Source organism: Salvelinus namaycush, chromosome 14 (assembly GCF_016432855.1).
Source record: "Salvelinus namaycush isolate Seneca chromosome 14, SaNama_1.0, whole genome shotgun sequence".
Lineage (NCBI taxonomy): Eukaryota > Metazoa > Chordata > Actinopteri > Salmoniformes > Salmonidae > Salvelinus > Salvelinus namaycush.
This window is the reverse complement of record NC_052320.1, coordinates 38,702,537-38,774,625: the sequence shown is the minus strand read 5'-3', so window position 1 is coordinate 38,774,625 and position 72,089 is coordinate 38,702,537. Positions and strand designations below refer to the sequence as shown.

General features: G+C 43.3%; 1 protein-coding gene across 1 annotated transcript; it reads left to right on the top strand.

Annotated features, from left to right (window-relative positions):
* Positions 1-32,471: 32,471 nt before the first annotated feature.
* Positions 32,472-62,513, top strand: LOC120058747 (cadherin-like protein 26). Its single transcript, XM_039007488.1, has 17 exons — positions 32,472-32,537; positions 32,634-32,726; positions 32,949-33,107; positions 33,211-33,358; positions 33,559-33,731; positions 33,885-34,013; positions 34,171-34,356; positions 34,669-34,949; positions 36,524-36,669; positions 38,386-38,613; positions 38,846-39,067; positions 41,027-41,151; positions 42,071-42,163; positions 45,457-45,525; positions 47,454-47,561; positions 61,707-61,778; positions 62,328-62,513. Exons 1-17 carry the CDS (start codon positions 32,472-32,474, stop codon positions 62,511-62,513), a joined length of 2,484 nt encoding a protein of 827 aa, XP_038863416.1.
* The last annotated feature ends 9,576 nt before the right edge of the window (positions 62,514-72,089 follow it).

Sequence of the window (72,089 nt, the reverse complement as noted above, 5' to 3'; positions counted from 1 at the left end):
AAGATCTGTATCTTTCATCTGGTGTCTTGGACTTGTGATTTAATGATATTTAGATGCTACTATCTACTTGTGAAGCTATGCTAGCTATGCTAATCAGTGTGTGGGGGGTGGGGGGTGATCCCGGATACGGGGTTGAGGTTCGGTAAAGGTTAAACGGCCTCGTACTCTATTCTAGATCATACAATATGCATATTATTATTACTATTGGATAGAAAACACTCTCAAGTTTCTAAAACTGTTTGAATTATATCTGTGAGTAAAACAGAACTCATTTGGCAGCAAACTTCCAGACAGGAAGTGAAAAATCTGAAAACGAGGCTCTGTTTCAGGGCCTGCCTATTGAATTGCCTTATATTTATGGATATGCATGCACTGCATACGCCTTCCACTAGATGTCAACAGGCAGTGGAAGGTGGAATGGGGTGTCTAGCTTGATCTGAGGTCGAACAAGAGCTTTTGGAATGACGTGTCCAGAATTTCCTTTCTCTACCTAGGCGCGGGAAGCACCTCCATATTGTGTTATGATAAGCGTTCGGTATACACGGCTAATATCTCCGGCTATGATTTTATTTGATACATGTGATAATAACATCGTAAAGCAGGTTTTTTCAACCGAGTTCTATCAGTTTATTCAACGTTTATTTGGACTTATGGAATTTTCCGTTCTATGCGTCAAGAGAAGATGGGCATGTTCGCGCCACATGGCTAGCTAAGGTTGCTAATTCGACAGAAGAAAATGACATTCTAAAACCAAACAACGATTTATTCTTGACCAAGAACCTCTTGTACAAGATTCTGATGGAAGCTCAGCAAAAGTAAGAACAATTTATGATGTTATTTCGTATTTCTGTGGAAAATGTTGAGTCCTATTATCCGCCGTTTTGGCGGGCGCTGTCTCGATATAACGTAAGCTGTTTGTTATGGTAAAGTTATTTTTAAAAATCTAACACGGCGGTTGCATTAAGAACTAGTGTATCTTTCATTTGCTGTCCAACATGTATTTTTTAGTAAAGTTTATGATGAGTTCTTTGGTCAGATTAGGTGAGTGTCCAAACTAGCTCCGGACATTCTGGTGAATCGATGCTACATATTCACAATGTATAACGACGGTTTGCAGCTCTAAATATGCACATTTTCGAACAAAACATAAGTGTATTGTATAACCTGATGTTATAAGACTGTCATCTGATGAAGTTGGTCAAGGTTAGTGATTAATTTTATATCTTTTGCTGGTTTTTGCGATCGCTACCTTTTGCTGCTAATAAATGCATTTGTGTGTTTGGCTATTGTGGTAAGCTAATATAATGCTATATTGTGTTTTCGCTGTAAAACACTTAAAAAAATCGGAAATATTGGCTGGATTCACAAGATGTTTATCTTTCATTTGCTGTACACCATGTATTTTTCATAAATGTTTTATGATGAGTATTTAGGTATTTCACGTTGCTCTCTGTAATTATTCTGGCTGCTTTGGTGATATTTTTGATGGTAGCTGCAATGTAAAACTATGATTTATACCTCAAATATTTTCGAACAAAACATACATTTATTGTATAACATGTTATAAGACTGTCATCTGATGAAGTTGTTTCTTGGTTAGTGACTAATTATATCTCTATTTGGTCGGTTTTGTGATAGCTACCTATGCGGTAGAAAAATTGTGAAAATATGCGGTTGAGTCTTTTGCTATTGTGGTTAGCTAATAGAAATACATATTGTGTTTTTGCTGTAAAACATTTAAAAAATCGGAAATGATGGCTGGATTCACAAGATGTTTATCTTTCATTTGCTGTATTGAACTTGTGATTTCATGAAAATTATATTATATGATATCCCTGTCGCGTTAGGCTAAGCTATGTTAGTCAGCTTTTTTGATGAGGATGCTCCCGGATCCGGGATGGGTATCACTGAAAGGTTAAATGTATTCACTCCCTGAACTTTCTTCCGGACTCTCAGCGTTCATCGTTACAGAATGACGACTCAACTAAGGGAAGCATCAGGGACAGTTTAGTTTTTAATTTTTTTATTGTGGGGGGTGATGTCGGGTCCGGGTGTTGTAGGCCAGAGCTACCTGGGAGGCCTCAGCCGGTTTGTAGGCTCCCATGCCTCAGCTTGTTCGATAGGCTCCCATGCCTAGCTGGGTGAACAGGTTCCCGTGCCTCAACCGATGCAAGGATCTCAGCCAGCTCATCAGGATGTCACTCCTCAGCCGGTTCAGCAGGTTTCTGCGCCTCAGCGGAGGCAACTGGTCCGGATCCCCGGGATCGTCCCTGTGGTTGGCGTCCTGTGACTGGAGCCGGACGCGCCGGGGACAGGGTACTGTCACGTATGCTCTCTCTCCGGCGCTCTAGGTCGTCATGCTCCACCGCCTCAGCCGGATCGACAGGTTCCCGCTCCTTAGCAGGGGTGACCGGTCCGCTCCTGATCCCCGGGATCTTCATCTTGGTCGGCGTCCTGTGGCTGGAACCGCGCGTTGGGGAGGGGGTACTGTCACGTGTGCTCCCTCTCCGGCCTCTAGGTCACCAGGCTGCTCGTTAGGGCGCACATACGTGCATAATGACACTCACCTGGTCTCCATCACATCATGAATGTCACCTTGATTATAAAAATGTGTCTCTAAAAATAAAATTCTCTCAACCTGTGCACCTACGTTGTAGCAACCTCATGATAGGTACAGGGAAAATTTAAATATCATGTAGTAGACTAAACTTAACGATGTTACATTGAGCTGGGTGAATGGAATATGAATGACAGTCATCCAATATATTGTAACAGAAAGAAGGCCATGCTTGTAAAACAGAGATATCGTCCTCCTCCATCTTAAACCGCACCGACCGCCACTGCAGTATATTAACAGTTACTCTACAGTCAAACAAACTGGATGCAGAAAAGTTATCTGCCTCCAACAAATGAGCGAATGGCTTCCAGAAGGAATGAGTAGGAACTGAGTAACCAGTATCAGGCTGAGTGTTGATTAGCCCCCTAGAGTCGACTGACACACCGGTGCATCAATCTAACTGACGTAATAAAAAGTCCTCATCAAAATCAGTCAGTTTAAGCTAGAGATATCTGTTTTTTTCATTGGATGTATCTTCATCCACCGCATCCGCCGATGTCGCATTGCCGCATCTGCGGTGAAAGGTGGCAGAGCTGGACCGGTGTTTGTCAGACCATGAGACATCCCGAAAATTGTTCCTCTCACTAAAACGTCTGTAGTGTCCGAACGGTTTGACCTACAAACTATAATGAGAATGTTTATTGAGAGATCTCTTAATAACTAAATAGATTCAAAGTTGCTATCGAAGTCATTCCAAATGGGATTTTTAACAAAGCAAATGAAATGTAAGGATACTTCACATATCGTCAGTGATACTATTTAGGCCTATATAGCACTTGCGAAGTCATCAACAGCTGTTGTTTCAATTTGACCCAGGCTTTCAACTAAAAATAAACAAAGGCCGAAACTTTATTTAAAGTGCATTTAATGTTTGATATGATTTAGTCCTATTCTTTAGTGGACAAACACAATTAGTGGCACAAACACATTTAAAAAACAACCAAACACAATTCAATATGTCTTTTTCAATGCAGTAAATAGTAAATAGCCTATTAACCTATTAAGTTAATAAATTATATGCTGGATTCACATCTCCAACTAAACTTAAAATAAACGTTAAAGAATAGGATGAAGCCAGTGGCTCAAATGAAACTATCCAAGGATTAGATACAGCTACATTTAAATGTTGATATTTGGTTGCAATGTCAACCAAACACAATTCAATAAGACTTTTGTAATACAGTAAATAGCCTAAAGTTATCTTACAAATTAAGGTAACAGTTTTTATTCAACCTTAAAATGAATAACACATCCATGGCCACATTTAAGGTTACTGTAAATATAAATGTCTTCGTATGTAGCCTAATCATAGATAGTGTGCATTACATATTTTTTTACCTTTATTTATCTAGGCAAGTCAGTTAAGAACAAATTCTTATTTACAATGGCGGCCTACACCAGCCAGGCCTGGACGACACTGGGCCAATTGTGCACCACCCTAATCACGGCCGGTTGTGATACAGCCTGGATTCAAACCAGGGTGTTTGTAGTGACGCCTCAAGCATTGAGACGCAGTGCCTTAGACCGCTGCACCACTCGGGAGAGAAGGTCAAGGTCTGCGGAGATCTTTACAATTGCTATAATAATCTGTGCAGAGTCTCAAACAGCATTAATTACTTGCACTATGTACTTGTAATGTAATCTCAACTGCAATCCAGGTCATTTGGTTGTGCTATTAGATGAAGCACAGTGATAAACACATTAAGTCATTATATAAATACAAAATATCTGACATTGTAATCCCATTTGAACTTTGTTGTGCTTTTAAATGGTTGAAAGTGCAGTAATAACACATTGGGAACTTAACAAACTTCTGTCTGTATTCTTGAGTGGGTGAATAAAAGTAGAAATCTCATTAATCAGGGTCTCAACCAAATAGTACCTAAATGTCCACGTTGAAATGACGTTGTGTACCCTGTCGATATGAACTCTGAAGCAGGTAGCGTTTACATTGTTGGCTGAACTGACAGCCAAATCCAAAGGTACAGCAAGAGAGAGAGATCTGTGTGTTAACTGAATGTTTATGCACACAGGCTGTCTCCCTCTCCCCGTAATTCATCTCACACAATGATGATGACATGAGTCACAGTGTCAGGTCATTTGCATACATGTGTACACACAAACACACACACACAGACACAGGGTTGACATGAGTCAGCGTCAGCTCATTGAGCCCAGTGGAAGTTTGACTGGAGGGTGCTAAGGACAACCACAACACAGCTGGTTAGACCAGGACAGGATAGGACAAGCCTAACTGGACGTGTGCCTGGGGACATTCTTCCCATTCTCCTCGGTATAGACTATTACTTGTTAGCTCAATTTCAGAATTGCCCCAGAGAAATAGCTTACTGTATGTCCCTAAAATGCTAATTCTATTTTTCCTTCACGTCAGAAGTGCATTGTTTTTGGTCTCCTCATTGTCATGAAAGTACAAGAAGCAGAGTAAATCCAATGTGATTTACATATGTTGTTGCTAATGGATATCTATATAATCAATACATCCAAGACCAAATGCGTCCGATGGCATGGCTGAAAATGTTATTGTTTTATATCCCACTGTTGACCTGATAATGTAAATGTCAACCTATACTACACATACAGTACAAGTCAAAAGTTTGGACACACCTACTCAATCAAGTGGTTTTCTTTATTCTTACTATTTTTTACATTGTAGAATAATAGTGAAGACATCAAAACGATCAAATAACACATATGGAATCATGATGACAGCTTTGCATGCTCTTGGCATTCTCTCAACCAGCTCCATGAGGAACGCTTTTCTAACAGTCTTGAAGGAGTTCCCACATATGCTGAGTGCGTGTTGGCTGCTTTTCCTTCACTCTGCGGTCCAACTCATCCCAAGCCATCTCAATTGGGTCATATCAGGTTTCAGGTATGACCCAGATGCAGACAGTGTCAAAGAAACAAATGTTTTTTTCTAGTACAGGGACAGGCAAACAAAAGGCAGGCAGATGTCAGTAGTCCAGAGAGGGTGCAAAAGGTCCAGAACAGCAGGTAAGCTCAGGGTCATGGCAGGCAGGGGTCAATAATCCAGTAGAGGTGGGGCAAGGTACGGTCAAAACCGGGAAGGACTAGAAAACAGGAGAAAGAACAGACAGGAGGTTTCATCAAACAAAACAAACTGGCAACAGACAAACAGAGAACACAGGTACAAATACACAGGGAATAATGGGGAAGATGGGCACAAAGACATGTGAAACAGATCAGGGTGTGACAGTACCCCCCCCCCCCCCCCCTCCCCTTGGGGCGCCACCCGGTCCTACCTGGCCACCCGGTCCTTCTTGGCCGCATACCTGGTTGACCGGGGTGCCAGCGTTGGAAATCCGCAATACCTCCTTCAGGTACGACAACAGTGAAGGACAAACATCTGCGCCGAAGGTATGCCGAACTCTTCTTCTTGCTCAGGGAAGAGCGGGGGCTAATACCCCAGGGAACACTCAAAGAGTGATAGGCCCGTGGCAGAGCAGGGAAGGGTGTTGCCAGCGTATTCAACCCACACAACCTGCTGGCTCCAGGTGGTGGGGTTGGCTCACTCCGACTGGCCGCTGGACTGGGGGTGGAAATCGGAGGAACCAATGAGGGTGCAGAACGTCTTCCAGAACCGGGATGAGAACTGAGGACCCCGGTCGGAGACCATGTCTACTGGCAGTTCATGGATCCGGAAGACGTGCTGCACCATGAGCTGGGCCATCTCTTTGGCAGAGGGCAGCTTGGGGAGAGGAATGAAGTGGGCGGCTTTGGAAAACCGATCGACATTGGTCAGAATGGCGGTGTTGCCATCAGACGGGGGGAGTTCCGTGACAAAGTCCAGGGAGATGTGAGACCAGGGATGGTGAAGGACAGGCAGAGGTTGGAGGAGACCAGCCGGAACTTGTCTAAGTGTCTTGTACTGTGCACAGACCATGCAAGTGGCGACGAATGAGGAGACATCCGGAACCATGGTAGGCCACCAAAAGCGTTGTGGCACATAAGCCAGGGTCCGACGGGAGCCCGGGTGGCAGGCAGGCCTGGATGAGTGGGCCCACTACAAAATGAAAATTGCCTTGTTACAACAGGGTCGGGAATTGAAGAACACCCCATTCTCTATTAATGTACAATTTCCTCATGAAATAGTGGAGAGTCGATGTGCCCTGTACCCCACTTTCAAAAGGCTCCGAGCAGAGAAGCAGAATGTTCGTCTAGTGGTGGATAAATGATACGTAAACAACCAACTGTTCAAGGACTAGAAGATTACAACGTGGCTGTGAATTATAGTTACCTCCTGTTGAAGTCGGCCCCGATACATATTTGCATCGCATTACACAGTACAAATATGGATTCATTTGTATTTTTTTGTTGCATGAACGATTAAAAAAAACATTATAATAACAATAGTTCTATATTCATGCAATATGGAACCGTCGACTATGTGGACTTAGAATAAGGTTGGATTTATATTATTGCAGAATGGGTATGATGAAGTTAACCTTTCTCTATTCAGGAAATATGGAACTTTGAACTATGTGGATGTAAGATCAGATTTTGATTTAGGGGAAGGCGAAGATAGGTAAAGATTACCTTTTTTTCTTCATGATTTTTTATTTATTCATGTTGCAGATTGAACATTAGAAATGCCAAGGTTGTTTTTTTCATTCAATATGATATGGCCTAATTGTAGAGGTCGGGGCATATTATGACTTAAAAGCTGTTATATAGTGCGGCCCTTGTTCGACGATGTGAATCTGAACGACTAGCTTTTAAGATAAAACTTAATGAATATTAATAGATTTATTATAGGGCTAGGATAAATGATTATATAATACCTCATTGGATTCAATTGTTCCAATTATTTATGAAAGAATGAAGAGAAAACGACCTAAATATATCACAAGACCTGTCCTTTTTTATGTCCATTACATGCAAGACATATTTCATGTAGTCCTCATTATATCCTGTTGTATTCCGACAAAAAAAAATATATATATATAAAGAAGAAGGAAAAAGGAACAAAGATTGTAACGGCCGCTAACGATTGCAAATAAAAATGTGATTTGTCTTAGGGTTCACATTATATCCTGTTGTATCGTGCCGTGGCTGTGCCAGAGCCGACTGCAAGCCAAACCCGGGCAGCCCTCTATGGGAAGACATACCCAAGTTCAACTCACATTCGACTCCGACACAGCCACGGCACAACAGCCAAGAACACATGCAGTACTGTCAATCCAGAGCGAGTAAACCTGTAAAACCAATCCTCTCTCCACCCATACTAATTATGTTTTTTATTCCAGGGTCGTTGCTCTATCACCTCGGCTGTTTTACACCTAGGCCTATATCATTAGGATCAAGGATATAAAAGGGTAGCACAAATAGCTTATGTAGAAATATATAATATACCTGTTTCTCGCTTAGAGAAGTGCTTAGCCAGTTATTTTTTTAGTTCTACCGTTAACTTGAATCACTTTATCTCATTGTTAATCAGCCCCCCACACACTAGAGACAACAACCTTGTTGACAAAACCTAATCCATCCATTTGCCAGTGTGTATCAGAAAAATAATCATCCTTTACATATTTGATTTTGAGATTCACTTTTTAAAAGGGTAATAACACCAATTATTTTAGGATCGTATAGACCTTTTCCAACAGAGAACCGTGGCAGGTTTTTAATTATAGGCTGGGCTGACATTCTTATAGTCTTGCTAGGACTTTCTAATATGAGTATGCATTTATACCATTGTGTTATTATTTCTATTAATATTATCTATTATTGCTACTATTTTTATTCTTTATTTTACATTTGTATTGTTTTCCATGTTATTTGGTTAGTTCTCTTAAGTATCCTCATAGATATGTATGTTATCATGGGACTGCCCATTTTCCCCTCTGGCCAACACCAATTGTCGGCCAAGGGTTTCCCTTAGGACGCAAAGGTGCATCATGAGTCAGGGAGATGGTCTGATGGTGTCTTAGTGACAACAGACCTAGATAGGTTTTAGTGGATGGAATATTAGGACAATTGGAGGTTTACAAAGTTACAGCTACAGTGCACTTAACAGTGCAAATGATTATGGTACAACTATGTGGACACTTAATCGTCATGGTGCTTTTTAATGGTAAGTTTACAAACATTGGTTGTGGTAAGTATAATTGAAACTTGGGTATCATTATGGTAAGTGGGGAAATAAGTATAGCAAGTTATAATTGTAATGGCTTAGCAGATCATTTACATGGCTTAAAGAATAGAATATCTATTGTTTACAGGAAACTCATTCTACAAATATAGATGAGGTTGGGTGGAAAAAGAACTGGGAGGGAGAAATATATATTTTTGTCATGGGCAAAGAAACTCAAAGGGGTGATTATACTAATTAATACAAATGTTGATCCGATTGTGCAAACAGATATGCAAGGAAGATGGATTATTTGAAATATGCTATTGGACCAAAAACAGATTTGGCTAATTAATCTATATGATCCACAATTTTTCTAAAATATATAAAATAATCTATTGAGCTCACAAGCAATGAAATAATCTATTATTATGGTGGAATATTATAATACGGTACCTCAATGGATCGTAAAGGAAATTACTAATACAAACTATCACCCTCAAGCACAAAGATCACAAAGATCATGGATACATTAGAACTCGTGGATATATGGAGGTTGAAAAACCCTGACCTAGTGAGATATAAATGGAGGAGGCTTCATCAAGCTAGCCGTCTTGACTACTTCCTCGTCTCGTTCTGGCTGACATCAAAAGTTAAAAAAAATATTAATTGGAGACCGAATGCAATCGGACCACCATCTATTGGCCTCCATATAACTCTTACAGAATTCCCTTTTGGACGAGGATATTGGAAATGTATCAAAGCCTATTGGATGACAATTTGTTCTTAAATAACAAAATAATTAATAACTGACTTTTTTTGTACAACATAGGTACAGCAGATCCCCTTATTGTACGGGACATTTTCAAATGTACTTTTAGAGGCCATTCAATACAATGCTCATCATTAAACAAAAGCAGTTTAGGTCAAAAGAGATTAGACTTATAAAGGAAATAGAGGAAGCAACAGTGCAGGCAGATGGTAATGGAAACTGTACTACAGGGGCACAAAATAGGTTAGAGGAAAAACAAAAGGAATCGGAGGTACTTATTCAAGAACGATCAAGTGTAATGTATTACAAAAATGAATCAAAATGGATGGAAAATGCATTTTTCTTGAATTTTCAACAAAGAAATTTACAGAATTTACAGAACCTCGTTACAAATGATGCAGTTACCCATGATTCACCAAATTATATTTTGAAAGAGGAAGCAAAATATTTTAAGCATGTTTTCTTTCCAGTCTCCTCCATTTCCACCGAATGATGTTAACTGTAAGGATTTCTTTCCTAATAATAATGTAAAATTAACAAATTTACAGAAATACCTGTGTGAAGGCCAACTTACAGGAGAGGAACTTTTTGAGGCAATGCCACGACTTCCACCGAAGGTGGCTCCTCTCCCTGTTCGGGTGGCGCTCGGCGGTCGTCGTCACCAGTCTACTAGCTGCCACCGATTCCTTTTTATTTTCTGTTGGTTTTGTCTTGATTGTTTTCACCTGTATCTTATTTGTTGTTAATTAGGGGCTATTTAAACTCCCAGGTCCCGCCTGCTTTTGTGCGGGCTTATCCTTTATGTCAGTGGTGTATTATTGTTTTGCTCTTACGTGTTTGCTGTCTGTTGTTTTCCCTGGTTGGGGGACTTATCGGTTCATTGGTCAGTTTTGCCTGGTTGTTGGCTGGACCCAGCTGAAATAAAACGTATTCATTTGTAGCGAGCGTTACGGGCGGAACCCGCTCCTCCTCAGTGTCCGGCGGGGCGGAAGTACGTGCCGCTTGGTGTCCGGGACAAATTGATTCGGTGGGCTCACGTTCTAGCCTCCTCGGGTCACCCTGGGGTGAGGAGGACAGTGGGGAGACTTCGGGGGAGGTATTGGTGGCCTACTTTGGCTAGGGACGCTGGGTTTTATGTCTCCTCCTGTTCGGTATGCGCTCAGAGTAAGGCTCCTAGGCACCTTCCTAGAGGGAAGTTACAACCCCTCCCCGTTCCACAACGGCCTTGGTCACATCTATCCGTAGATTTCCTGACCGACCTTCCCCCGTCTCAAGGGAATACTACGGTTCTGGTGATTGTGGATCGGTTCTCTAAGTCCTGCCGTCTCCTCCCGTTGCCCGGTATCCCTACAGCCCTGCAGACTGCGGAGGCATTATTCACCCACGTCTTCCGGCACTACGGGGTGCCGGAGGACATCGTTTCTGATCGGGGCCCCCAGTTCACGTCCAGAGTATGGAGGGCGTTTATGGAGCGTTTGGGGGTCTCGGTCAGCCTTACCTCCGGTTATCACCCTGAGAGTAATGGGCAGGTGGAGAGAGTGAACCAGGAGGTGGGTAGGTTTCTGCGGTCGTATTGCCAGGACCGGCCAGGGGAGTGGGCGAGATACATCCCCTGGGCAGAAATGGCCCAGAACTCACTACGCCACTCCTCTACTAACATGTCCCCCTTTCAGTGTGTATTGGGGTACCAGCCGGTCCTGGCACCATGGCATCCGAGCCAGACCGAGGCTCCTGCGGTGGAGGAATGGGTGCAGCGCTCCAAGGAGACATGGAGGGCCGTCCAGGAATCACTTCAACAAGCTAGTGGACGGCAGAAGAGGAGTGCTGACCGCCACCGCAGTGAGGCCCCCGTGTTTGTACCGGGGGACAGGGTCTGGCTCTCGACCCGAAACCTGCCCCTCCGCTTGCCCTGCCGGAAGCTGGGTCCGCAGTGTGTAGGGCCCTTCAAAGTCCTGAGGAGAATAAACGAGGTGTGTTATCGATTACAACTCCCTTCCTATTATCGTATTAACCCCTCGTTTCATGTGTCTCTCCTCAGGCCGGTGGTAGCTGGTCCCCTGCAGGACGGTGAGGTACCGGAGGTCCCTCCTCCCCCTCTAGACATCGAGGGTTCCCTGCAGTACCTCGTGGACTGGGAGGGGTACGGTCCGGAGGAGAGGTGCTGGGTACCGGTGGGGGACATTTTGGATCCATCGATGTTGAGGGATTACCATCGCCACCATCCGGATCGCCCTGCGCCTCGCCCTCCGGGTCGTCCTCGAGGCCGGTGTCGGCGCGCTGCGGGAGCCGCGTGTCAGGGGGGGGTACTGTAACGACTCCCACCGAAGGTGGCTCCCCTTCCTGTTCGGGTGGCGCTCGGCGGTCGTCGTCACCGGCCTACTAGCTGCTACTGACTTTTCCTCCCCCTCCCTTTTTGTTTAGTGGTTACACCTGTTTGTGGTTACGGTGATTAGTGGGGCTTTATTACCCAGCAGCCCGGCCTGCTGGGTGTGCGGGATTGTTGTGTGTACAGGTAGTACATTCATGTGTGTCACGGTTCGTGTACATTGTATCTTGTGATTTCGTGTTCTCACTTTATGTGGTGGAGCATTACTTTTAGAGTAGCGTCGTGTTTCACCCGTGTTGGGAATTAAATTGGAACGCTACTCTGAACTCTCTGTCTCCTGCGTCTGACTCCTTCATCCACTACACCCCGGGCATTACATAATTGAAAGCACTGCTCTCTGCGTCTGACTCCACACCCACCACTCCTAGCGATCCGTGACAGGCAATAAAATATTTTCAGTCTGGAAATACACCAGGGATTGACATGTACTCAAATATCCATCATTAGCATGTTTTAATTACTCTTATACAAATGGTAGAGTTTCAAAACTGGAGGCTTCTAACACTTCAATGTTGCGATGGAAAAATCCTGGCGAAATGCATAGCACATAGAATAAAAAAGATTTTTACCAGATATTGTTCATCCTGATCAGGCAGGTTTTTAACATGGACGACGTATTGGAGATATGAGAGCGAGATAGTAACTGGTTGTGCCAGACAGGTACATGGGTAATTTAGCAGGCAGGAATTTGTTAAGTACCTCTCGCCAAATGTCTCTTTGCCTAAGAGACGTCAAAGTAAACTTGATAAGTAGCATTTGGATTAATCCATTGATTCCCACACTATCAAGACACTAAGAAGGTGGTCAGGTTAATTCAGTCCCTATATGTTCACTGTAGGCCTACACTGTTATCTGTACATGCAGGAAGTTGTAAATTAAACATTTATGTTAAATATTACATTGTAAATGCGTACCTTATCCGACAAGTGCTCCTGGAAAAAAGGTATATGCCCCATCTATCATCAAGGGACTTAGCTCATCAGTCCATTCCACCTTTCCACCAGTTTATTTATTTAATTACAGAATTAACACTTTTAATCTCAAATGTCATGGCAGTGCAACTGAGGACATCCTGTTGTTTACACAATACTGAGAAAATGATGAGGCACTGAGAAAGGATGGTAAACTGTCAATTATATTTCAAATGACCCCAACTAGGGTTTGATACAAATTTCTATCAGTGGTAAATGTAGTCTTATTCTTTTAACAATTTTTATACCTTGAACGTCACTGTCATGATGTTTGGTTCCTTTTCCTATTCCTTCCCACTCATCTCTCCTGTCTGCTCCTCTCGCCCACATCAGATGTAGACAATGAAGAGGAAGACGAGGAAGATGAGAGCAAAGAGGTTGTCTACCGGGAGCGTGTGCCAATTTTGTCGGCATATTGACGGTCGCTGGGGGTCAGAATCTCGTATGTTCTCCACCTCCTCTGGTTCGAGTGACGCCAGCGGGGGCGGAACCGACAATGTGGTCCAATCAGATGAAGAGGAGGTGCACGCCGACACCCTCCTGCTGACCTCCGTGCCCCGAATGAAAGATGAAGAGACAGGAGAGGAAGCGGAGCTTATCCACTCCATCTTAGAGACACAAGTCAATCAGCTGTTCTGACAAGGAAAGGGTAAACAGACTAACTCAGAGATTGATACATACACAGTACCATCACTGTATCTTTCCATGTTACCCTGGCCGGGGTATCCTGGAATGACATTGACCTCATCCCGTCAGTAGATGACGACTGGCTATTCTTTAAAAGTGCCTTCCTCACCATCTTAAATAAGCATGCCCCATTCAAAAAATTTAGAACTAGGAATAGATGTATTCCTTGGTTCACTCCAGACCTGTCTGCCCTTGACCAGCACAAAAACATCCTGTGGCGTTCTGCATTAGCATCGAATAGCCCCCGTGATATGCAACTTTTCAGGGAAGTTAGGAACAAATATACGTAGGCAGTTAGGAAAGCTAAGGCTAGCTTTTTCAAACAGAAATTTGCATCCTGTAGTACTAACTCAAAAATGTTCTGGGACACTGTAAAGTCCATGGAGAATAAGAGCACCTCCTCCCAGCTGCCCACTGCTCTGAGGCTAGGAAACACTGTCACCACCGATAAATCCACTATATTTGAGAATTTCAATAAGCATTTCTCTACGGCTGGCCATGCTTTCCACCTGGCTACCCCTACCCCGGTCAACTGCCCGGCACCCTCCACAGCAACCCGCCAAAGCCCCCACCATTTCTCCTTCACCCAAATCCAGATAGCTGATTTTCTGAAAGAGCTGCAAAATCTGGACCCCTACAAATCAGTCGGGCTAGACAATCTGGACCCTCTCTTTCTAAAATTATCTGCCGAAATTGTTGCAACCCCTATTACTAGCCTGTTCAACCTCTCGTTCGTATCGTCTGAGATTCCCAAAGATTGGGAAGCTGCCGCGGTCATCCCCCTCTTCAAAGGGGGTGACACTCTAGACCCAAACTGCTACAGACCTATATCTATCCTACCCTGTCTTTCTAAGGTCTTCGAAAGCCAAGTTAACAAACAGATTACCGACCATTTCGAATCCCACCGTACCTTCTCCGCTATGCAATCTGGTTTCAGAGCTGGTCATGGGTGCACCTCAGCCCCGCTCAAGGTCCTAAACGACATCATAACCGCCATCGATAAGAGACATTACTGCAGCTGTATTCATCGACCTGGCCAAGGCTTTCGACTCTGTCAATCACCACATTCATATTGGCAGACTCGACAGCCTTGGTTTCTCAAATGATTGCCTCGCCTGGTTTACCAACTACTTCTCTGATAAAGTTCAGTGTGTCAAATCGGAGGGCCTGTTGTCCGGACCTCTAGTCTCTATGGAGGTGCCACAGGGTTCAATCCTTGGGCCGACTCTCTTCTCTATATACTGTACATCAATGATGTTGCTCTTGTTATTGGTGAGTCTCTGATCCACCTCTACGCAGACGACACCATTCTGCATACCTCTGGCCCCTCTTTGGACACTGTGTTAACTAACCTCCAGACGAGCTTCAATGCCATACAACTCTCCTTCCGTGGCCTCCAACTGCTCTTAAATACAAGTAAAACTAAATGCATGCTATTCAACCGATCACTGCCCGTACCTGCTCGCCCGTCCAGCATCACTACTCTGGACGGCTCTGACTTAGAATACGTGGACAACTACAAGTACCTAGGTGTCTGGCTAGACTGTAAACTCTCCTTCCAGACTCACATTAAGCATCTCCAATCCAAAATTAAATCTAGATTCGGCTTCCTATATCGCAACAAAGCATCCTTCACTCATGCTGCCAAACATACCCTCGTAAAACTGACCATCCTACCGATCCTCGACTTCGGTGATGTCATCTATAAAATAGCCTCCAACACTCTACTCAACAAACTGGATGCAGTCTATCACAGTGCCATCCGTTTTGTCACCAAAGCTCCATACACTACCCACCATTGCGACCTGTACGCTCTCGTTGGTTGGCCCTCGCTTCATACTCGTCGCCAAACCCACTGGCTACAGGTTATCTACAAGTCTCTGCTAGGTAAAGCCCCGCCTTATCTCAGCTCACTGGTCACCATAGCAGCACCCACTCGTAGCACGCGCTCCAGCAGGTATATCTCACTGGTCACCCCCAAAGCCAATTCCTCCTTTGGTCGTCTTTCCTTCCAGTTCTCTGCTGCCAATGACTGGAATGAACTGCAAAAATCTCTGAAGCTGGAGACTCATATCTCCCTCACTAGCTTTAAGCACCAGCTGTCAGAGCAGCTCACCGATCACTGCACCTGTACATAGCCCATCTGTAAACAGCCCATCTATCTACCTACCTCATCCCCATACTGTATTTATTTGTTTATCTTGCTTCTTTGCACCCCAGTATCTCTACTTGCAAATTCATCTTCTGCACATCTACCATTCCAGTGTTTAATTGCTATATTGTAATTACTTCGCTACCATGGCCTATAGTATTGCCTTAACTCCCTTATCTTACCTCATTTGCACTCACTGTATGTAGACTTTTTGTTTTCTTTTGTTCTACTGTATTGTTGACTGTATGTTTTGTTTATTCCATGTGTAACTCTGTGTTGTTGTATGTGTAGAATTGCTTTGCTTTGCTTGGCTAAGTGGCAGTTGCAAATGAGAACTTGTTCTGAACTTGCCTACCTGGTTAAATAAAATAAAATAAATGCCACTGGAAACACCTAGCATGGACACCTCTTGTAGTGTGTTGTTGCGTAACTATGAAAACGACTTATTGATGACGTCTCATCATTTCAACTTAGCTCTATTGTACTGAACACTCAGTTTTCACTGGGTGTTTTTTCTGTTGCTTCAGAGTATTATACTCATATTTTGTTTAACCATTATCAAGTTGCCAATAATGTGTTTGTCATATTTGTCATACACAGAATATAATTGTCAGAGGGAGAAATTAAGACTGATCCAGATGTCTGTCACACATAAGAATCTGTGAACATTGAGAGACTACATCCTAGATCCAGTCGTATCCATTCCTTGATGCTGCTATTAAACACTGAATTCTGATAGATGAGTCTCTTTGCAGCATGATTGGGTTCAGTTAGTGTTAATAACCTGTTTGGGATAGGGGGCAGCATTTTCACGTTCGGATGAAAAGCGTCCCCAGAGTAAACTGCCTGCTACTCAGGCCCAGAAGCAAATATATGCATATTATTAGTAGATTTGGATAGAAAACACTCTGAAGTTTCTTAAACTGTTTGAATGATGTCTGTGAGTATAACAGAACTCATATTGCTGGCGAAAACCTGAGAAAAATCCACCAGGAAGTGGGAAATCTGAGGTTTGTAGTTTTTCAACTCATTGCTTTTCTAATATATACAGTGTCTATGAATGATTGTGCACTGCCTAGGGGTTCCACTAGATGTCAACCATCAATAGAAATTATAATCAGACTTCTATGATGTTGTGGGAGAGAATGATAGCAGAATCAGTCAGGTGTCCATCAATCAGCCATTTTCTGATCATGCTTTTTCCTCGTGGAAGTCACTTACGTTCCATTGCTCACGAAGACAAGAAAGAATACTCCGGTTGGAACTTTATTGAAGCTATATGTTAAAAACATCCTAATGATTGATTCTGTACTTAGTTTGAAATGTTTCTTCGACCGGTAATATCACTTTTTGAAGTTTTTGTCCGATATAACGCTGACCAGAATTTGCGTTTGGATATGTAAACCAGACGCGCTAACAAAAGAAGGTATTTGGACATAAATAACGGATTTTTTCGAACAAAACAAACATTTATTGTGGACCTTGGATTCCTGGTGTGCTTTCTGATGTAGACCATCAAAGGTAAGGGAATATTTATCATATATTTTCTTGTTTATCTTGACGCCATCTTTGCGGCTGTGGTGTTTTACTTTTGAGCGCCGTCTCAGATTATAGCGTGGGTTTCTTTTTCCGTAAAGTTTTTTTGTAATCTGACACAGCGGTTGCATTAAGGAAAGGTATATCTATAATTCCATGTGTATAACTTGTATTATCATCTATATTTATGAGTATTTCTGTTGAAACGATGTGGCTATGCAAAGTCACTTGATGTTTTTGCCACTAGTGAATCTAGTCGCCTCAATGTAAACTCAGATTTTTTGATATAAATATGAATTTAATCAAACAAAACATGCATGTATTGTGTAACATGAAGTCCTATGAGTGTCATCTGATGAAAATAATCGAAGGTTAGTGATTCATTTTATCTCTATTCTGGTTTTTGTGAAGCTATCTTTAGCTGGAAAAAATGGCTGTGATTATTGTGGTTTTGTGGTGACCTAACGTAATCGTTTGTAGTGCTTTCGCTGAAAAGCCTATTTGAAATCGGACACTTTGGTGGGATTAACAACAAGATTACATTTAAAATGATATAAGACACACGAATGTCTGAGGAATTTTAATTATGAGATTTCTGTTTTTTGAATTTGGCGCCCTGCACTTTGACTGGCTGTTGTCATTTCGATCCCGTTAACGGGACTTCAGCCATAAGAAGTTTTAAGTTATCAAGTTTGGTTAACCTTTCATTGCTACCCATCCCGGATCCGGGAGCATCCTCATCAAAAAAGCTGACTAGCATAGCCTAACGCATTTCAAGGCTGCGCTGAAACAATGACTGGTAAATTATTCAAGACCAGCTCAGTTAATCCCTACCATTGTGACAATGAGTTGTCATAATGCTGCATCAAATGTACATGATCTTAGAGGCATTGGCAAACACAATGTAAGTAATTTAATTTATGTACCCCTAATTGCACCGAATACATCTGTTTATCCTACAGCTATTGTAAGCAGTAATCATGAACCTATAAACCAGAGTTACACTGTTAGCACTGAGGCGGTGTGCAATAGTAGGCAGACCACTTTATGCAGCTCACCCTGCACTATCAGCTCCAATGTAAACAACATGAGTAAGATTACCTCTGATAAGCTCCCCAGTAAAGCATTAAAAACAATCAAGCAACCCTGAAAGGTCAAAACCAGTTCAGAGTCAAGGAGGAACAGTGTGGCAGGCAGGCTCGAGGTCAGGGCAGGCAGAATGGTCAGGCAGGTGGATACAGAGTCTAGAAACAGGCAAAGGTCAAAACCGGGAGGACTAGAAAAAGGAGAATAGCAAAGGCAGGAGAATGGGAAACAACGCTGGTTGACTTGGAAACGTACAAGACGAACTGGTACAGAGAGACAGGAAACACAAGGATAAATACACTGGGGAAAACAAGCGATACCTGGAAGGGGTGGAGACAATAACAAGGACAGGTGAAACAGATCAGGGTGTGACACGAACTGGCCATGACGGCCCCAGCAGACTAGGACCAGCTCCGCCACGCTGTTCTAATGCAGGGAACCACCATTGGGAGACATGAGGAGCTGCTATTACGGAGCAAATCAGGGAGTTAGCTCATAGGCAGCCTGCCACCTTAGAGAACCCCCAACCACCTAGTAACTTTTTACCGGTGAGTTTGTACAGGCTACCCCGGCTCCCTGAGAACCCCGCTTACCTCCTCTGGAGCGATATTCTGGGTATCCTGGTACCTGGGTTTTCTTCCTCAGTGCTCCCTTATTTTTGAGCTACAGCCATCTTCATTTCCTTCGGACTGATCAAAGATAGCATATATTATTACACTAAAGTCAGGAAGGGCGCTCTCTAGGGCTACGGCAGTTTGAGAGCAACAATTTGCCATTTGTCATCATCTGGAGGATTTCATGGCAGAGATGCACACCCTACAACACCCCACGTCACCCATGCATACCCTACAAGACATGCCACAAGAGTTCTCTTCACAGTCCCCAAGTCCAGAACAGACTTTGAGAGGCACACAGTATTACATAGAGCCATGACTACATGGAACTCTATTCCACATCAAGTAACTGACGCAAGCAGTAAAATTAGATTAAAAAAACAGACGGGGACTGTGAAGCAACACAAACATTGGCACAGACACATGCATACACACACACACACAGATACGATAACATCCACACTATACATACTAGAGGTCGACCGATTATGATTTTTCACCGCCGATACCGATACCGATTATTGGAGGACCAAAAAAAGCCGATACCAATTAATCGGACTATTTATTTTATTTTATTTGTAATAATGACAATTACAACAATACTGAATGAACACTTATTTTAAGTTAATATAATACATCAATAAAATCAATTTAGCCTCAAGTAAATAATGAAACATGTTCAATTTAGTTTAAATAATGCAAAAACAACGTGTTGGAGAAGAAAGTAAAAGTGCAATATGTGCCATGTAAGAAAGCTAACGTTTAAGTTCCTTGTTCAGAACATGAGAACATATGAAAGCTGGTGGTTCCTTTTAACATGAGTCTTCAATATTCCCAGGTAAGAAGTTTTAGGTTGTAGTTACTATAGGAATTATAGGACTATTTCTCTCTATACCATTTGTATTTCATATATTGGAAGTTTTTATAGGCACTTTAGTATTGCCAGTGTAACAGTATAGCTTCCGTCCCTCTCCTCGCTCCTACCTGGGCTCGAACCAGGAACACATCGACAACAGCCACTCTCGAAGCAGCGTTACCCATGCAGAGCAAGGGGAACAACTACTCCAAGTCTCAGAGCGAGTGACGTCACCGATTGAAACGCTATTAGCGCGCTCCCCGCTAACTAGCTAGCCATTTCATATCGGTTACACCAGCCTAATCTCGGGAGTTGATAGGCTTGAAGTCATGAACAGTGCAATGCTTGAAGCACAGCGACGAGCTGCTGGCAAAACGCACGAAAGTGCTGTTTGAATGAGTGCTTACGAGCCTGCTGGTGCCTACCATCGCTCAGTCAGACTGCTCTATCAAATCATAGACTTAATTATAACATAATAACACACAGAAATACGAGCTTGAGGTCATTAATATGGTCGAATCCGGAAACTATCATCTCGAAAACAAAACGTTTATTCTTTCAGTGAAATACGAACGGTTGCACTACCTTCAATGTTATGTCATAATTACCTAAAATTCTGGCAAATTAGTCCGCAACAAGCCAGGCGGTCCAAACTGTTGTATGTACCCTGACTCTGCGTGCAATGAACGCAAGAGAAGTGACTCAATTTCACCTGGTTAATATTGCCTGCTAACCTGGATTTCTTTTAACTAAATATGCAGGTTTAAAATATATACTTCTCTGTATTGATTTTAAGAAAGGCATTGATGTTTATGGTTAGGTATGCGTTGGAGCAACGACAGTCCTGTTTCGCGAATGCGCACCGCATCGATTATATGCAACGCAGGACACGCTAGATAAACTAGTAATATCATCAGCCATGTGTAGTTAACTAGTGATTATGTTAAGATTGATTGAATGATTGTTTTTTCTAAGATAAGTTTAATGCTAGCTAGCAACTTACCTAGGCTTCTTACTGCATTTGCGTAACAGGCAGGCTCCTCGTGGAGTGCAATATAAGGCAGGTGGGTAGAGCGTTGGACTAGTTAACCGTAAGGTTGCCAGATTGAATCCCCGAGCTGACAAGGTAAAAATCTGTCGCTCTGCCCCTGAACAAGGCAGTTAACCCACCGTTCCTAGGCCATCATTGAAAATAAGAATGTGTTCTTAACTGACTTGCCTAGTTAAATAATGGTGTAAAAAAAATACCGATTTCTGATTGTTATAAAAACTTGAAAATCGGCCCCAATTAATCGGCCATTCCGATTAATCGGTCGACCTCTAATACATACACATGGATTTAGTACAGTAGATATGTGGTAGTGGTGGCGTAGGGGCCTGAGGGCACACAGTGTGTTGTGAAATCTGTGAATGCATTGTATAAACTTCCTTAATTTTGCTGGACCCCAGGAAGAGTAGCTACTGCTTTGGGAGCAGCTACTCTGGATCCATAATAAATACACATACATTCAAAAACCAAAAAGAGCCGGAGAACCAAACAATTTTCAGTTTGCATTCAACCTTCAGGAGTCTCTTCCTTGGAGTTGAGGTTGGGTGGAAAATAGATCTGTTAATCCCTGGTATGTTTTAAAGCCCAGGGGCACTAGTGGAGCTGATGATGAGAGCGAGATAGTAACTGGTTGTGCCAGAAAGGTACTTTTACTCTCTCTTACAAGGAAACACAAGAAGGAAGGTTCGGGGTAATTTAGCAGGGAGGAATTTGTTAAGTACCTCTCGCCAAATGACTCTTTGCGTAAGAGACGTCAAAGTAAACTTGATGAGTAGCATTTGGATTAATCCATTGATTCCCACACTATCAAGACACTAAGAAGGTGGTCAGGTTAATTCAGTCCCTATATGTTCACTGTAGACCTACACTGTTATCTGTCCATGCAGGAAGTTGTAAAGTAAACATTGATGTTAAATATTACATTGTAAATGGATACCTTAACCTACAAGTGCTCCTGGAAAAAAGTATATGTCTCTGTCAGAAGTAGTGCCAATGGAGATTCTAACAAGAGTGTGGTCTTGTCATCTATCCATCTTAGTGTTATGTAAGTATGTAGACGTATTATCCTTAGCTGCCAACCATAGCACTGAGTCGACATGAAATACAATCTGTCAGTCAACCATAGCAAAAAATAAATTTTGTCGAAAATAAAATGTACAATTTAAGTCAAATCCATACCTCTTCACTTCTAGACACAGCTCAGCTGCCTAGAGCATAGAGCACCTTGTCGTAAATTCTGGCATCTTCTCACACCCCCAGGACACAAAGCAGATTATTGGGTTGTGTTCTGAGAAATACTTGCGTTGCAAAGGGTTGGGTCGTGAGGAGAGGGATAGGCTGGGATAATATTTGTTTGAATTGTGTTTATAATGTGCACTGAGCCAACCCTCTGCCATATGCAATTCTGATTAAACCTGGACACTCAACCTACTACACTTTATTGACCTAAACCTCGAATACAAAATTCCAACAACAGTATCTGTATTGTCTGCAGGCCTATAAAATCCTTTCTGATTTAGACATAACCCTAGAAATCTGGGTAGTGTCTAGGATGAGTCATCTCGTCCTGTAGGACGAGCATTAATAAAATATGAGAACCTGAGACCGGCAGAGAGGGTCTTACTCTGACCTCACAAACTACGCCCCTCACTAAAACCCTGGGGACCTGAGATGTGTCACATAGCAGCAACAGGTTATTAGTGGCACACCTATACACGCACACACTAACACATGCATGCATGCACACACAAACACACATGTACACGCGTATATACTAAACACCTACACTCACACGCACACTCTCTCACACATACACAATCTCTCTTTCTCACGCACACACACATACTTGGTGAGGACACATATCTGGGACAAAGGGGAAAAAACGACTGTGTCAGATGTTCAGTGAGCCTGGAGGGATAGTGGGCCGTCCCTCACATGCTGCCTGTACCAACTGTCTCAAGTACTTCTACCACATTTGAGTTCTTGACACTTACGCAAAGGATATCAAGAGGAACGGTCCAAAATGGCGAAGGTGTCCTTTCTTCTGCTGATGGTGAGTACAAAACCAGCTTCTGCACAATTAGCTTTGACACAATAGGTACATTTGCATAAACGTAAACACACATACATTTGACCTTCTAGTAATTTAGCAGACGCTCTTATCTAGAGAATGTGAGTGCATACTTTTTTAAATACTTTTTCATACTATATGTTGTACTGAAATATAGATCACGGAAGTGTCATGTGGGTGCAGTATATCATGTCATAATATTAGTATGACACTTTGCAATTCTTTGAGTTTTTTTCTCTCTGAACGCTGAAAGGTTATGAGTCTATCTAGCCTACCTTATAAACAATAGCACAAAATGGCTGCCAGTGGTTTTAATGATGTTCAGTCAGAGACGGTAGAGAAAGCTAAACAAGCCACTCCCTTTTTCTGATTGGAGCTGAGCCACTCTGGTCTTCTTAAGTATAGCCCCCGACCCGCAGAGGCATCTCACTGGCTATATTTTTTATTAAAGTCAAAAAATGTATTAAAGGGTGTCTCCCGGGTGGCGCAGCGGTATAAGGCACTGCATCACAGTGCTTGAGGAGTCACTACAGACCCGGGTTCGATCCCAAATGGTTCCGTGACCAGGAGTCCCACAATTGGCTCAGCGTTGTTAGGGTAGGGTTTGGCTGGGGGGGGCTTTACTTGGCTCATTGTGCTTTTGTGGCGGGCCGGGTGCCTGCAGGCTGACTTCGGTCGTCAGTTGAACAATGTTTCCTCTGACACATTGGTGCTTCCGGGTTAAGCGGGCAGGTGTTAAGAAGTGCTGTTTGGCAGGTCATGTTTCGGAGGATGCGTGACTTGACCTTCGCTTCTCCCGAGCCTGTTGGGGAGTTGCAGTGATGAGATTGGATATCATGAAATTTGGGAGAAAAAAGCTGTAAAAATCAACTGGCTCATTTATTCAATAATTATTAGCGTTCCTTATAATTATTGGATCATTCATCGGGTATCTTGGTCTTCAAGCTTTTTTTCTTTTGTGGTCTCTAACAAATTTATTTTTATGTATTATACATATCAATTGGTTGCAGTAAATATGATCCCAACCCAATTGTTATAAACCTCACCTTGCGTTCAACCATAACAGCTTTGGACTTAAATAAATGAATGATATGATATGATCTAAAAAAAATTGTACCCCATCTGAACTCAAAATGTAAGCTTGTTTTACTCCAATGTTAGCAAACAAAGTAGATGTAAACAACCAAAACATGGTTAAAACTCTAATTTTTATATCATGGAGTCCTTGCATCCGTAGCTCTGTCTATGAATTTGAGAGTGGTTACATTTCTCCAGTCCCATCCCTCAGCTTTTTACCGAAACGGGCGGGAGAACGCTTTGTTATTTTTTCTACTGCTGATTGCTGCTTTAAATCCTCATAACACACACCCCATTGAATCTAAAGCCTGACTCTGAATAAACATACTTTAAGTTGTTTATTCATTTTCAATTTGACCATCCCTTTACCAAGTTTACCAACCCAAGGTGACTATCCCTTAGTTGGTCTTCAAGCTTTTATATTTTTTTATTTGTTGTCTATAAAAAAATGTATATGAAATGTTTGGTGTCCATGACACATATGTATGGAATGCAACTTTCCATGGCATATTTTCTGTGCTGTATACAAAGCGAAGGTGTCTCGTGCATTGTTGCTCTCTGTTTGCTGTGGTACACTGTCTGGAATCTAAATGGGTTCTTCGGCTGTCCCCTTCGAAGAACCCTTTAAAGAACCCTTTTTGGTTCCAGGTAGATCTCACAGAGGTTTCTACATGGAACCTAAAAGTGTATTGACCGCTAGTCAAAGAAAAAAGGTTCCAATCGCTACTCCACCATTCATTTTTCCCAAATTAGCATTTCTTTTTTGGGGGGTAATTACAGGTGGATATATTGATAAAAGTCACCTTGTCCTAGAGCTATTTACACGGTTATCAAAACGTCACGCCAGGGTAAGCCTACACGAAAACACAGCCCTTATTTGAAGTGTTTCTAAAAACTCATATGGGAAAAAAGAATGGTGGAAAAATGATTGGAACCATTTTCCTGTTTGACTGCTAGGTTTTATGGGTATTATGAATCATACTGTGGTACTCTATGGGGACAGCCAAAGAACCCTTTTTTCCAAGAGTGTAAAAGATCAAATGTATGTAGTTTCATTACCATTTCATGGCTTGCAATTTGGGCATTGTTGTCTGATTGTTTCAATATCACAGGTTTATGATCAAATGAAATTCTATTGATTATATGTGCCGAATACAACAGGTGTAGACTTTACAGTGAAATAGTTACTTATGAAACCATTCCCACAATGCAAAGTAAAAAATTCAGACTAATTAAAAAACTATTGGTGGCTAAATCCGGAGAAATGACAGACCACGTAAAAAACAGTTGGTTACTAAATCTGACTCGAAGGACCATGTAAAAACGGTTGGCTGGAATGCCCTCACCCGTCTGAGCGGTCGGCTGTGAATAACCTCAACCATTATATACTTATAACTGATTGGTTTGGTTCTGCCCACTATAGTGCTGTCCGGTTAGAACATGATGTTGAGGCCCATACTTAACACTTTGTCAACACCACATGCTCAAACACACACACGCAGACACAGCTGTTTCTATTTGAGGATATGATTGCGGTAATCCGAATGACTTGGAATCTTATTGTTGTGGTTCTATAAGACAATGATATGCACACATGTAAACAGTAAGAGGTAAGGGTCATAACTATATAATATACATTCACACTACCGTTCAAAAGTTTGGGGTCACTTAGAAATGTCCTTGTTTTTGAAAGAAAATCACATATTTTTGTCCATTAAAATAACATCAAATTGATCAGAAATAGAGTGTAGACATTGTTAATATTGTAAATGACTATTGTAAGTGGAAATGGCTGATTCTTTAGGGAATATCTGCATAGGCGTACAGAGGCCCATTATCAGCAACCATCACTCCTGTGTTCCAAATGACACGTTGTGTTAGCTAATCCAAGTTGATCATTTTAAAAGACTAATTGATCATTAGAAAACCCTTTTGCAATTATGTTAGCACAGCTGAAACCTGTTGTTCTGATTAAAGAAGCAATAAAACTTGCCTTCTTTAGACTAGTTGAGTATCTGGAGCATCTATCAAGTATCCAAGACCCATGTTGAAATAGCTATGTTTTTTGCAGCAAACAGAGGCAAAGGTACAGGGTAGGCAGGCTCAGGGCCAGGTCAGGCAAAGGTCGGAATTCCAGATAGGGGCAGAGGTACCGGACAGCAGGCAGGCTCAGGGTCAGGGGCAGGCAGAGTGCTCAGGTGGGCGGATTCAGGATCAGGACGGATAAGGGTAAAAAACCAGGGGGGCGAGAAAAAGAGAGGCTGGGAAAAGACAGGAGCTGACAGGACAAAACACTGTTAAGCTTGACAAACAAGATGAACAGGCAACAGACAAACAGAAAACACAGGGAATAAGTACACAGGGGATAATCGGGAGATGGGCGTCACCTGGAGGGGGTGGACACAAGCACAAATACCGGTGAAACAGATCTAGGGGCGCCACCTGGCATCCTACCTGGGCGCATACCTGGTTGACCGGGGTTCCAGTAGAAGTCGGCGATGAGCACCTCTCCTCCGGGCCATAACCCTCCCAGTCAACCAGGTACTGAAAAACCCTGCCCTGTGGTCGAACCGTCAGGACACGTCTCACCGTGTATGCCGGATGGCCATCAATGACACGGGGAGGAGGGGTGGGCCTGGAAATGGAAGACAAAGGACTGTGAGACACGGGCTTAATACGGGATACATGAAAGGTGGGAAGGGTACGGGGCAACAGAAGATGAACAGCAGAGGGACTAATAATTCTAGAGATGGGAAATGGGCCAATAAACCGGGGGGAGAGCTTGCGGGTTTCCACCAGGAGGGGCAGATCCCGGGTGGATAGCCATAGCCATACCTAGCCCATAACGATACCGGGGAGCCTTGATGATACCGGCGATCCGCTTGTCGTCAATACCTGTAGGTGGTCTTGAGGAAGACCGACCAGGCTCGCCTCCAGGTATGACAACAGCGGCGGACAAACATCTGGGCAGAAGGTATGCCGACCTCTTCCTGCTCAGGGAAGAGCGGGGGCTGATACCCCAGGGAACACTCGAACAGTGATAGGCCCGTGGCAGAGCAGGAAAGGGTGTTGCGGGCGTATTCCACCCAGACCAGCTGCTGACTCCAGGTGGTGGGTGGGGTTGGCGGAGACCAGGCAGCGCAGGGTGGTTTCCAGGTCCTGGTTGGCTCACTCCGGCTAGCCGTTGAACTGCTGGTGGAACCCGTAGGATAGGTTTGCCGACGACCCAATGAGGGTGCATAACTCCTTCCAGAACTGGTACGAGAACTGAGGACCCCGGTCGGAGACCATGTCCAGGGGCAGTCCATGGATCCGGAAGATGTGCTGCACCATGACCTGGGCCATCTCCTTGGCAGAGGGTCATTTGGGGAGAGGAATGAAGTGGGCGGCTTTGGAGAACTGATCCACCATGGTCAGGATGGAGATGTTGCCATCAGACGGGTGTAGACCCGTGACAAAGTTCAGGGAGATTTTGGGAACAGGGACGGTGGGGGACAAGCAGAGGTTGGAGGAGACCAGCCGGAGCTTGCCGAGTAGTCTTGTTCTGTGCACAAACTGTGCAAGCGGCGACGAATGCGAACACGTCCGGGATCATGGTAGGCCATGGTCCGGGTCCGACGGGCGCCCGGGTGGCAGACCAGCCTGGAGGAGTGGGCCCACTCCAGGACCGCATAGCGGACGGTGTCAGGAACCAACATCCGTTTTTTTACTGGGAACGCTGCGCCTCACGGACCTGCTTCCCTATTCCCCAGCTTAGTGTTGTCGCCAGGCATGAGGTGGGAAGATGGTCTCGTGTTCCAAGGTAGTAGTCCTGGGGCTGTAGCAGCGGAACAGGGCATCCGGCTTGACATTCTTGGATCCCGAGCGGTACGAGAGGGAAAAGTTTAACCGTGTGAACAGCAGGGCTCATCTGGCTTGCCTGGAGTTGAGGCTCTTGGCGGTGCGGAGATACTCCAGGTTCTTGTGGTCAGTCCACATGATGAGCGGATGTTCCGCCCCCTCCAGCCAGTGCCTCCATTCCTCCAATGCCATCATCACCGTGAGAAGCTTCTGATTCCCCACATCGTAGTTTCTTTCCATTGCGTTGAGGCGATGGAAGAAGAAGGATCTTGAGGTCGAGGGCAGCCCCCACTCCAACGTCCGAAACATTGGCTTCCACCAAGATGGGTCCGGATGAACCAGGATGGGAGCTGTGGTGAAGTGATGTTTGAGATCCCGGAACGCTGGGGACCACGTGAACGGAACCTTGGGCGAGGTGAGTGCTGACAGAGGGGAAGACAGGGTGCTGTAACCGCACATAAAGTGGCGATAGAAAGTAGCGAACCCCAGGAAACGTTGCAGCTGCACCCTGGATGTAGGCTGAGGCCAGTCCAACACAGCTCTTACCTTCCCGGGATCCATCTGGACACTCCCAGCTGAATTGATGTAACCCAGAAAGGAGATGGTGAGGCGATGGAACTCGCACTCCCCTACACAAACAGCTGATTCTCCAGAAGGTGTTGAAGGACCTGCCGGACACGGAGCACGTGTTCTCGAGGAGAGCGGGAGAAGATGAGGATGTCATCAAAGTAGATGATGAACCAGTTCAACATGTCAAAGAGAACATCATTCACCAGAGCCTGGAACACAGCAGGGGCGTTGGTGAGGCCAAAGGGCATGACCAGATACTCGCAGTGGCCACTGGCCGTGTTGAAGACGGTCTTCCACTCATCCCCCTCTCGTATCCACACCAGGTGGTAGGCGTTCCGGAGATCCAGCTTGGTAAACACAGTTGCCCCCTGGAGCGGCTCGAAGGCTGAGGAGATGAGTGGTAGCGGGTAACGGTTCTTAACCGTAATGTCGCTGAGTCCCAGGTAGTCAATGCACGGGCGCAGGAGCTTGTCTTTTTCTCCACGAAGAAGAAGCCTGAGCCGGCGAGAGAGGAAGAGAGATGGATAAATCCAGCAGCTAGGGAGTCCCCAATTTAGGTATCCATAGCCTTAGTCTCCCGTCCCAACAGAGAGTACAGACGTCCTCGGGGCGGCGTGGTGCTAGGGAGATGGCGTGGCAGAACGGGCTCCAACCCAATACCACGGGAATCAGAGGGGACGTGATGAGCAAGAACTGGATAGACTGGTTCCCTGACACCCGTAGGTGGATGGGAGTGGTGTTGTGGGTGACTCGGCCTTCAGAGCGCCCGTCCAACGCTCTAACGTCGATGGGAGTGGAGAGGGTCTGAGTGGGGTTGTTCAGCTCGGACGCCAGGGTAGCGTCCAAATAATTATTGTCGGCCCCAGAGTCAATGAGAACCTGGAGAGATTTGGAACGGTCTCCCCACAGCAGAATGCCATGAAAAGGGGTGTGAGCAGGGGAAGCAGGAACATTCTCCAAATCCTTGCTCTTACCGGTGAGCCTGGCTTCTTTAAAGACAAGAGGACACAAAATGGACAAGAGTCCCGCAATACAGACAACTCTTCGTGTCAATTCCATAGTACCGTTCTGCTGGCAATAGCCCAGCTCTGCCTAGTGGCATAGGCTTAGGAAGCAGTGACTCGGCCGTCTTCGGCAGCCTTCGTGGAGGGTCGGGAAGCCTCTGGTCCTCTCGGCAAAGAGACCGTCGGGCGCTTCCGGGTTGGCAAGGTGGGATCCCTGGGCGTGCAAGCAAAATCAAATTTCCTCTCCCTCCGTCGTTCCCGTAATCGCCTCCGGGCTGCTTCTCTCCCAGAGAACAGGGCGCGAAAAGCCTTCTTCATCTCTGCCACGAATCCCTCCAGACTAATGCATATGGCCGGCAGTAGCCCAGGTGAGAGCCGTGCCGGATATCAGCGTGATGAGGTAGGCTATCTTGGAGCGGTCCAAGGGGATGGAAGCTCGAATACGAGGGCACACTGAGCTAGGAATGCCTGACAGGTGCTCGGCTCTCCATGGAATCGTTCCGGAGGAGGTAAGCGGGGCTCCAGAGAAGGTGGAGTGACCAATGAGCCGGCGCTGCTAGCAGCTGAATTGCTGAGAAGCTGTGGGGTTACCACCATGGTAGGCGGCCTCCCCGACAACCTGTGGAATTGCTCAAGCAAACTGTCCAACGCTCGGTCATGGCGTTCAGCTAACGTTTGTACCCCCTCCGCAAGGCCACAAATCAATTCCTCATGCATACCTATGGTGGCTCCCTGGGAGGAGATGGCGTTGTGCAGCGGGCCCGGGTCTGCTGGGTCAGTCATGGCCAGTTCGTATTATCCATTATTGTAAGTATCCAGGTAAGACCCAGGACAACAACCTCTCCCTTAATGTGATCAAGACAAAGGAGCTGATCGTGGACTACAGGAAAAGGCGAGCCGAACAGGCCCACATTAACATCGACGGGGCTGTAGTGGAGCGGGTTGAGAGTTTCAAGTTCCTTAGTGTCCACATCACCATCAAACTATCATGGTCCAAACATACCAAGACAGTTGTGAAGAGGGCACGACAAAACCTTTTCCCACTCTGGAGACTGAAAAGATTTGGCATGGGTCCCCAGATCCTCAAAAGGTTCTACAGCTGCACCATCGAAAGCATCCTGACCGGTTGCATCACCGCCTGGTATGGCAACTGCTAAGGCGCTACATCTGACCATAAGGCACCCCCCCCCCTTGTACACTGCTGCTACTCGCTGTTTGTTTGTTACCTATGCATAGTCCCTTCGCCCCCACCTACATGTACAGATTACCTCAACTAGCCTGTACCCCTGCACACTGACTCGGTACCGGTGCCCCCCTTTCTCAGGACAAGAATAGACTGACGAGTTTCAGAAGGAAGTTCTTTGTTTCTGGCCATTTTGAGTCTGTAATCGAACCCACAAATGCTGATGCTCCAGATACTCAACTAGTCTAAACAAGGCCAGTTGTATTGCTTCTTTAATCAGGACAACAGTTTTCAGCTATGCTAACATAATTGCAAAAGGGTTTTCTGATGATCAAATAGCCTTTTAAAATGATCAACTTGGATTAGCTAACACTAGCTGCTGATAATGGTCCTCTGTATGCATATGTAGATATTCCATGAAAAAATATGCTGTTTCCAGCTTCAATAGTCATTTACAACATTAACCATGTCTACACCGTATTTCTGATCAGTTTGATGTTATTTTAACGGACATAAATGTTGCTTTTCTTTCGAAAACAAGGACATTTCTAAGTGACCTCAAACTTTTGAACAGTAGTGTATAAATGTATAAATGGCAAATGGCATTATATGTAAAACATGTCTTTAAAGGCTTATAAACATTAACATCAATATAAACATACACTTAAACATTCAGTTCTTGGAGGGAGAGAGAAACTAATTACTTAGATTGACAAAGGGTCTAGATTTATGGCACCCTCTTCTCCAGCCTTGTGTGAGAATCAGCCAGGCTGAGGCCATATCAGATCTGGCCTGGCGCCACAGGGTCGTAAATGAATCTGTGCATGCTGAAGAGCTGTCTGGGATGACTCTAGAAGCTCGCCCATGGCAGCGCAATAAAACACCTTAATAAGGCCACTATGGAAAACGCTGTGTTAGCGTTCGCATGCAAAATACTATGTTTACCAATACATACATCGAAATAAAAAATAAAACCACTTCTGCAAAAGTACTTGTGCAACGCAATAATGACACGTATGGCAGTACGGAATAATACTACATACGATAAACAGTACGCAAAGCAGTATTGGCAGCTCTTAGTAATACTTAGTAATACTATAGTAGGACATATGGCTGAAATGTATCAAAGTAACATGAAGTGAATGACCAATTATTACACAGCATGTAAAATCCCCAATAAAACCCCCCTGCAACTTACATATCGATGCACGACCCTAAATTCAGACATGTGTGTTACTGTCGACAATACTAAGTTCTCCGAAACATGCTTCTTCTCCCTCCGGACTACGGTAACACTCTGACCTGAGTGGGCCGGTGCAGTGGGCGGGTGCAGTGTCCAGATGAGAATTTCCAAGTGTTCTGATTGGTTGGGAATGGCAGGGCTATGATTGGTGAGGGATATGTGGGTTAAATAAAGGTGAAATAAAATCACATTTAAAAAAAAGTAGGCTGAGCAGCCAAACTAATGGGACTTAAGAGAAACTGAAGGGACCTTGAGGGGAAGTTAGGTAGAGGAGAGGAGCAGGGTGGCCTTTTTTACAATAATAGTTACAGTGTTCAGTTAATCATGCAATGTGTTTGCATTGCAACTTTCTGGCATGTGAGACTAATACAGACAATACACAGAATGGCAATGGCAACACGGCTCCATACAATCATCCCCTGCTGCATATAATCTACTTCCCACCATCATCATTACCCATCATGCACGCACACACACACGCACGCCATTATACAGTACACCCAAACTCTCCCACTATCATTATGGCTTCCACAGGTCTGTCACCTGCAATGATTCATACCTTCATCTTTATGTCTTTTTTTACTACACACACACCTGTGAATACATTCTCTCTAATTGCATGTTTGCACTCTTATGTCATCAGGTCTCCATGGCGGTTGCATTAGCACTGGCACATGACACTGGCAACTATACACTGAACAAGCGGGAAAAGAGGGTATGTCATGAGTATTTCCAGAAATGAAAATACATTTGAGTTTAAAAACACAGATACAGTGACCCTCTTCCCCTCACCTTCTCTGATCTCCTAAAGGAGCTGCTGCTGCGTTCCAAAAGAAGGTGGGTCCTATCCACAATTGAGCTAGTGGAGGAGGACCCTGGACCTTTCCCTAAATTCGCCACACAGGTAAAAACATCATACAGCAACAAACAAGACACATCTGTCTACACATGCTACCTCAGTAAATGTAGAAAACCACTGGGCCCATAAATAGTATATAATCATTCAAGAGAAGAAAAGTTCCAACATAACTCTGTAGTAAGCTGTACTGTGACCCCTCTACCGCTCTCGGGCTTCTCCTAAACCAGACCCAGTGTACATAGCCCTGAAAACTGGTAATCTTTCCAGATGTTCAACGATAGAACGGCTGTTTTCAAAAGACATCAGTTCCGTTTATCTGGAACTGGAGTGAACGAGGAACCGGTGGGCGTGTTCTCCATCGACGACAATGACGGAGTGGTGTACGTACACAAGCCGATCGACAGGGAGAAGTACCCCTTATTTCATGTAAGCATCAAAAGATAAAGACCGACGGATGGACGGACAGACAATCTAAACAGACAGACAAACGGAATATCTAACCACAACAGTAATACATTATTTCCCACAGATTGTGTTTGACATCATTGACACGGAGACTGGTACGCCGGTAGACAAGACTCTCGCGTTCGACGTGGCAATTACGGACATCAATGACAACGCCCCTTACTTTGAGCACCCTGTCATGAAAGCAAGTGTAAAAGAGAACATGCCAGAGGGTCAGTACACACAAAGGGCTGTAAATCATGTGCCTGTATATAAAGTATACTTAGCTAGACTGTTCGCCCGAGAACAAGTGGTTCCTCTTTCTTGATCATAGAGAACATGTAAAGGGGAACTCATTTCCCCTCTTCTCCTCCTCCTATTCCTGTTTTCCTTCTCACCCCCCCTCTCCTCCTTCCCTCTTCCCCTGTATCAGGGTATCTGCCAGTGCCTCTGACAGCCAGGGACATGGATCAGGTGAACACACAGAACTCTAACATCAGTATAAGGGTGTTGTCTCAGGAGCCAGCCGAGCCCAAGATCAAGCTGAAGCAGGTGGAGGGCACCAAGATGAGCCAGCTCACCTTCACCGGCTGCTTTGACTATGACGTAAGGCTCCACTATGACACACACACACACACACACACACACACAATTGTGCAAACACACACAATTGACGCACAAACTCTCTCACGCACACACAATCAATAACTGTATGTAAAATGGTGGATCAATATTTCACTTCTTTTGTTGTTCACGTAGAAAGTAAAGATGTATAAAGTGGTTGTTGAAGCTAAGGATCATGGGATACCAGCCCTGTCCTCAACTGCGGTGGTCAACCTCCACATAACGGACTCCAACACTCACCAGCCAGTGTTCAAAGACAAGACCGTAAGTTCCAAGTTGATCGATTGATTGACTGGTTGATTGATTGGTTCAATGATTTGTTGGTTGGTTGGTTGGTTGTTTGATCAATTGATCGATTGATTGAAAATGTCTTTATTGATTTTTGAAGCACAAATGCTTACTTTACCGTCTTTCTTTGCAGTACAATACTCACTTGATGGAGATGGAATCCAATAAAGAGATACTCCGAGTGGCTGTGACTGATGCAGACACCCCCAACACCCCCGCATGGCGAGCCGTTTACTCCATTGTGATGGGGAACGAGGAAGGAAACTATAAGATCGAGACCGACCCCAAGACCAACGAGGGTATACTGACTGTCATCAAGGTGAGTCTGGTGACCTTATGACCTTACATGAGTAGGCCAACAACGTCCTGAGCATGAGCATCACTTAGTCAGTCCCTCCAGGATTTCGCAGTTTTCTTTTGTGATACAGTAGTTGCATTCCAAAATGCTTGATTTTGCTGCAGCAATAAATAAAAAAATGTCACGAAAATGTGCTGACAAGGGAAAACATTTTTGATACTTGATTGATCTATTTTATATAAGAGAAGCGCAGTAATTGGTTAGAATTGTGCACCCCGTTTTTGTAGTGTTGTGATTGAACAGTTAACGTGATGATTTGACTGTTTTTCTCAGGGGAAGGATTTTGAGAAGACAACATTAACCAATGTGCAGATCGCCGTGGAGAACGAGGAGCCTTTGTTTGTCTGTAGCGCCGGCGGGGCCGTGTCCTCTGGTAAGACCCTGACCGTGCCCCCCCAGACGGTCAACGTGACTGTGAAGGTGATTGACGTGAACGACCCCCCGGTGTTTGACAATAAAGTGACAGACGTGTATGGAAAGGAAGAGCAGGAGGTGGGAAAGGTGCTGTACAAACCCATAGTCACCGACGTTGACTCAGATGTGGACAAAATCAGGTGGGTGGCATAACATGTTGTGCCTCAGAAACATCATGATGATTCTTCATTTACCTAGGTTGTAATATTGATTCCCACAACTTACAATATATATACAAAAGTTTGTGGACACCCCTTTAAATGAGTGGATTCAGCTATTTCAGCCATGCCCGTAGCAGACAGGTGTATACAATTGAGCACACAGCCATGCAATCTCCATAGACAAACACTGGCAGTAGAATGGCCTTACTGAAGAGCACAGTGCCTTTCAATGAGGCACTGTCATAGGATGCCACCTTTCCAACAAGTCAGTTCATCAAATTTCTGCCCTGCTAGAGCTGCCCCAGCACTGTAAGTGCTATTATTGTGAAGTAGAATCATCTTGGAGCAACAACAGCTCAGCCACGAAGTGGTAGGCTACAAAAGTTCACAGAACGGGACCACTGAGTGCTGAAGCGCGTAGCGCATAAAAATCATCTGTTCTCGGCTGCAGCACTCACTACCGAGTTCCAAACCGTCTCTGGAAGCAATGTCAGCACAAGAACAGTTCGTCGGGAGCTTCATGAAAGGGGTTTCCATGGCCGAGCTGCCGCACATAAGCCTAAGATCACTATACACAATGCCAAGCATCGGCTGGAGTGGTGTAAAGCTCTCCATTGGACTCTGGAGCAATGGAAACGTGCTCTCTGGAGTGATGAATAACGCTTCACCATCTGGCACTCCGACGGACAAATCTGGGTTTGGCGGATTCCAGGAGAACGCTACCTGCCCCAATGCGTAGTGCAAACTGTAATGTTTGGTGGAGGATAATAATGGCCTGGGACTGTTTTTCATGGTTCGGGCTAGGCCCCTTAGTTCCAGTGAAGGGAAATCTTAACCCTACAGCAAACAATGACATTCTAGACGATTATGTGCTTCCAACTTTGAGGCAACAGTTTGGGGAAGGCTCTTTCCTGTTTCAGCATGACAATGCCCCCATGCACAAAGTGAGGTCCATACAGAAATGGTCTGTTGAGATTGGTGTGGAAGAACTTGACTGGTCTGCACAGCGCCCTGACCTCAACCCCATCAAACACCTTTGGGAGTAATTAAAACCGTGACTGCGAGCCAGGCCTAAACGCCCAACATCAGTGCCGACCTCACTAATGAGCTCACTAATAATGCTCTTGTGGCTGAATGGAAGCAAGTCCCCGCAGCAATGTTCCAACATTTAGTGGAAAGCCTTGCCAGAAGAGTGGAGACTGTTATAGCAGCAAAGGGGAACCAAATCCATATTAATGCCCATGATTTTGGAATGAGATGATTGAGGAGCAGGTGTCCACATACTTTTGGTCATGTAGTGTATATTGAAATTGTGTGTTCACATTAAGCATCTGCACTTTATTTGAAGCCTTTGTTTAAGTTGGTTTCACCATTATTACTTATGACAGTATAGAAAAGCCATGTGTTGACCTGTCTGTCTGTCTGTCTGTCTGTCTGTCTGTCTGTCTGTCTGTCTGTCTGTCTGTCTGTCTGTCTGTCTGTCTGTCTTGTCCTGTCTGTCTGTCTGTCTGTCTTGTCTGCCTGTCCGTCTGTCCTCTCCATGTCCTGACCAGGTATGAGTTAGTTGAGGACCCAGCAAGCTGGTTCACCATAGATCCCAAGACAGGAGAGGTGACTACAGTAAAGAAGATGGACCGGGAATCACCTTATGTCAACAAAGACAACATCTACACTATTCTAATCCAAGCCATAGACTACGGTTAGTGTGTAGTGTGTATGTGTGGATGTGTTTGTGTGTGTGCTTGCATGCAGCTGTGTGTGTATGTACAGTTGAAGTCGGAAGTTTACATACACTTAGGTTGGAGTTATTAAAACTTGTTTTTCACCACTCTACAAATTTCTTGTTAATTAACAAACTATAGTTTTGGCAAGTGGGTTAGGACATCTACTTTGTGCATGAGTAATTTTTCCAACAATTGTTTACTTATAATTCACTGTATCACAATTCCAGTGGGTCAGAAGTTTACATACACTAAGTTGACTGTGCCTTTAGACAGCTTGGAAGATTCCAGAAATTGATGTCATGGCTTTAGAAGCTTCTGATAGGCTAATTGACATGATTTCAGTCAATTGGAGGTGTACCTGTGGATGTATTTCAAGATCTACCTTCAAACTCAGTGCCTCTTTGCTTGACATCATGGGAAAATCAAAATAAATCAGCCAAGACCTCAGAAAAAACATTGTAGACCTCTACAAGTCTGGTTAAACCTTGGAAGCAATTTCCAAATGCCTGAAGGTACCACGTTCATCTGTACAAACAATAGTACGTAAGTGTAAAGACCATTTGACCACGCAGCCGTCATACCGCTCAGGAAGGAGACGCGTTCTGTCTCCTAGAGATGAACGTACTTTGGTGCGAAAAGTGCAAATCAATTCCAGAACAACGGCAAAGGTCCATGTGAAGATGCTGGAGGAAACAGGTACAAAAGTATCTATATCCACAGTAAAATTAATCCTATATCGACATAACCTGAAAGGCCGCTCAGCAGGAAGAAGCCACTGCTCCAAAACCACCATAAAGAAGCCAGACTACGGTTTGCAACTGCACATATGGACAAAGATTGTACTTTTTGGAGAAATATCCTCTGGTCTGATGAAACAAAAATAGAACTGTTTTGGCCATAATAACCATCGTTATGTTTGGAGGGAAAAGGGGGAGGCTTGCAAGCCGAAGAACTCCATCCCAACCGTAAAGCACGGGGGTGGCAGCATCATGTTGTGGGGGTGCTTTGCTGCAGGAGGGACTGGTGCACTTCACAAAATACATGGCATCATGAGGAATGCAAATTGTCTGGTTATATTGAATCAGTCAGGAACTCCAAGCTTGGTCGCAAATGGGTCTTCCAAATGGACAATGACCCCAAGCATACTTCCAAAGTTGTGGCAAAATGGCTTAAGGATAACTAAGTCAAGGTATTGGAGTGACCATCACAAAGCCATGACCTCAATCCCATAGAAAATGTGTGGGCAGAACTGAAATAGCGTGTGCGAGCAAGGAGGCCTACAAACCTGACTCAGTTACAACAGCTCTGTCAGGAGGAATGGGCCAAAAATCACACAACTTATTGTGGGAAGCTTGTGGAAGGCTACCCAAAATGTTTGACCGAAGTTAAAACAATTTAAAGGCAATGCTACCAAATACTAATTGAGTGTATGTAAGCTTCAGACCCACTGGGAATGTGATGAAAGAAATAAAAGCTGAAATAAATCATTCTCTCTGCTATTATTCTGACATTTCACATTCTTAAAATAAAGTGGTGATCCTAACTGACCTAAATGTCAGGAATTGTGAAAAACTGAGTTTAAATATATTTGGCTAAGGTATATGTAAACATCCAACTTCAACTGTACATATGCATATGTGTATGGTATTGAGCATAATAAAGTATTCAAAGTCTCTGTCTTCGTTTCTCAGGGGAGCCCCCTGCCACGGCTACAGGCACCATTCTGGTCCACCTGGGGGATATCAATGACAACACGCCCTATGTGGTGGAGAAGAAGCTGGTGATGTGTGGTAACACAGTGATTGTGCCGGTAGCAGACAAGGACAAGTCTCCCTTTGGATGTCCCTGTTTCCTCTCCCTGGGAGTGGACAACGGAGACAAAGCACTGAAGAGCCGCTGGAAACTGGACCCTGCCACTGGTTAGCAGAATCACACACGTCCATATACACACACACCAAAGCTCTGCATTTATCCTGATAATATAGTAATCTACTATTTCCGCAGTCACAGACCTCTTCCAAAGTCCATAAATATACATGGACATTTCAGCCAATCTCAACACAACCTGCTAACCTAGAATTGAATATAATTAACCCCCTACCTTATTTTCCTCTCCCTCCACCCCACTCTCTCTTTCTCCCTGGTGGTCAGGTGTGGAGGCGAGTCTGGTCAGTTTGAAGAGTCTGCCGTACGGTAACTACACAGTGCCTCTGGTGATCCAGGACCAGCAAGGGATGGTTGCAAATGACACTGTCCAGGTTATGGTGTGTGACTGTGGGGGAGGGGACAAGTGTAGGGCCTCTCTACCCCGGACCTCCAGCCTGGGCTTGGCCGCTATAGGACTACTGCTGGCTGGACTGCTTCTCCTCTTACGTGAGTTAGAAGGGAATAGGTAGGGATTACTGTAGATAGAGATAAGGGATAGTTAGATGGATAGTCACTAAGTCAGTTACTCAGACAGTCTTAGAACTAACCATAGTGCTTATAGCCTGAAATCTGGAGTGGAGAAAGATTTGAAAGATACCAATTCAGTCTAACCCAAATCACATCTATCGAATTGAGATCAGATTTGTGACGCAATATTGCTAAAACATGTTGACAGACAGCAGTAATATAGCAATGACACGCTATGAAGTGTTATACAAACATGGCTTTAACTTCTACTTGCACACAATCCCGGATCCGGGAGCACCCTCATCAGTAAAAAAGCTGACTAGCATAGCCTAGCATAGCGCCACAAGTAAATACTAGCATCTAAATATCATGAAATCACAAGTCCAAGACACCAGATGAAAGATACACATCTTGTGAATCCAGCCATCATTTCTGATTTTTAAAATGTTTTACAGGGAAGACACAATATGTATTTCTATTAGCTAACCACGATAGCAAAAGACACAACTTTTTTTTCCCACCATTTTTTTACTGCATAGGTAGCTATCACAAATTCGACCAAATAAAGATATAAATAGTCACTAACCAAGAAACAACTTCATCAGATGACAGTCTGATAACATATTTATTGTATAGCATATGTTTTGTTAGAAAAATGTGCATATTTCAGGTATAAATCATAGTTTTACATTGCAGCCACCATCACAACTCTCACCAAAGCAACTAGAATAACTACAGAGACCAACGTGAATTACCTAAATACTCATAAAACATTTATGAAAAATACACAGCGTACAGCAAATGAAAGACAAAGATCTTGTGAATCCAGCCAATACTGTATTTCAGATTTTTAAAGTTACAGCGAAAACACAATATAGCATTATATTAGCTTACTACAATAGCCAACCACACAACAGCATTGATTCAAGCCAACAATAGCGATAACGAATAAACCAGCAAAATATATACATTTTTTCACTAACCTTCTCAAACTTCTTCAGATGACAGTCCTATAACATCATATTACACAATACATATAGAGTTTGTTCGAAAATGTGCATATTTAGCGGCACAAATCGTGGTTATACAATGAGAATAGTAGCCAAGCTGCAAACAAAATGTCGGGAGAAATCTTGGGAGAGGCACCTAATCTAATCGATACCTAATCATAAACTTGACTAAAAAATACAGGTTGGACAGCAAATGAAAGATACATTAGTTCTTAATGCAACCGCTGTGTTAGATTTTTAAAATTAACGTTACTACGACATACAGCGTGCGTTAAAGCGAGACCGCACCGAAATTAATGGCGGAATAGTAGGTCAAGATTTTTCAACAGAACAACGAATTAACTTCATAAATAGTTCTTACTTTTTGATGAGCTTCCATCAGAATCTTGGGCAAGTTGTCCTTTGTCCAGAATCATCGTTGCTCGGTTGTAGATTGCCGTCTTCAACTTAGGAATTAGCAGCAAACATTAGCTATGTGGCCCAGACGTGCCCAACTCTTCATAACGCAGCACAAAGAAATATCCGAAAATCGCAATATACTGATATAAACTGATATAACTCGGTTTAAAATAACTACATTAGGATGTCTTTAACACCTATATCGAATAAAATCAGAGCCGGATATATCTAACTCCTATAACGAGAGCTTTTCAGAATGCATTCCTGAGGTCTGTCTTGCGTCATGGCGAACGTTGAAAAGAGTGCACCCCACGTTCCAAAACCCTTTATATGGCCTCAGATCTGCCTAGCAACACCATTCCAATTCTCACTGCTTGCTGACATCCAGGGGAAGGCATATGCAGTGCATGTCGACCAATAGAATACATGCAAATTAATAAACTGACACCCGTGAGTTGTTTGTACGGTAACATGCGATGTGATACGTATGACTGTTAGTAGTGACAATGTGGTTGTGTCCCTCTCCCAGTGCTACTGCTTTTCCTCCTGCTCTGTGAGTGTGGCGGTAAGACGTTCACACACCTCAACCTGCAAGACGAGGGGAACCAGACTCTCATCAACTACAACGAGGAGGGAGGGAGCTCCGCGTGCAAGGTGCGTGTGGGTGTGTGCATGTGGGTCACCCGTGCAAATGTGTGCTCATGTGTGCATCCGTGTGTGTGTGTGTGTGTGTGTGTGTGTAGTAATAATATAGGTTTATTAGCTATTCATTGTACACAATGTGCAATGTTTGGGGTGTTCAGCACACAGGCAGGAGTGTACAATACAATCCCTTACCGGGTTGTGATGTGCTTACATCATTGTGGTTATTGAGACTGCGTGTGGCAGGTCTGGGTATGACAGGTCTTTACTGGCATGTACTCATGGCAAGACAGGTGTTCTCCCTCTGGTATGCGAATGGCTCTGTATTTATTCTGACATGTTTCATGTTGTAATAACGTTTAATTGTTCTTGTCATTTCCTCTTTTAATGTTCTCTTCTCTCCTCACCCCTTTTCTCCTTCTCGTTACGCCACTGCTTTCTTAAACTCTTCTTTTCCAATCCTCTCTGCTTTCCTCTCCTGCCTCCACTCCTCCTCTCTCCTGCCTCCACTCCTCCTCTCTCCTGCCTCCACTCCTCCTCTCTCCTGCCTCCACTCCTCCTCTCTCCTGCCTCCACTCCTCGTCTCTCCTGCCTCCACTCCTCCTCTCTCCTGCCACCACTCCTCCTCTCTCCTGCCACCACTCCTCCTCTCTCCTGCCACCACTCCTCCTCTCTCCTGCCACCACTCTTCCTCTCTCCTGCCTCCACTCCTCCACTCCTCCTCTCTCCTGCCACCACTCCTCCTCTCTCCTGCCTCCACTCCTCCTCTCTCCTGCCACCACTCCTCCTCTCTCCTGCCACCACTCCTCCTCTCTCCTGCCTCCACTCTTCCTCTCTCCTGCCTCCACTCCCCGTCTCTCATGCCCCTATCCTCCCCTATCCTCCTTCTTTCCCTCCCTCCTCTCTCTCTCCTCCTGTCCCTCTCTCTTAGGGTGAGCCCATGTTGATCTTGACTCGCCCCACTCCCAACCATGTAGCCGTGGACGTGGTAGATGGAATGAAGCAGGCCACCACAGACATAAAGGTAAACTGGCCCCTATTCTTACTTTCCTCTCTTCTTCTTCTTAATTTTGTCTTTAACTTATCTCTTTCTGCTTCACAACCCTTATTAATAAATGGTCTATGGTCACAACAGGGTTTGAGGTTTTTCAATGCTGTGTGTGTGTGTGTGTTCTGCACGGTTAGGTGGAGAGAGTGTATGAGATGTACCGTGATGGAGGAACAGAGTTAATAGAAGTCATTAATACAATGACAGCTACAGCTGATTAGTAGTTTCTGTGTAGGGTGTGTGTTTCCCTCTAATATGTACTATAAGTATGGAAAGCACGAACTGAAGCAGGTTCTGTCACCACTAGCATCATTTATTTGCTATTGTACCAATGAGAGAGAGTAAAATAGCTCACATACATGATTTGGGTGTGACTCGTGGCTTGTGACTCATGAGCACATGTGCCACATGCAGAGTGAGTAGGCTTACAACACTGACCACATTCTCCAAACCACACATCCATGTCTAGTTTGACTGGGCAGGGAAGACGAACCAGTCTGCTAATAGAATGTGTTGGTGGCCCCGGAAATGGTGCCAGTTACACTTGCTTGTAAATAGCTGTAGGCCTAGTTGATCGGCTTGGATGACTTGTCTTTTGTATTAAGTATAGAATACAGTACAGACAGCGGCCTCCCGAGTGGCGCAGCCGTCTAAGGCACTGCATCACGACATGGAAACCCAGGTTAGGGGAGGGTTTGGCCGGTAGGGTTTCCTTGTCCCGTCGCGCTCTAGCGACTCCTTGTGGCGGGCCGGGAGCTTGCAAGCTGACTACGGTCGCCGGTTGGACGGTGTTTCCTCTGACACATTGGTGCGGCTGGCTTCCGGGTTAAGTGAGCAGTGTGTCAAGATGCAGTGCGGCTTGGCAGGATCGTGTTTCGGAGGACGCATGGCTCTCGACCTTCGCCTCTCCCGAGTCCGTAGGGGAGTTGCAGCGATGGGACAAGACTGTAACTACCAATTGGGGAGAAAAAGGGGTAAAAGTACAAAAACCAGAAGAAAAAAAGGCATATCATAGTAGTACTAGACATTATTGGAGTGTACGGGATAAAATGGAGTGAAGTAATGTGAACTAAGATATTTAAAATAGTGGACTGTGTAGGGCACAGTGTGCACTAGAGGGCATAGTAAAGTAGGATGGGGGGAGAACATTCGTGAGATTTAGAAGATTTATGAGGGGGCTAAGTTATATAGTGCATAATCTTTTATGATGGTTTCCTAAAAATAATGGACTTGTTGGTACAAGCATGCAATCAGCTTGTCAATGGAGAATGAGTTCGAGCCAAGTCTCCAAACAGTAAGATAGCCCTACTGTTGAACAGAGCTACCTACTATCTACCTTACGGCTCTATCTGCTACGCTACACCTCTTCATATATCATATTATTAAATCTTTCACCAACAACAACAAGACTAGTTACTATATACAGATGTGGTAGCTTAATCTGAGCCAGTTTGCTACAGCAGGAAAATAATCCTGCAGCAACAGGAAATGTGAATTATTATGTGGATTATAATTAATGGACATTTTTGTAGGCGTTGATACATTTTCAGGTAGCACTTTATAATAACGTCACATAATTCCAATGCAATAGTAAATTGTTTATTCATAATTTATTAATCATTACTCACACGTTTGTAAATGTTAGTAACATAGTTATTCACATATTTGTAAACAATGTTTCAAGTATTTTAATAATGATTCGTAAGATAATTTATAAGACATTTAATATAGATCCTTATAAACCATTTACTAATCATTAGTTGTCTTTTTGCATGGCCTCGTCTAAAGTGTGGGCTATTTTTACTTTATAAATACTATAGAAATGTTTTGAGTGACCAGTGTAATTTTTCTCCAAAAGATGGACATGCCATTGGTAGACATTCTAACCTCTACCGGATCGGTGTCCCTATACCGGGACGGTTGAGCTAACGTGCACTAATGTGATTAGCATGACATTGTAAGTAACAGCAAACTTTCCAGGACATAGACATGTCTTATATCGGCAGAAAGGATAAATTCTTGTTAATCTAACTGCACTGTCCAATTTACAGTAGCTATTACAGAGCTATTACAGTCTGTCCACTAGAGGTTAAGAGCAGTCCGTAGATTGCTTACGAGGTAAGGAAAGAAATATCGGAATATTTATTTTTTGCTGAACTATCCTATTACATTTAAATAGTTACTACCTGCCCAGTAAAGGTCCAGCCAAGCAAAGCCATGTGTGAAAATTGTCTGCTGTTTAAAGAGTGAAGCAATGGAAGCATTTAAAGGTCATGATGTAACATGTCTACCTGTAAATCATACTTGTAACATTTCTTCCTCAATCACATATCAGTAGTAAGGAAAGAATACAAACCCACTCGACAAAAGCTGTCTGGTCCTGCCAGCTGTTGTGTGTAGAATACCTTTCCCTGTTTTATGATTAGTTCGGGTTTGAAAGGTTGCAAAACATTAGCGAAACATTAGCCCACACTTTAGATGAGGCCACGCAAAAAGACTTCACTAATGATTAGTAAATGGTTTATGAGGACCTATATTAAACATCTCATGACTGGAGTAAGGATGAATAAATTATGAATAAACTATTTACTAATCCATTATAAATGCTTTGTTATTTGAAGGTATTATAAAGTGCTATCAGATTTCGTAAGGGAAAATTAAGTCTGAAATGTAAAAGTGGAAATTACAAACTTCAGAAGCCTTTTTAACGCTCAAATGCACTAAAAGTTTTACATTTCCTGCATTTCTACTGCAAAAGGGGTGATCAAATTAAGATCCTACATCTGTACTCCACTCTTCCACCATTTCACTACAACACAGTGATCACAGTCTAAATCCCTGTTGTTTAAAGGAAACGCCTGAAACTAGATCCCCCACATCAGGGCCCTCCAACCCTGTTCTTGGAGAGCTACCGTCCTTTAGGTTTTCAATCCAACCCGTAATCTAGCACACCTGATTCTAATTAGCTGGTTGATAAACTGAACCAGGTTAGTTAAAACTGGGGTTAGAGTAAAAACCTACAGGAGGGTAGATCTCCAGGAACAGGGTTGGAGACCCTTCCTCTACATACTGGTCTTGACGAGAAGGGAAAAAAACTGTTGGGGGAAGTTCTCTTCTGAACTGTTCAACCAATCCAGTAAAGTTAAGTGTAACCTTGTTAACGTCCAAAAGCTCTCTTTCCATATCCCCTGAAAGCCGAAACATCCGGTTTTTGGCTACTCGGCAGAGGCTTTTTATGCTGTGCTTGACTCTCTGCTCTGATCGGACAGCTTACTCAGGAGACCAATGGGATGACCCAAGAGACCAAGGAGATGTACAGAACCACAGGGAGGTCCGTGGTAAGTGACAGCCTTGCTGACCAACCTGATTTCTCAAGCGTTGAAGTTTCAGCCTAAATTCAGCATAATGGAAACATCAAGTATATGTTTTAAAACTTGTTGTGTTTTAAAATACCTTTGAACTACTTTTCCCTGGAGAGCTACTGTCCTGTTGGTTTTCACTCCAACCCTAATCAAGTGCACCTGATTCTAACAATCACCTGGTTGATCAGCTGAATCCGGTTAGTTACAACTGGGGTTGGAGTGAAAACCTATAGGAGGGTAGTTCTCCAGGAACAGGGTTGAAGTGCCCTGCTCTAGCTCATTCTGAAGTTTGGGGAACTTTGTAAATTGCCAATGTTTTATCTACTACAGCTTGGACCAGTTGTACTATCCCTGACTGTTCAATTGCACTGAATAGCATTGTCTTTGACCCGTGTCATCTATTTATGAGAGATGTAATCAAAGAGCATTACATGTTCTTTCTACCTGTCTCAGTAGTGTACGTCTCATAGTTCTATGTTGAGTGGTACTACATCACAGTGTGCAAAACACAATTTAACTCTTTGTAGTCCTTAGTTATAGTTTCCTTTAGCACTTTGTGCATTTACACTATTACCCTGTCATTATCTAACATGCGCATATCATGGCCTTACTTAGCTCAACAAAATAGTGGTGACAACAGTGGTACACAATTCTGATGGAGGATACTCCTAGCTGATGGAGTAGGGCATCAGTGTACACTACATGCTTGTCGGACATCTCATTTCAAAATCATGGGCATTAATATGGAGTTGGGTCCCCCCATTTGCTTCTATAACAGCCTCCACTCTTCTGGGAAGGTTTTCCACTAGATGTTCGAACATTGCTGCGGGGACTTGCTTCCATTCAGCCACGAGAGCATTGGTGAGGTCAGGCACTGACGTTGGGCGATTAGGCCTGGCTCGTAGTCGGCGTTCCAATTCATCCCAAAGGTGTTTGATGAGGTTGAGGTCAGGGCTCTGTTCTGGCCAGTCATGGACCTCGCTTTGTGCAAGGGGGGATTGTCATTCTGAAACAGGAAAGGGCCTTCCCCAAACTGTTGCCACAAAGTTGGAAGTACTACAGAATCGTCTAGAATGTCATTCATTATATACTGTAGCGTTAAGATTTTCCTTTACTGGAACTAAGGGGCTCCAGACCATTATTCCTCCAACACACTTTACAGTTGGCACAATGCATTCGGGCAGGTAGCGTTATCCTGGCATCCACCAAACCCAGATTCGTCCATCAGACTGCCAGATGGTGAACTGTGATTCATCACTCCAGAGAACGCGTTTCCACTGCTCCAGAGTCCAATGGTGGCGAGCTTTACACCACTCCAACCGACGGTTGGCATTGCACATTGTGATCTTAGGTTTGTGTGCGGCTGCTCGGCCATGGAAACCCATTTCACGAAGCTTCCGACGAACAGTTCTTGTGCTGCTGTGGCTTCCAGAGGCAGTTTGGAACTCGGTAGTGAGTGTTGTAACCGAGGACAGATCATTTTTGCTCGCTATGCGCTTCAGCACTCAGCGGTCCTGTTCTGTGAGCTCGTGTGGCTACCACTTCGTGGCTGGGCCATTGTTGCTCCTAGACATTTTCACTTCTCAATAACAGCATTTACAGTTGATCGGGGCAGTTCTTGCAGGTCAGAAATTTGACGAACTGACTTGTTGGAGAGGTGGCATCCTATGACGTCGCCATGTTGAAAGTCACTGACCTCTTCAGTATGGCCATTCTACTGCCAATGTTTGTCTATGGAGATTGCATGGCTGTGTGCTCGATTTTATACACCTGTCAGCAACTGGTGTGGCTGAAATAGGCAAAACCATATACTTTTGTGTATATATAGTGTACATTATAAGGTATATCATGTATAATGGCAGTTGTGCCCATTATCTCAGTACTCATCCTCCATCTCTCCCCAGGTCACCAAGCTGTCCTCCTCAGGAGGGGGAGGGTTCTCAGGAGGGGGAACATTCCAGAGAATGAGCGAAGCCAACGGAACTCTGAGAAGCCAGGATGGGCAAGGCAAGGTAAGTGACATCTGCTCCAGGCAGCCACAAGTGGGCAACATAACCCTCCTTTTTCTACCTTAGCGCTGCATACAGTGCCTTCAGAAAGTGTTCACACGTCACACCCGTTGACTTTTTCCACATTTGTTGTGTTACTACCGGAATTGATTATATTGGCATTTTGTGTCACTGGCCTACACACAATACCCCATAATGTCAAAGTGGAATTATGTTTGCAGAAATAATGTACAAGTTAATAAAAAAGGAAAAGCTGAAATGTCTTGAGTCAATACGTATTCAACGCATTGGTTCTACTAATACTGTAAAGAAAGATAGCAGATCAAAGGGCGGGTGGTACGGCAGGTGCTGCTTCTCCTCCATATTCTGTTATTTTATCTAAAAGATCAGGTGTATGCCAACCTGGTCTCAGAGCAGTTCATATTATTCTGCACGTAAATCTATCAGGGATGAAGGTAAGACCCAGATACAGACCACATCGAATAAACAATAGTTTAATATTCCAACAGGGGCAGGCAATAGACAGGTCAAGGCAGGCAGGGGTCAGTAAACCAGTGGGGGCAAAGGTACAGGTCGGCAGGCAGGCTCAGGGTCAGGGGTAGGCAGAGTGGTCAGGCAGGCGGGCTCGTAGTCAGGACAGGCATGGGTCAAAACCAGGAGGGCGAGAAACTGGAAAAAGCATGAGCTTGGACAACACGCTGGTTGACTTGAACAAACAAGATTAACTGGCAACAGACAAACAGAGAACACAGGTATAAATACACAGGGGATAATGGGGAAGATGGGCGACACCTGGAGGGGGGTGAAACAGATCAGGGTGTGACAAAATCTGAAACAAGCTTTTAGTTTGATATGTTATGTTTCGTATGATATGCATTAATTTGTGGATGTCCATCACCCATTTTGTCTGATATATTACGAATTACAAATCATATTATATGTTGTGAATTTGCAAACCTACAAAATGTAAATTTGCAAAACGTACAATATGTTACGAATTTGCAAAATTTATGATATTTTAAGAATTATAGCTAGGTAGCTAATGTGAGCTAGCTCACTAACATTAGCTAGGCTAGGGGTTAGGATTAAGGTTAGGGTTATGTTTAGGAGTTAGGTTAAATGATTAAGGTTCGGGGAAGGGTTAGCTAAAACGGTTAAGGTTAGGGGAAAGGTTAGCTATCATTCAAAGTAGTTGCAAAGTAGCTAAAAAGTAGTAAGTAGTTGAAAAGTTGTTAATTAGCTAAAATGCTAAAGTTGTCCGTTATTGACATTCAAACTCACAACCTTTAGGTTGCTAGACATTAGCGTTTTACACCCACTCCGACCAACAATCCACCTTTCGTTTTTGCCTTAAGTAACCACAGTAGAGTGTCTCGGCTTTAGATACAGAATAATACGAAATGCTCTGAGACCAGGTTGTGTACGCCGACCATAGCTAAATAACTCACAAAGATTTAAAGCGCAATTATGCATTTTATCTCTAGTAAAATTGTCAGCTATGTAGCTCTGTTCTATTGATAATTTCAGTGCATCCTTGCTGGGATGACACAATGAATCTACTGTCGGCGTTGGGGAATGCCATCTCTGGACAGGACACAGCATGATGTCCTGATTAATGGCCAAGTCTACCTCGCTTCCTACTTGACTGAAACACTTGGGAGTAACAAACAAGTCCTTCAACACCTATCGGAAACTGCTAAGCTACCTGTTGACTACCCTCCTGCTCTCCAGGGACGGACACTTCAACCCTGGGCCTAACATCACCAAGCTAAAAAACTCACCGGAGTGGAAAGCAGTGGATGGCAGTGGTCCCATGATTTCTCTTGAGTCGTCCGTCTCCAAGATTAACTTTGACTGTCCAAACATAGTGCATACAAGTCCCAATACGTGACAACCAACTCTTCTTCTGGCACGCAAGCTGTTTTTAATTAGTTCCTCGCATCCAGTGCAAGCACGAGGGATAGTTAATTGCACTACCGAACTATCCCCCAATCAAAACTAAACAGCCTAAACCCAGCAGTCAGAAAACACTGAAAATATATATATATCACTCTCGAGTAATCTGGAACCCACGAGCTAAGCCCAAGGGACTACTAGGGGGGTACTAGAACATTTGCAGTGTCATTCCAAAAAGTTCTCAAATTCAACATCTGTCTGGTGAAGTCCACAAAGCATATTGCGTGTAACAAACAGTTACATGACCTATAGCATGGTCAAGAAAGTTAATGTTTCAGACATTTTCGGAATACAAAAAACTATTGATTTACAGTACCAGTCAAAAGTTTGGACACACCTACTCATTCATGGGGTTTTCTTTATTTTTTACTATATTCTACATTGTAGAATAATAGTGAAGACAGACATCAAAACTATGAAATAACACATAAGGAATCATGTAGTAACCAAAAAAGTGTTAAACAAATCAAAATATATTTTAGAATCTTCAGATTAGCCACCTTTTGCCTTGACGACAGCTTTGAACACTCTTGGCATTCTATCAACCAGTTTCACCTGGAATGGTTTTTTCAGCATTCTTGAAGGAGTTCCCACATATGCTGAGCACTTGTTGGCTGCTTTTCCTTCACACGGTCCAAATCATCCCAAACCATCTCAATTGGGTTGAGGTCAGGTGTTTGTGGAGGCCAGGTCATCTGATGGAGCACGCCATCACTCTCCTTCTTGGTAAAATAGCCCTTACACAGCCTGGAGGTGTGTTAGGTCTTTGTCCTGTTGAAAAACAAATGATAGTCCCACTAAGCGCAAACCAGATGGGATGGCGTATCGCTGCAGAATGCTGTGGTAGCCATGTTGGTTAAGTGTGCCTTGAATTCTAAATAAATCAAAGAAAGTGTCACAAGCAAAGCACCCCCACACCATCACACCTCCTCCTTGCTTCACGGTGGGAACCACACTTGCGAGATCATCCGTTCACCTACTCTGCGTCTCACAAAGACACTGTGGTTGGAACCAAAAATCGCAAATTTGGACTAATCATACCAATGGACAGATTTCCACTGGTCTGATGTTCGTTGCTCGTGTTTCTTGGTCCAATCAAGTCTCTTCTTATTGGTGCTCTTTAGTAGTGGTTTCTTTGAAGCAATTCGACCATGAAGGCCTGATTCACGTGGTCTCCTCTGAACAGTTGATGTTGCGATGTGTCTGTTACTTGAACTCTGTGAAGCATTTATTTGTGCTGCATTTTCTGAGGCTGGTAACTCTATTGAACTTATCGTCTGCTGACTTGCCTAGTTAAATAAAGGTCACATAAAAGAAAGACAAAAAATGAGGAAACTCTAGGTCTTCCTTTCCTGTGGCGGTCCTCATGAGAGCCAGTTACATCAGAGCTTGAGGGGTTTTGTGACTGCACTTGAAGAAACTTTCAAAGTTCTTGAAATTTTAAAGGATTGACTGAGCTTCATGTCTTACAGTAATGATGGATTGTTTATCTTTGTTCACAGTGACTTGCGAAAGTATTCACCCCCTTGGCATTTTTCTTATTTTGTTGCCTTACAACCTGGAATTAAAATAGATTTTTTGGGGGGGGGGTTGTATCATTTGATTTACACAACATACCTACCACTTTGAAGATACAAAATATTTTTTATTGTGAACAAACAAGAAATTAAAAAAACTGAAAACGTGCATAACTATTCACCCACCCAAAGTCAATACTTTGTAGAGTCACCTTTTGCAGCAATTACAGCTTCAAGTCTCTTGGGGTATGTCTCTACAAGCTTGGCACATCTAGCCACTGGTATTGTTGCCTATTCCTCAAGGCAAAACTGCTCCAGCTCCTTCAAGTTGGATGAGATCCGCTGGTGTACAGCAATCTTTAACTCACACCACATATTCTCAATTGGATTGAGGTCTGGGCTTTGACTAGGCCATTCCAAGACATGTAAATGTTTCCCCTTAAACCACTCAAGTGTTGTTTTAGCAGTATGCTTAGGGTCATTGTCCTGCTGGAAGGTGAACCTCCATCCCAGTCTCAAATCTCTGGAAGACGGAAACAGGTTTCCCTCAAAAATGTCCATGTATTTAGCACCATCCATCATTCCTTCAATTTTGACCAGTTTCCCAGTCCCTGCTGGTGAAAACATCCCCACAGCATGATGCCGCCACCACCATGCTTCACTGTGGGGATGGCGTTCTCGGGGTGATGAGGTGTCGGGTTTGCGCCAGACATAGCATTTTCCTTGATGGCCAAAAAGTCTTATCTGACCAGAGTACCTTCTTCCATATGTTTGGGGAGTCTCCCACATGCCTTTTTGCGAACACCAAACGTGTTTGCTTATTTCTTTCTTTAAGCAATGCCTTTTTTTCTGGCCACTCTTCACTCTGTGGAGTGTACAGCTTAAAGTGGTCCTATGGACAGATACTCCAATCTCCGCTGTGGAGCTTTGCAGCTACTTCAGGGGTCTCTTTGGTCTCTTTGTTGCCTCTCTGATTAATGCCCTTCTTGCCTGGTCCGTGAGTTTTGGTGGGAAGCCCTCTATTGGCAGGTTTGTTGTGGTGCCATATTCTTTCCATTTAAAAACAATTATTTATTGGTTCTCCGTGGGATGTTCAAAGTTTCCGATTTTTTTTATATAACCCAACCCTGATCTGTACTTCTCCAGCCCTTTGTCCCTGACCTGTTTGGAGAGCTCCTTGGTATTCATGCTGCCGCTTGCTTGGTGTTGCCCCTTGCTTAGTGGTGTTGCAGACTCTGGGGCCTTTAGAACAGGTGTGATCATGTGACAGATCATGTGACACTTAGATTGCATACAGGTGGACTTTATTTAACTAATTATGTGACTTCTGATGGTAATTGGTTGCACCAGATCTTATTTAGGGGCTTCATAGCAAAAGGGGTGAATATATATGCACGCACCACTTTTCCATTTTAAATTAATGTAATTTAAAAAAGTAATTTTTTTCATTTCACTTCACCAATATAGACAATTTTGTCCATTTCCATTACATGAATTTAAATTACAGATTGTAATGCACAAAATAGGAAAAATGCCAAAGGGGGATGAATACTTTTGCAAGGCACTGCAAGCCTGATCAGCTCAGAACACCTAAGGGTGAGTTAAATGATTTTGAAAAAAGCAATTACGGAAATTAACTGGAATGATCTTCTGTCCTATAAAAATGTGGAAGCTGACAGTCAGGTTTTTCTATCCACAATTCAGACTACAAATGGCTACAAGGAAATCGAAACCTGGCCAAAAGAGCACTCTTCCTTGGCTAAATGGAGAAATCTGAAAACTGATGAAAATGTTATATTTTTTTATTTCACCAGGTAGGCCAGTTGAGAACAAGTTCTCATTTACAACTGCGACCTGGCCAAGATAAAGCAAAGCAGTGCGACAAAAAACAACACAGAGTTAAACATAGGATAAACAAAAGTAGTCAATAACACAATAGAAAAATCTATATACAATGTGTGCAAACGCAGTAAGGAAGTAAGGCAATAAATAGGCCATAGTAGCGAAGTAATCACAATTTAGCAAATTAACACTGAAGTGATAGATGTGCAGATGATGTGCAAGTAGAAATACTGGTGTGCAAAAGAGCAAAAAAGTCAATAAAAACAATATGGGGATGAGGTAGATAGTTGGGTGGGCTATTTACAGGTGGGCTATGTACAGCTGCAGCGATCGGTAAGCTGCTCTGACAGCTGATGCTTAAAGTTAGTGAGGGAGATATAAGTCTCCAACTTCAGCGATTTTTGCAATTCGTTCCAGTCATTGGCAGCAGAGAACTGGAAGGAAAGGCAGCCAAAGTGGGTGTTAGCTTTGGGTATAACCAGTGAGATATACCTGCTGGAGCGTGTGATACAGGTGGGTGTTGTTATGGTGACCAGCGAGCTGAGATAAGGCGGAGCTTTACCTAGCAAAGACTTATAGATGACCTGGAGCCAGTGGGTCTGGCGATGAATATGTAGCGAGGGCCAGCCGACGAGAGCATACAGGTCGCAGTGGTGGGTGGTATATGGGGCTTTGGTGACAAAATGGATGGCACTGTGATAGACTGCATCCAGTTTGCTGATTAGAGTGTTGGAGGCTATTTTGTAAATGACATCGCTGAAGTTGAGGATCGGTAGGATAGTCACTTATACCAGGGTATGTTTGGCAGCGTGAGTGAAGGAGGCTTTGTTGCGAAATAGGAAGCCGATTCTAGATTTAATTTTGGATTGGAGATGCTTAATATGAGTCTGGAAGGAGAGTTTACAGTCTAGCCAGACACCTAGGTACTTGTAGTTGTCCACATATTCTAAGTCAGAACCGTCCAGAGTAGTGATGCTCGGCGGGAGGGCGGGTGCGGGCAGCGATCGGTTGAAGAGCATGCATTTAGTTTTACTAGCGTTTAAGAGCAGTTGGAGGCCACGTAAGGAGTGTTGTGTGGCATTGAAGGTCGTTTGGAGGTTTGTTAACACAGTGTCAAAAGAAGGGCCAGATGTATACAGAATGGTGTCGTCTGCGTAGAGGTGGATCAAGGAATCACCCGCAAAGAGAGCAACATCATTGACCTATACAGAGAAAAGAGTCGGCCGAGAATTGAACCCTGTGGTACCCCCATAGAGACTACCAGAGGTCAGGACAACAGGCCCTCCGATTTGACACACTGAACTCAATCTGAGAAGTAGTTGGTGAACCAGGCAAGGCAGTCGTTTGCGAAACCAAGGCTGTTGAGTCTGCCGATAAGAATACGGTGATTGACAGAGTCGAAAGCCTTGGCCAGGTCGATGAAAACGGCTGCACAGTACTGTCTTTTATCGATGGCGGTTATGATATTGTTAAATACCTTGAGCGTGGCTGAGGTGCACCCGTGACCAGCTCGGAAACCGTATTGCACAGCGGAGAAGGTACGGTGTGATTCGAAATGGTCAGTGATCTGTTTGTTAACTTGGCTTTCGAAGACTTTAAAAAGGCAGGGCAGGATGGATATAGGTCTATAACAGTTTGGGTCTAGAGTGTCTCCCCCTTTGAAGAGGATGATGACTACGGCAGCTTTCCAATCTTTAGGAATCTCGGACGATACAAAAGAGAGGTTGAACAGACTAGTAATAGGGGTTGCAACAATGGTGGCAGATAATTTTAGAAAGAGAGGGTCCAGATTGTCTAGCCCAGCTGATTTGTACGGGTCCAGGTTTTGCAGCTCTTTCAGAACATCTGCTATCTGGATTTGGGTGAAGGAGAAGCTGGGGAGCCTTGGGCAGGTAGCTGTGGGGGATGCGGAGCTTTTGGCCGGGGTCGGGGTAGCCAGGAGGAAAGCATGGCCAGCCGTAGAGAAATGCTTATTGAAATTCTCGATTATTGTGGATTTATAGGTGGTGACGGTGCTTCCTAGCCTCAGTGCAGTGGGCAGCTGGGAGGAGGTGCTCTTATTCTCCATGGACTTTACAGTGTCCCAGAACTTTTGAGAGTTAGAGCTACAGGATGCAAATTTCTGTTTGAAAAAGCTATCCTTTGCTTTCCTAACTGACTGTCTGTGTATTGGTTCCTGACTTCCCTGAAAAATTGCATATCCCGGGGACTATTCGATGCTAGTGCAGTACGCCACAGGATGTTTTTGTGCTGGTCGAGGGCAGTCAGGTCTGGAGTGAACCAAGGGCTATATCTATTCTTAGTTCTACATTTTTTGAAAGGGCCATGCTTATTTAAGATGGTGAGGAAATGACTTTTAAAGAACCAGGCATCCTCAACTGACGGGATGAGATCCCAGGATACCTAGGCCAGGTCGATTTAGAAAGGCCTGCGCGCAGAAGTGTTTCAGGGAGCGTTTGACAGTGACGAGGGGTGGTCGTTTGGTCGCAGACCCATAGCGGATGCAGGCAATGAGGCAGTGATCGCTGAGATCCTGATTGAAAACAGCAGAGGTGTATTTGGAGGGCAAGTTGGTCAGGATAATTTCTATGAGGGTGCCCATGTTAATGGGGTTTAGGGTTGTACCTGGTACAATTTGTGTGAAAGAACGAGATCATGCACCAGAAAACAGCCCTGAAGTCCAAATTAGAACATCATGGATGTAGGTTTACCATGTTAAGAGAAATAAGACAATGAAAGAAATCAGACAGGCCAAGGCAAACTTATTTTATTAACATAATTGGTGAAGCTAAGGAAAATTCTAAATTGATCTGGGAGAATCTAAAGAAGCTGACAGGGAAAGACCATAGTAACACTGTAAAAATACTAGAAATCAATGTGAATGTCAGTCTAACACAGGATGCAGTCGAAATAGCAACAGCCTTCAACTCATACTTTGTTGTCTCTGTCAAGGTACTCACACATAACTAGTTTCTTGGGCTCAGCGCCAGTGAATGAGACTCAACCTGTCTTCACCATAAAGGAGGTTTCTGAGTCAGAGGTGAACAAGGTGATTAGCTCACTAAAGAAATCTAAAGACAAATATGTGTTTTGGCTGGACTCTACCTTTCTTAAAACTACAAAAATCACTCACTGGCCCCATTACTTAGGTCACCAACACATGTATTGGTCAGGGGGTGTTTCCAAGTGTCTGGAAGTCAGCCATAATAACATCTTTAAATCAGGTGACTCTGCTGACGTGAGTAACTACAGGCCCATTAGTATACTACCTGTGGTGTTGACTTTACTAAAAAAGTGTGTAGCAGAGCAACTGATTGCCCACCTCAACAAAATCCCCTTCACATTACACTCCATGCAGTTTGGCTTCAGAGCAAACAACTCCACAGAAACGGCCAACTGCTTTCTTCTGTAAAATGTGAAGTCCAAGATGATGGTGGGACTGTGTTTCTAGAAAAGCCTTTGATACTGTTATCCATGAGGTTCTCATCACAAAATTGTCCAAGTTCAACTTTTCCCCTGATGCCTTGAGAAGGATGAAATCATACTGTACCTTGAAGGCTGAACCCAGTGTGTCAGTAAGCAATGAGATGTCGCCGACCCTCAGCTATGATGTGGGTGTGCCCCAAGGGTCAATACTGAGGCCCCTCCTGTTCAGCCTGTAAATTAATGATCGGCCTTCTGTCTGTTCTGGGTCTGAAGTACAAATGTAGGGAGATGATACAGTGATATATGTGCATGCAAAGAGCAAACAACAAGCTTCAAAATAACTCACTACTGTAATGGTCCAGGTTACAAAGTGGCTCGGTGTCTCATGTTTGCATCTCAATGTGAATAAACAGTCTGCATGTTCTTCACAAAGAGGGCAACTGATGCTACTGGGCCAGATGTCTATGTGTCAATGGAGAAGCTCCCGGTGGTAGCTTGGTATCATACTTGATTCCAAACTATCTTTTAAAAAGCAGGTGGAAAGGTTTACTCAAGTGACCAAATTCAACCTAGCTAATGTCCCCCAAAAAATGTTTAATTGACTACAGAGGCAGAAAAACTGTTATTCAATGCTATGATACTCCCTACCTTAACAAACTGCTTGACAAGTTGGGCCCAAGCTTGCAGTACAACATTAAACCCCATTCAGTCTGTAAACAGGCTCTCAAAGTGCTTGGTAGAAAGCCCAATAGGCATCATCACCGTTACATCCTCAGAAAGCATGAGCTCCTAATTTGGGAAAATCTTGGGCAATGCACAGACGCATGTCTTGTATTCAAGATCCTAAATGGCCTGGTCTGCCATGAGAGGTGACTGTATAGTCCCATTAAGGAAAAGCACCATTATTCAAACTGCTTTCTCTGTAAGAGCTTCCCATGTCTGGAACACACTGCCATCAGACATACATATTTGCACCACCTATTGCACATTCACAAAATAAAACATAAAGACATGGCTAAAAGACTATCAGACTTGTGAACATAATCCCTAGCTGTGTATTGCCACTTTCCATGTAATCTGTTGTTGTGTAGCTTGTGAGGTGTAGAAACACTTTGTTTCTTCTATGTATTTTGTATCAGGACTCAGGCTAAGACCCAGATGCAGACACAGGAGGCGGATAGTACGAGTCTCAGAGTTTATTTTAGTACAAGAGGCAGGCAAAATGTAAGTCAAGGCAGGCAAAGAGTCGTAATCCAAATCAGAGTCAGGCAGGTACAGGACAGCGGGCAGGATCAGGGTCAGGACAGGCAGAAAGGTCAGAACTGGGAAGACTAGGAAAAAATAAAACTAGAGCACAGGAAACATGGGAACACGCTGGTGGGACTTGATGGGACAAGAAGAAATGGCAACAGACAGCCAGGTGGCTAAAACCGGCACTTTTACTGAAACGTTGATTAATATGCACTATCCCTTTAAAAATAAACTCAATAAAAATAAACCCCCTTTGATAAGGCCTAAATAAGTTCAGGAGTAAAAATGTGCTTAAGTCAAATAATAAGTTGCGTGGGCTCACTCTGTGTGCAATAATAGTGTTTAACATGATTTTTTTAATGACTACATCATCTCTATACCGCACATACAATTGTCTGTAAACTGTTCTTGTCGCATACAAATATTTAGCAGATGTTATGCGGGTGTAGCGATATGCTTGTGTTCCTAGTTCCAACAGTGCAGTAGTATCTAACAATTCACAACAATACACACAAATCTAAAAGTAAAAGAATGGACATAAGAAATATATAAATATTAGGACGAGCAATGTCGGAGACCGGAGTGTGTATACGTACAGTTGAAGTCGGAAGTTTACATACACTTAGGTTGGAGTCATTAAAACTCGTTTTTCAACCACTCCACAAATTTCTTGTTAACAAACTATAGTTTTGGCAAGTCGGTTAGGACGTCTACTTTGTGCACGACACAAGTAATTTTTCAAACAATTGTTTACAGACAGATTATTTAACTTATAATTCACTGTATCACAATTCCAGTGGGTCATAAGTTTACATACACTAAGTTGACTGTGCCTTTAAACAGCTTGGAAAATTCCAGAAAATGATGTCATGGCTTTAGAAGCTTCTGATAGGCTAATTGACATAATTTGAGTCAATTGGAGGTGTACCTGTGGATGTATTTCAAGGCCTACCTTCAAACTCAGTGCCTCTTTGCTTGACATCATGGGAAAATCAAAAGAAATCAGCCAAGACCTCAGAAAAAAATTGTACACCTCCACAGGTCTGGTTCATCCTTGGGAGTAATTTCCAAACTCCTGAAGGTATCTCATCTGTACAAACAATAGTACGCAAGTATGAACACCATGGGACCACGCAGTCGTCATACCGCTCAGGAAGGAGACACGTTCTGTCTCTCCTAGAGATGAACGTACTTTGGTGTGAAAAGTGCAAATCAAAACCAGAACAACAGCAAAGGACCTTGTGAAGATGCTGGGGGAAACAGGCACAAAAGGGGGAGGCTTGCAAGCCGATTAACACCATCCCAACCGTGAAGCACGGGGGTGGCAGCATCATGTTGTGGGGGTGCTTTGCTGCAGGAGTGACTGGTGCACGTCACAAAATACATGACATCATGAGGGAGGAAAATGATGTGGATATATTGAGGCAACATCTCAAGACATCAGTCAGGAAGTTAAAGCTTGGTCGCAAATGGGTCTTCTAAATGGACAATGACCCCAAGCATACTTCCAAAGTTGTGGCAAAATGGCTTAAGGACAACAAAGTCAAGGTATTGGAGTGGCCATCACAAAGCCCTGACCTCAATCCCATAGAAAATGTGTGGGCAGAACTGAAAAAGTGTGTGCGAGCAAGGAGGCCTACAAACCGGACTCCGTTACACCAGCTCTGTCAGGAGGAATGGGCCAAAATTCACCCAATTTATTGTGGGAAGCTTGTGGAAGGCTACCCAAAACGTTTGTCCCCAGTTAAACAATTTAAAGGCAATGCTACCAAATACTAATTGAGTGTATGTAAACTTCTGACCCACTGGGAATGTGATGAAAGAAATAAAAGCTGAAATAAATCATTCTCTCTATAATTCTGACATTTCACATTCTTAAAATAAAGTGGTGATTCTAACTGACATAAGACAGGGAATTTTTACTAGGATTAAATGTCAGGAATTGTGAAAAACTGAGTTTAAATGTATTTGGCTAAGGTGTATGTAAACTTCCAACTTCAACTGTATATACAGTACCAGTCAAAATTTTGGACAAGGGTTTTTTCTACATTGTAGAATAATAGTGAAGATTTTAAAACTATGAAATAACACATTTGGAATCATGTAGTAACAAAAAAAGTGAATAAATCAAAATATATTTTATATTTGAGTCTTTAAAGTAGCCAATCTTTGCCTTGATGACAGCTTTGCACACTCTTGGCAGTTTCTCAACCAGCTTCATGAGGTAGTCACCTGGAATGCATTTCAATTATTAACAGGTGTGCTTTGTTACAAGTTAATTTGTGGAATGTCTTTCCTTCTTAATGAGTTTGAGCCAATCAGTTGTGTTGTGACAAGGTAGGGGTAGTATACAGAAGATAGCCCTATTTGTAATATGCAGTATATACATTTGAAATTTGTAAAACATTATGTAAAAATTATTAAAATGACTAGAGTTCCATTTTTAAAGTAACCAGTGATTCCATGTCTATGTACATAGGACAGCAGCCTCAGGTGCAGGGTTGAGTAACTGGGTGGTAGCCGGCTATTGATGGCTATTTAACAGTCTGATGGCTTTTTTTAGTCTCTCAGTCCAAGCGTGGATGCACCTGTACTGACCTCGCTTTCTGGACGATAGCGGGGTGGCTCGGGTAGTTGATGTCCTTAATTATCTTTTTGTCCTTCCTGTGACGTTCCTGTGAAGTCAGCTGCTGTAGGTGTCCCGGAGGGCAGGCAGTGATCCCTTGGTGAAGCGTTGGGCAGACTGCACCACCTTCTGGAGAGCCCTGCTCTCAATTGTGCATCTGTAGAGGTTTGTGAGGATCTTAGGGGCCAAGCCAAATTTCTTTAGCCTCCTATGGTTGAAGAGGCGTTGTTGCACCTTCTTCACCACACTATCTGTGTGGGTGAACCATTTCAGATTATCATTGATATGTACGCAGAGGAATTTGAAGCTTTTCACCTTCTCCACTATGGTCCCGTCAATGTCGATAGGGGCGTGCTCCCTCTGCTCTCAGTCCACGATCATCTCATTTGTTTTGTTGACGTTGAGGGTGAGGTTATTTTCCTGGCATCACACCGCCAGGGCCCTCACCTCCTCCCTGTAGGCTGTCTCGTCATTGTTGGTAATCAGGCCTACAGCTGTTGTGTCGTCTGCAAACTTGATGACTGAGTTGGAGGCGTGCGTGGCCGCGCAGTCATGGGTGGACAGGGAGTACAGGAGGAGGCTGAGCATGCACCCTTGTGGGGCCCCTGTGTTGAGGAACAGTGTAGTGGAGGTGTAGTTTCCTACCTTCACCACCTGGGGGCAGCCTGTCAGGAAGTCCAGGATCCAGTTGCACAGGGCAGTCTACCGACCCAGGGCCCAGAGCTTAATGATGAGCTTGGAGTCTCTTATCAAGACGAAATGGAATGTTCCTGAGTGGCCTAGTTACAGTTTTGACTTTAACCTCCTTGAAAATCTATGGCAAGACTTGAAAATGGCTGCCTAGCAATGATCCCCAACCAACTTGACGGAGGTTGTTGGTTGTGCAAATATTGTACAATCTAGGTGTGCAAAGCTTAGAGACCCAGAAAGACTCACCGCTGTGATCGCTGCCAAAGGTGATTCTAGCATGTATTGACTCAGAGTGTGGATACTAATGTAATTGAGATATTTCTGTATTTCATTATCAAGAAATTTGCAAGAAATTCTCAATATGTTTTCACTTTGTCATTATGGGGTATTGTGAATAGACTGGTGAGAATTGATTTTGTTTTTAAATCCGTTTTAAATTCAGGCTGTAATACAACAAAATGTGGAACAAGTCAAGAGGTGTGAAAACTTTCTGGAGGCCCTGTATATGATTCGACAGTTGTATAGATGCAATCTATGACAGGTTATTACATATTTAACTACAGATGATCAAGGTTTTATAGAGTGAAGTGGGTGCGTTAATGCAGTCGATCATTCTCATATCAACAATGTGAATATCAATTTTCCAATTGCAGTACCAGGCGTGGACTACAAGCAGGAACAATACCATGAGGGTAAGTGTTGCTGTGCACTGACTATCAGAATCGTGTCTACTTGACACCACACCATTGACACATACGCACTACATAAAATGTTGTTTCCTCCATCAAGCCTTCATGTTTGTTTTCCTGTGTTTTCACGGCTCCTCTGCTCTCTCCTTAGAGTAACTCTTCGAAGTACTCCCGCTCTTTCGGCCTGCTGTTGTACCAGCACATTTCAGAGCACATAGACCGGGTAAGATACCTGTCCCCAAGCAACACAGCTATTACAGAACCGGTTGTGTGTACACCGGTTGTGTGTTCCCAGAGAGGGAACTGTGGGTCCCAGAGGGGGAACCACCTCAGGCCAGCCCCTGTGTAATCACATAATGAGACCCGTAATCCTCACTAAGAGGCATTTTAGCACAACTTATTTGTATTAGCGTGGTAGAGTACTGTGTAACACCAGGTGTTTGTACAGTACGAGGGCTTAAAACATCAGACCTGACACGTATGTGACATGTAGAAAATGTCCCAAATAGCCTGTGCTGTGAAAACAGAGACTGACAATTACGTCAAGATGTAAATGATGCACCATGTGGTCTTGAAAACAATAACTATGGTGGTGATATGTCTTTTCGCTACTATATACATTCTTTAATGTAAGAAATATCCCTCAGTTGGATATATTATAAAGACTTAATTAGTTACTAGTATTGAGAGTTTTTTAAAGATCTTGTAGAAATGTAATTCTTGAAAAGTTGAATAGTTAACATCCTCTAACGTTGGCGTATTGGTTCCCCAGAGGCTGTATATGATTGGAGATGAGGTGGACGACCAACCCTACGAGTACAGATACGAGGGGAGAGGCAGCACGTGCCAGTCGCTGGATGAGCTATCGCTAAGTAACCTGGGGGATGACTTGAAGTTCCTAGAGGACCTGGGGTCAAAGTTCAACACCCTGGGGGGCATCTGTCACCAGGACATGTAGGAGAGGAACATTAGGGTGTAGACACACACACCTGGCTGGACTGGGAAATGGTGCTTATTAGCCACATTAGACTGGGGGGGTGACCTATCAGTTGGAGAAAAGGACACAGCTACACCAAACTTCCTCCATTTTGCTTTTAGAACAAGCTTTGCATTATCGACATAAGTGGGGCATTTTCGTACAGACCGAAACTGTTTTGGATTGGCTTTTACCTAGAAGAAGGACTGGGAGAGACACTTCTGATATTTTTGTCTGACACAATGAATGATGAAATTACTGTACTGATACGGTTTGTATCATGCTCGGATGGCTTTATGGACTTTGGTTTTGACAGGGCTGGGTTGTGTTTATATGGCAATTTGTTTTGTTTTGTTATGTGTTTTTTATCATCGCCACGCTTCACAGTATTTTCAACAGAATTGTATAATCTCTTGATCTACTGGTTATGCCAGAATGGGCTTTACGGGCTTTACTTCAATGCTATGACTTCGATAGAAATGTCGAAATGTCAACATCACTTCTGTGGGAACATTAGCATGGTGTGTATCATGCTTTTTATGGCCTTTTTCTGCTTAGGTTATGGATATGGATTTACCCAAGTAGCTTAAAATATTAATTACAAAAAAAATCCTGGAATTAATGTGTACATTAGCCATTATGACAACCCACCACAGAGTAGATGTAATATCTACATAAGTACAATGTAATTACTAGGTGTTACACAGGATTTAGCTAGTTAAAATGAAGTGTATCTTGAGGGGTACTTACTTGTAATTAATGTGTACTTATATAGTACATTACCCATCCTGACAACCTGGCCCTCAATTTAAAGCTACTGGAAGCCCCACCTAAGTGAGAAAATAAACACATTAGTATGCCACAGAGTACATGTAATATCTGCATAAGTACAATGAATTAATAGGCGTTACACAGGATTTAGCTAGTTTAAGTGAAGTGTATTTAAATGTAATTACTTACTACTCATTACCAAGTGAAAATACCTACAAACATAAGATGAGCTTCTACTTTAGTCAACTTTATTGCAACATCTAAAAAATACCTTACATTTCTTACCAAATAATAAGGATTTATATTGTTAATAAATTGATTAATTAGATTAAACAAACATATAGGCCTCCTCAATAACATAACTATGTGGCCTACAGTTTGGTGAGTAGCTTAGATCATTGTTTCCCAACTCCAGTCCTGGACTATCCCCAACATTAAACATTTGTTGTAGCCCTGGACAAACCTGACTCAACTCATAGAGGGCTTGACGATTAGTTGACAAGTTGAATCAGGTAGTGTTTGCCTGGGGCTTCAATAAAAAGGTGTACTGTTTGGGATACTCGAGAACTGGAGTTGGGAAACACTGACCTAGATAGTTACTTTAGAACAACATGATTGTATTCTTCTTCGCTTTTGAATAACCCTTAAGAGTCTAAGGGGGGGAGGTCATACCAAGGATCATTTACAAAGCTATTTGATTTGGAATTTTAAGACCATTTGATGTATCAAAAATATAAATAAATACATTATTTGATGAAAAAAATGTTTGGGTCTCATTCCTATTGTGCTATTATCCCATTCAAACACATTGAATAACAGATTCACTACACGGAACAACAGTCCCCCCCCCAAAAAAAAATCGAAATTAAGTTTGTTCTGAAGTGTCTGTCCTATATCTGAAAGATATAAAGAATGATCAGTAAACATTAGTTATTTTTTGTATCTAAGCAGTCTCCATATACAGTATATTGTACTTCCATTCATTTTTTTCAACTGATACTGTGGAACTTTCAAACGAGTCTTGTTAGGCCTGTGGGCATCATAGAGGAAAACATGTAAGTGTTCGTGAGAGTCTCACCTTTACATAGATGGGTCATGTTATTGTGTTGCCCAAACTGTTTGGACGCTACAGACAGAAGTTTTCAGATCGACTTCAGAGTCCCAAGACGCTTGTGGAGGTTACCCTGTTCTTTGTGCACTGTCACATAGTGCAAAACGGAGAACACCATCGTGTTCGGGAGTCTTATCTTTCCATAGAGGGGTAATAATAGTTTGTAGACGCTACAATAAGGTGACCAGATTTCTGAAATTAAAACCGGGGACATTTCCAGTTCGGCTGTCAATATATCATTAAAATATCCAATGTTATTATCTATGAAATAAAAAACGGGGACAATTCCGGTTTCATGTATTTAGTCTAACGGACACACTGTGATAGAGAAAACAACTATATTACAGAAACACTACAGACAAGACAGAACTGTCCAATCTGAACAGCCATTCAGTGGTCCTGGTAGAATAAGAGCAGAAGAGAACATGAGAAAAATTGAAAAAACAGACAATAGTCTATGTGAAATACTTAACATAATAAAGAAATAAGACAGAGATATTATGTAGTTACCACTTATACCAAGCTAATCTGTATATTTCTCAGAAGAATGTATCTTCTTCAGGATTGCTCTGTCTTTGGCCAGCTTCTCCATGAACTCCTGGCAGGGGAGGTTGAAGTTTGTCTTCACAATAAGCATGGCCTTGATGGTAGGAACAGTATTTCTTGCTGCTGTCCATATATCATTCATTTGGGAGAACACTCTCTCGACTGGTGTATTACTTCCAGGTAAGCACATGACAACAGACGCTAATCTAGCCAGGTTAGTGTGTGGGATGTCGTTCTCTTTGAAGTGGGTAACTCCATCTCTGACTAAGCGGTGTCTCCAATGTTTTCCATTCTTCAAGCGATCCCCCCCTTTAGGAACTCTTGCAGGCCAGTAACCTCGTCAAACAATGCATCCTCATTGATGGTCACATGGGGGCATTTTTCCTGCAGTGTGCCTGCTGCCTTCTGGATCTCTTCACGCTGAGGTTGCCTTTTTAAAAGGAGACAATGTAAATCTTTTAGATTATCTGTGTGATTTCCCCATGCTTGCAAGTAGTTCACAGCCGTAGTGAAGAATGATTGGGATGTTTTGAGAAAGCTCTCTTTAGACATTGCACCATTACCCTCTAGCTCTCTCAGAAGTCCTCTGACCAAAACTGGAATGATGTTGTCATCACGTCTTGCAGTCAATTTTGCATCAATGTTTCTCAGAATAGCAGCTGACTCCACAGCACAGCGGTCCTGGCCTCCAAGCATCTTGATTGTGTCACTGAATACGGTCAAGTTTCCATGGACAAAGGCCAGCCAAAGTTCAGTCAGTGGATCTTCGAACATTGTTCGCAGGACAACAGGGCATTTGTCTTCAGAAAGAAAAAAGGATTTCAATGGCACATACATTTTCAGCACTCTTTCTAGAGCAGGGAACATGGACAGCCAGCAAACATTGCTGTGTCCAAAAATGTTATAGAATTCCTGGCCAACAAACTCACAAAAGCTCTTCAGTCTTTCTACTCTGACGGTGAAAATATGACAATATCTTTGTGAGCAGGTACTCAACATCAAGGGGAATCATATCCAAAGCTGTTCTGGCCGTGTTATGAATGATGTGGGCAGGACAACCTAAGCCAATCACCTCCCGCTGCAGAGCATTTTTAACTTTGGTATGGACATTGACCTTCCCCAGCCTATTCAGTCCTCCAAAGTTGGTATTTGTGTTGTCGGCAGAGAATGCCACGACTTTGTTTTGCAGGTTACATTTTTGGATGACCACCAGGACCTCAGCTGCAATCTCCTCTGCTGTTTCTCCTTTCAATTCAACAAAATCAAGCAGTTTTGTTTCCACATATATCTGACTACTATTGGCAGCAGCTTTACATGTCCATTGGACGCATCAATGGCCAGGGACACAAATTCAACCTGGTCTAGGTCCTGTGTTACCAAAGTAGTTGCCCATGGTGCTAACACGTTACTCACTGTGGCGTCACATTTTGTCCTAGCACATGTAAACTTCGGCTCACAAAGCTTCCGTGTCAGTTGTGTTGTGCAGTCCATAGATCTGTAACTATGATTGTGTCGCATAGTGTGGTATGCAAAGACACCCTCCTGCACAGCTAAACCATATTCTTCTTGGGAAGGCTCTACCTTCTTGAAGAATGTGGTGACAGAGGGCATACCAACACGGGCAATCAGAGAAGTTTTATGCTTTTTTTGTCTGTTGATGTTCTACCACTGCCGTTCTTCCCCCGCTGCCATTTGAAAAAGAGGAATTACAAAGGGTGCAGTTAACCATTCTATCGTCTTGACCTGAGCGTATAAATGGAAATTCTCTCGTCATGTCATTAAAATGGCATTTCCGTTTCTTGGAAAAAGCCATTGTACCTCCTCTGTCTGCTCTTCTTCACTCTCCTTGTGTCACTCTTCTTACTCTCTTAACTTTTTCTTCTCCTCCAATCGCCTTCCTGATCTTTCTTCCTTTCCTTCTCTTTACCTTTCCACCTCACTCTTCCACACTCTCCTCGCTTCACTCTTTTTACTCCCTTCATTTTTCCTTCTCCAATCTTTAATAATAAATAGTACACTATTAGATAAAATACTTTGGTTAACAGATTCCCATTGCTTGCCTCATTTTGTATTTTATCTCAAAAACATTGTTTGGAATAATAAATTGGCAGGCTCTGTAATCATATCTTTACCTTTCCTCCTCTATCTCACTCTTCTTCCTATCCAGTCTTCCTCCTCTCCTTCCTCTCCACTCTCTAACAGAAAACATTATGCTAATGTTATCCATGAAAATGTCAAAATATATTTTCACACTACACATAATGCCAAACCATTAAAATTGTAATCTACAAATAAATATTCTCATAAGTGTGCATTCATTTAAAATAATCATATTTTCAAAATAGCCCGTCCACTGCATGTTTACATGTGAATGTTTTTTAACCTAGCTACCATGACAGTAGCTGGCTAACCTAGCTAGATAACTTAGTCGACATAGCTAATGTTAGCTAGCATAACCTATTTAAAACCATATAACGCAGACCATTTAACTATAAAATAAGTTGTGAAAGAACATCATTAGCTAGTATCTCAAACGAGTGTAACTTACCTGGCTTGAAAATACATTTGTGGTGATGTTATGGATTCACTTGACACTTGCTAGTTTTCCACTGCAGTTTTCTCTAAAACTAGCGCGAGCAAGTAGTTAGAAGAAGAAGAGGGAATGAAGCTGATATAGCGAGCAGCCCCCTCTGCTGGACAAAACAAGCACTACAAGATTGAGACGTCAACCGGTAGACTCTGCTGCCCGGTCTTTCTTGCCACGTAAAATATTATTTCACTTTGCAGTCTGTTTTTAACGCACAGTTAAAAACGGGGACATTTCCGGGGACAGCTCCAGCCGGGGACAGGCCACTAAAAACGGGGACTGTCCCCGGAAAACGGGGACGTCTGGTCACCCTACCAGACGATTTGGGAGGAGACTGATTTTCAGGATGTCTCATGGTCTGACAAACACTGCTTTAGCTCTGTTGCCTTTCACCGCAGATGAGGAAGTGTTACATAGGTGGATGAGGTGGATTAAGACGCATCCAATGCAAAACTGATATCTTTAGCTTAAACTGACAGATTTTTATGGGGATTTTTGCATTATGCAAATTAAATTTCAGCAGACATTGATCTTACAAATTGGAAATCTACAACTGTCTCTGTCTTCATCTGTTTCTTTCTTGAATTTCCCCATCCTGGAGACTGAGACCTTGTAGAAGTCTGTGGTAGAGAAAAATTATATATGACAATTTTGCATAGACACTCATCATCATGATTTCTATAGTTTAGGCATACCTAGCTACCTAGCTAGTTGTTGTGTTATCCCACTAGCAATAATAGTGCTTACCTAGCGTTTAGCTACATTGAAAAGGAATGTTATGCGTAATGTGTTGACACAAGTAGCTAGCTAATGTTAACATGCTGGGTGTGTCTCACGTATAACCCTTGGGGTACAGATACCCTGTAAACAAGGTTCAGGGAAGATAAGACCATCGGGCCCAGTTAACGTTAGCTAGCTAGGTAGCTAGCTAGTAGCGACCATAGCATAATTGCCAGCTTTAGGTAGCTTGTAGGGTGACCAGACGTCCCCGTTTTCCGGGGACAGTCCCCGTTGTTGTTGGCCCGGAAATGTCCCGTTTTTAACTGTGCGTTAAAAACAGAACAAAGTGCTCGCTTTAGCAGCTTCATTCACTCTTCTTCTACTAACTACTTGCTCGCGATAGTTTTAGAGAAAACTGCTGTGGAAAACCCGGCCAGAAGCTAGCAAGTGTCAAGTGAATCCACAACATCACCAGAAACGTATTTTCAAGCCAGGTAAGTTACCATCGTTTGAGATACTAGCTAGTGATGTTATGTCACAATTTATTATATAGATAGATGATCTGCTCTATAAGGTTTTAAATAGGTTATGCTAGCTAACGTTAGCTATGTAGACTAAGTTAGCTAGCTAAGTTAGCTAGCTACTGTTATGGTAGCCAGGTTAAAAAAACATTCACATGTAAACATGCAGTGGACGGGCTGTTTTGAAAATATGATTATATTAAATGAATGCACAATTAATTCGGAGAATATTTTTGTAGATTACAATTTTAATAGTTTGACATTTATAATAAGTAGTGTGAAAATATATTTAGAAATGTTCATGGATAACATTAGTAGTGGAGAGGAAGAAGAGTGAAGGAGACAGACGAGGAAAGGTAAAGATATGGTTACAGAGCCTGCCAATTTATTATTCCTAACAATGTTTTTGAGATCAAATGCAAAAATGAGGCAAGCAATGGGAATCTGTTAACCAAAGTTTATTATCTGATAGTATACTGTTTATTAATACAGATTGGAGAGAAAGGAGAAGGAAAAATGAAGAGAGTAAAAAGAGTGAAGCGAGGAGAGTGTAGAAGAGTGAGGTGGAAAGGTGAAGAGAAGGAAAGGAAGACGAGTGAAGAAAAGAGGAGGAGAAAGATTGGAGGAGAAGAAAAAGTTAAGAGAGTAAGAAGAGTGACACAAGGAGAGTGAAGAAGAACAGACAGAGGAGATACAATGACTCTTTCCAAGAAACGGAAATGCACTTTTTATGAAAAACATGATGAGAGAATTTCCATTTATACGCTCAGGTCAAGACGATAGAAATGTTCTACTGTGATTATTATTATTTGACCATGCTGGTAATTTATGAACATTTGAACATCTTGGCCATGTTCTGTTATAATCTCCACCCGGCACAGCCAGAAGAGGACTGGCCACCCCTCATAGCCTGGTTCCTCTCTAGGTTTCTTCCTAGGTTTTGGCCTTTCTAGGGAGTTTTTCCTAGCCACCATGCTTCTACACCTGCATTGCTTGCTGTTTGGGGTTTTAGGCTGGGTTTCTGTACAGCACTTTGAGATATCAGCTGATGTAAGAAGGGCTACATAAATACATTTGATTTGATTTGATTTGATTCACTGCACCCTTTGTAATTCCTCTCTTTCAATTGGCAGCCGGACAAGAACGGCAGTGGTAGAACATCAGCAGACGAAAAAGCATAAAGCCTCTCTGATTGCCCGTGTTGGTATGCCCTCTGTCACCACATTCTTCAAGAAGGTAGAGTCTTCCTAAGAAGAATATGGTTTAACTGTGCAGGAGGGTGTCTTTGCATACCACACTATGTGACACAATCATAGTTACAGATCTCTGGGCTGCACAGCACAACTGACACGGAAGCTTTGTGAGCCGAAGTTTACATGTGCTAGGACAAAATGTGACACCACAGTGAGTAAAGTGTTAGCACCATGGGCAACTACTTTGGTAACACAGGACCTAGACCAGGTTGAATGTGTGTCCCTGTCCATTGATGCGTCCAGTCATGGACATGTAAAGCTGCTGCCAATAGTAGTCAGATATGTAAGATATATGATGGCAGCACATCTGTGGAAAAAACTGCTTGATTTGGTTGAATTGAATGGAGAAACAGCAGAGGAGATTGCAGCTGAGGTCCTGGTGGTCATCCAAAAATGTAACCTGGAAAACATTCTCTGCCGACAACAAATGCCAACTTTGGTGGACTGAATGGGCTGGGGAGGGTCAATGTCCATACCAAAGTTAAAAATGCCCTGCAGCGGGAGGTGATTGGCTTAGGTTGTCCTGCCCACATCATTCATAACACGGCCAGAACAGCTTTGGATATGATGTTGAGTACCTGCTCACAAATATATTTGGATATGTTCATATTTTCACTGTCAGAATAGAAAGACTGAAGAGCTTTTGTGAGTTTGTTGGCCAGGAGTACCATAACATTTTAGGACACAGCAATGTTCGCTGGCTGTCCAGGCTCCCTGTTCTAGAAAGAGTGCTGAAAAGGTATGTGCCATTGAAATCCTTTTTTCTTTCTGAAGACAAATGCCCTGTTGTCCTGCGAACAATGTTCGAAGATCCACTGACTGAACTTTGGCTGGCCTTTGTCCATGGAAACTTGACCGTATTCTTTGACACGATCAAGATGCTTGGAGGCCAGGACTGCTGTGCTGTGGAGTCCGCTGCAATTCTGAGAAACGTTGAGGCAAAATTGACTGCAAGACGTGATGACCACATCATTCCAGTTTTGGTCAGAGGACTTCTGAGAGAGCTAGAGGGTAATGGAGCCATGTCTAAAGAGAGCTTTCTCAAAACATCACAATCATTCTTCACTACGGCTGTGAACTACTTGCAAGCATGGGGAAATCACACAGATAATCTAAAAGATTTACATTGTCTCCTTTTAAAAAGGCAACCTCAGCGTGAAGAGATCCAGAAGGCAGCAGGCACACTGCAGGACAAATGCCCCAATGTGACCATCAATGAGGATGCATTGTGTGACGAGGTTACTGGCCTGCAAGAGTTCCTAAAGGGGGGATCGCTTGAAGAGTGGAAAACATCTGAGACACTGTTTGGTCAGAGATGGAGCACGGTGGTTACCCACTTCAAAGAGAACGACATCCCACACACTAACCTGGCTTGATTAGCGTCTGTTGTCATTTGCTTACCTGGAAGTAATACACCAGTCGAGAGAGTGTTCTCCTAAATGAATGATATATGGACAGCAGCAAGAAATAGGTTCACTGTTCCTACCATCAAGGCCATGCTTATTGTGAAGATAAACTTCAACCTCCCCTGCCAGGAGTTCATGGAGAAGCTGGCCAAAGACAGAGCAATCCTGAAGAAGATACATTCTTCTGAGAAATATACAGATTAGGTTGGTATAAGTATATTATGTAGTTACCAATCTCATCAGTCTATTATTTCTTTATTATGTTAAGTATTTCACATATACTATTGTCTGTTTTTTCAATTTTGCTCATGTTCTCTTCTGATCTTATTCTACCAGGACCACTGAATGGCTGTTCAAATCGGACAGTTCTGTTTTGTCTGTAGTGTTTCTGTAATATAGTTGTTTTCTCTGTATCACAGTGTGCCTGTTAGACTAAATACATGAAACTGGAATTGTCCCCCTTTTTTATTTCATAGATAATATAACATTGGCTATTTTAATTATATATTGACCACCGAACTGGAAATGTCCCCGGTTTTCATTTCAGAAATCTGGTCACCTTATTGTTAGCTAATCCCAAACAACTCAACATATTACATGGAAAGTCTATTCTGTGGTTAGTAAACTAAGCTAGCCTAGTTGG

Bases quoted from the DNA above. Each gene is read 5' to 3' on its own strand.
- LOC120058747 (XM_039007488.1), top strand. From the start codon at position 32,472: ATGGCGGTTGCATTAGCACTGGCACATGACACTGGCAACTATACACTG. The intron at 32,538-32,633 runs GTATGTCATGAG...GATCTCCTAAAG, and splicing joins TGAACAAGCGGGAAAAGAGG to GAGCTGCTGCTGCGTTCCAA. The intron at 36,670-38,385 runs GTTAGTGTGTAG...TTCGTTTCTCAG, and splicing joins AATCCAAGCCATAGACTACG to GGGAGCCCCCTGCCACGGCT.